The sequence below is a fragment of the Lissotriton vulgaris genome, unplaced genomic scaffold (genome assembly GCF_964263255.1).
Source record: "Lissotriton vulgaris unplaced genomic scaffold, aLisVul1.2 SCAFFOLD_2184, whole genome shotgun sequence".
In the NCBI taxonomy this organism is placed as follows: Eukaryota; Metazoa; Chordata; class Amphibia; order Caudata; family Salamandridae; genus Lissotriton; species Lissotriton vulgaris.
Window position 1 is genome coordinate 353,212 of NW_028252881.1, and position 71,735 is coordinate 424,946.

At 44.8% G+C, this 71,735-nt stretch overlaps 1 protein-coding gene across 1 annotated transcript; it reads right to left on the reverse strand.

Moving 5' to 3' along the window:
• Positions 1 to 40,234: 40,234 nt before the first annotated feature.
• LOC147661231 (hemoglobin larval subunit alpha-like) lies at positions 40,235 to 48,964 on the reverse strand. Its single transcript, XM_086951217.1, has 3 exons — positions 48,836 to 48,964; positions 43,714 to 43,918; positions 40,235 to 40,363 (listed from the first exon to the last, which is right to left on the reverse strand). The coding sequence occupies exons 1-3, from the start codon at positions 48,928 to 48,930 to the stop codon at positions 40,235 to 40,237; spliced, it is 429 nt and encodes a 142-aa protein (XP_086807343.1). The 5' UTR covers positions 48,931 to 48,964.
• Positions 48,965 to 71,735: the final 22,771 nt, after the last annotated feature.

Genomic DNA, 71,735 nt, shown 5'->3' on the forward strand with positions numbered 1-71,735 from the left:
CTACTGACACGTCTCTATCGTAAGCAGACCGAAAAAAACACCCTTTTGGCTTACAACAGTAACCATCCAAGAGCACTACGCGATTCACTCCCGTACTCGCAATTTTTGCGAATCAGACGGAATTGCTCTTGTAAAGATGATTACTTCCGAGAAGCTGCTACCTTAGCATCGAAACTCAGGGAAAGGGGATACCCTAAAAAGTTAATCAAAAACGCTACCAAGCGAGCTTGGTATTGTCCTAGGGAAGCCTTACTCACACCAAAAGAAAAAACTGAATCGAAGCGCATAGCTTGTGTCTCCACTTTCTCACCAATTTCCAACAAACTGAGAAAGACAATTCTGAAGCACTGGCCAATACTCAACACTGGTGTCTTGTCCATTGAAAAACCAGTTTTTGCTTTTAAGAAAAGTAAAAACCTCAGAGACCACCTTGTGAGGGCCACTTTGCCCAATTCTCTACCTTCCGCAACACTTGATAATGTATGGGGTCTGTCCCCCATTGTTGGGCATGCTAAATGTGGTGGATGTAATAATTGTGACAGTACTATGGAAGGAAAAAGCTTTACCTTTAACAATGTTACTGTACAATGTCGTTCCTTTTCCAACTGTAACACCTGCAATGTCATCTATTTAATCCTATGCCCATGCCAAAAAGTGTACATTGGACAAACTAGTCAGAAGGTAAAAATTCGCATTGGGCAACACAAAAGTCGCATTCGGTGCGGGACTCTGAATGCACCTTTGGTGGAACATTTTACGGCCCAGTAACATTCTGATAACGATCTGAAATGGACTGTCCTGAAAGTACTAAGACTTCCACCAAGAGGTGGCAACATGGGACAGTTACTCAACAAAGAAGAGCTGAAGTCCATCATACAGTTCAACTCTATCCAGGATGGCCTCAACAGAACAGAGGATTGGACTAGTCTAATATAATGGTCTTCTGAAATGAGCTGATAATCGTCTATGTCCGAAATTTAATTTTCTCCAACTGCAGTTGTCTTTTATGTAGCTTGAGACCTTGTGAGACAGAGAACCGCACTATAACAAAAGCCAAAATATTTACACGTTCTTCAGTTGGTTCACTCAACCACTCCAAGATGGCACCCATTTTTCGCGTTCACTGACACGCCGGACTAGTCCATTTTCACTTTCCATCACCACTTCACGGACTATATAAAAAACGCCGCTGCATGCAGACACTCAGCACCAGGCCATTGAGCCTCCAGACGGGACCCCATTTCGGCCCCACTACGAGCAGATTACGGTAAGCCTTGACTGGACACAACCCATTGGCCCCCACGTGGCACGGGTCCAGTCCAACATGCCTCATGTAATCCATATTTCTCCCATGCAGGCTCGCATGGAAAAGGCCCACGCCATTGAGCGCCCTGCGGATATAACGAACCGTAACTAACTGTAACTATCTGCGTGCACCCGCCGCCCTCACTTTCACCCTTAAGCACTCCCAGCCCACTTATCGTTCATCATTTTTTTCACAGGTTTCAACTCATCTGAAGTTTCCCGCCAAGTCCATGCAAGACATGCTGGACTATAACGGTAAATTTCCACTCCACTTCACAGCAATTTACCACCTCGGCCACACCCAATATTCTCTGACCTAAATACTTCTTTTTTAGGCCCTTTCTGAACTGATCCAACTGGACAGATACCAATATCCTTTCTGACGCCGCGCACCCAGTGCTAGGCGTTAAACGGTAAATATGGTTACCAGATTTCCATTGACTCCGACCCCTTATCTTCAAACGGTTGATTGAAATTATTTTTCTAGGCATCGGCCGCTTCAGAAACTGAATACCCATTGAAGTGTCCTGACCACGCACAGCCCACTGTGCCTCGTTCGTGGTAACTAGATTCTCCAAATATTGGGTCCTCTCAACACTAATTGTGACCCACTTGTCCAACACTCCCCCACCTTATCCATTTTTTCGTATCAAACACACGGTTATCACGTCTCCGAGCACTATTTTAATGAGCAAACGCGGTATGTCCTACTTGGCCACCAACACTCCAAATATGCGCACATGTCCACCCGTGCCCTTTGGAACATACAACTGCATGTGCACGTGTTGCACCCTGCATGAAAAGAGTGACGACTGACTATTTTTTCAAATGAATTGTTTTCATTTCCCTTTCTTTCCTCCCTGTTTAAACCCTACAGGCTCACTCAAAACAATCAGGCAAAATCTATTTTAGTCCTGAAGATGATCCCACTATTTCTGGAGATAGGGATCGAAACGTTCGTCGACTGTTTTGCAGTACTGCTTGTTTTATGATTTGCAATTTTTACGGCAGATACTGTGGGTTTGTGCTTATTCAAATTTGTATACATTGTATTATAAGCCACCCTGTTCTCCTTGTTTGCCTGTTTATTCTTTCTCCTTTTCCCCTGTATTGTCCTTTCCTGACTAGGTACAGGCTTGTGACCAGTTACTCATGTGCGACCTGGTTTCGCCTATCCTATTTATAATTATAAATTGTTTTCCAAAATAAACGCTTCTAGGTCCGGCTGGACTCGGAAGAAAGGAAAAACACAGCCTTTATCTTGAGCCTGTGTAAATTATTTCTTGAACTATCAACCAAAACCTAGGACCTTTGTATAATAAAAATACTTGACTCCAGTACAGTGTCCTCCTCCGCCTGAGCATTGCAGTGTCCTCTTCTGCATGAGGGGCTGACTCCAGTGCAGTGTCCTCCTCCGCCTGAGCATTGCAGTGTGCTCTTCTCCGTGAGGGGCTGACTCCAGTGCAGGGTGCTACTCTGGCTGAGATGATTCCAGTGCAGTGAGCTCTCCTGGGTGAGGAGCTGGCTCAAGTGAAGAGTGCCTTATCCATGAGGGGCTGACTCCAGCACAGTGTGCTCTTCTGTAGAAGCAGCTAGCTCAAGTGCAGAGTGCTCTTATCCATGAGGGGCTGACTCCAGTGCAGTGTGCTCTTCTCCTTGAGAAGCTGACTCCAGTGCAGTGTGCTACTCTGCCTGAGCTGACTCCAGTGCAATGTGCTCTTCTGAGTGAGGAGCTGGCTCAAGTGCAGAGTGCACTTATCCATGAGATGCTGACTCCAGTGCAGGGTTCTCTTCTGCAGGAGGAGCTGGCTCAAGTGCAGTGTGCTCTTCTCCATGAGGGGCTGACTCCAGTGTAGTGTGCTCTTCTCAGTGAGGGGCTGGCTCCAGTACAGTGTGCTACTCTGCATGAGCTGACTCCAGTACAGTGTGCTCTTCTGGGTGAGGAGCTGGGTGAGGAGCTTGCTCAAGTGCAGAGTGCTGTTATCCAGGAGGGGCTGACTCCAGTGCAGTGTGCTCTTCTCCATGAGGGGCTGACTCCAGTGCAGTGTGCTCTTCTCCGTGAGGGGCTGCCTCCAGTGCAGTGTACTACTCTGCCTGAACTAACTCCAGTGCAGTGTGCTCTTCTGCGTGAGGAGCTGGCACAAGTGCAGAGTGCCCTTATCCATGAGGGCTGACTCAAGTGCAGTGTGCTCTTCTCCGTGAGGTATGAAAGGAAGGCGTCCAAGACCAAAAAAGATAATTCAAACTTAATTACAATTAATATACAATAAACTCAGAAAGCAAAGCTATTGGATGCAAATGAATTTAATTCGGATTTGCATGCACATCGTTTTCAATGGTTGTAACTCATAATACATTTTATTATAAACATCACAGGTTTAAATGTACGTGCCCACATACACAACAGGAGGGGAGAGGGGGGGATTGAGTGAGGGAAGTGTCAAGAAAAGGGTAGGGGTAATCTGTGTCATTCAGTGACAAGTCATCATTCTGAATTTACAAGACTGTGTACAAGTGGTCCTTATTGATAGAAGGCCACATACGAGGCTCAAATGAGTCCTAAAATATTACTCATGAACAAAGGCCTGACTCCGCTAGAGCTGTTAATGTCTTGTTTGGGATCGGAGTAGGTCAAGGATTATGTGGTCTACGTTTCGACCCGGAATAGCCGTAGGATAGTGTTCCTTACAAGTCGGGTCTTCGTCAGGACGGAGAAGGTTGTGGGTGGGCGCCTCCTAGGGAATAGTTAAGGAACCAAATTAGAACATACCCAACCTGTCGATTAATTACAAGGAGGGTGGATAAATGAAGAACATTAAAAACGTGTTGTCAAGTCGTGCCTAAAGCACATACTTATACTTTAAAGATTCCACAGAATCCAACTTAAGCTCACCTATCGCAAGGGGCGAGAGAGGCTGGGTTGGTGGAAATTGATTAGTCGTCAGATCAATGATGAGCCCTGTTCCCTGGAAATTCTCAAACAGTCCAGTAGTCAATTCATAGGAGTGGTGGATAGATCACCTAAATTAATCAGACAGGGTATTACCGTATGATTAAGGTATTGTTTACATGATGATTCTGATTAGCACAATTAGTGTTTATCCGAAACCTCACCACTTGTACTTTATAGAAATCCAGCTGGTTGGACTGGAGGAGTTCAATAGTAGATTCTTAAAAACTGGTTGAATGCTGTCACCTTGAATAGGGAGACAGGATATTATCATTCGTGGATTTAATACATGTTGGTTCTGGGTGTCAAAAACTAGTCTTGGTCAGTGAACTCACCACTAATACTTTTATTTAGTAAACAAGGAAGAGTGGATTCTTCTCATATAGCACATAAATTGCGCTTCGATATTTGTTACCATAAGGTTCTTGATAGGTTCTAGCAAAAATTGCCTGCACATGAAGGACAAAAAACGGAAACAGATTGAAAGAGAATTGGAGAGATTTTTATACATTGTCTAAAATTAGTTAATGTCAAAGACAGCTTACCAGTCAACCTTTTACTTGATTACCTCTCAAAAAAGGAGTAAGCTTTTTGTAGATGAGGTGGTTTGAAAGTTCAGCCTAAAAAATATATATATAAGGGAGGCAATTGTGAGTATCCATGCCGTATTTAATTCAAAAGAGAGGGGGTTATTGTTAGAAACAGCTTACCAGTCAACATTTTACTCGATTGCCTTTTCACAAAAGGAGTTTAATCAGCAGTAAGCATTGTAGATGAAGTCGTACGAAAATTCAGCCTAAAAAATATGTAAGGGAGGCATTTATGAGTATCCGTGCCGTATTTAATTCAAAATAAGGGGGGGAGGGGGGGAAGGATAGGGCCGACTGTGTCGGGTGCTTACCTTCACACGCAGACATTCTTTCAACGTTCCTAAGCGGGTTCGGCTGCCTCCTGTGAAGACAGTAAGGCGACCGAAAGTTAGATTCAGGCGCCACATTCGTGCCGCGCTCTGTGCGGTTTGACAGGGGGTTAAAGGAAATATTGTCTAAGTTCTCCGTGAGGGGCTGACTCCAGTGCAGAGCGCTACTCTGCCTGAGATGATTCCAGTGCAGTGAGCTCTCCAGGGTGAGGAGCTGGCTCAAGTGACGAGTGCCTTACCCATGAGGGGCTGACACCAGTACGGTGTGGTCTTCTATAGGAGCAGCTAGCTCAAGTGCAGAGTTCTCTTATCCATGAGATGCTGACTCCAGTGCAGTGTGCTCTTCTGCAGGAGGAGCTGGCTCAAGTGCAGTGTGCTTTTCTCCATGAGAGGCTGACTCCAGTGTAGTGTGCTCTTCTCAGTGAGGGGCTGACTCGAGTGCGGTGTGCTATTCTTCCTGAGCTGACTTCAGAGCAGTGTGCTCTTCTGGGTGAGGAGCTGGCTCAAGTGCAGAGTGCTGTTATCCAGGAGGGGCTGACTCCAGTGCAGTGTGCTCTTCTCCATGAGGGGGCTGACTCCAGTGCAGTGTGCTCTTCTCCATGAGGGGCTGCCTCCAGTGCAGTGTACTACTCTGCCTGAGCTTACTCCAGTGCAGTGTGCTCTTCTGGGTGAGGAGCTGGCTCAAGGGCAGAGTGCTCTTATATACGAATGGCTGACTCCAGTGCAGTGTGCTCTTCTGCAGGAGGAGCTGGCTCCAGTGCAGTGTGCTCTTCTCCATGAGGGGCTGACTCTAGTGCAGTGTGCTCTTCTTCGTGAGGGGCTGACTCCAGTGCAGTGTGCTACTCTGCCTGAGCTGACTCCAGTGCTGTGTGCTCTTTTGGGTGAGGAGCTGGCTCAACTGCAGAGTGCCATTATCCACGAGGGGCTGACTCCAGTACAGTGTGCTCTTCTGCAGGAGGAGCTCGCTCAAGTGCAGTGTGCTCTTCTCCATGAGGGGCTGACTCCAGTGCAGTGTGCTCTTCTCCATGAGGGGCTGACTCCAGTGCAGTGTGTTACTCTGCCTGAGCTGACTCCAGTACAGTGTGCTCTTTTGGGTGAGGAGTGGGCTCAAGTGCAGAGTGCCCTTATTCAGGAGGGGCTGAGTCCAGTACAGTTTGCTCTTCTGCAGGAGGAGCTGGCTCAAGTGCAGAGTGCTCTTATCCATGCGCGGCTGACTCCATTACAGTGTGCTCTTCTCCGTGAGGGGCTGACTCCAGTGCAGTGTGCTCTTCTCTTTGAGGGGCTGGCTCCAGTGCAGGGTGCTACTCCGCCTGAGATGATTCCAGTGCAGTGAGCTCTCCTGGGTGAGGAGCTGGCTCAAGTGAAGAGTGCCTTATCCATGAGGGGCTGACTCCATTACAGTGTGCTCTTCTGTAGAAGCAGCTTGCTCAAGTTCAGAGTGCTCTTATCCATGAGGGGCTGACTCCAGTGCAGTGTGCTCTTCTGCAGGAGGAGTTGGCTCAAGTGCAGTGTTCTCCTCTCCATGAGGGGCTGACTCCAGTGTAGTGTGCTCTTCTCCGTGAGAGGCTGACTCCAGTGCAGTGTGCTACTCTGCCTGAGCTGACTCCAGTGCAGTGTTCTCTTTTGAATGAGGGGCTGGCTCAAGTGCAGAGTGCCCTTATCCATGAGATGCTGACTCCAGTGCAGTGTGCTCTTCTGCAGGAAGAGCTGGCTCAAGTGTAGTGTGCTCTTCTCCATGAGGGGCTGACTCCAGTGTAGTGTGCTCGTCTCAGTGAGGGGCTGACTCCAGTGCAGTGTGCTACTCTGCCGGAGCTGACTCCAGTGCAGTGTGCTCTTCTGGTTGAGAAGCTGGCTCAAGTGCAGAGTGCCCTTACCCATGAGGGCTGACTCCAGTGCAGTGTGCTCTTCTCAGCGAGGGGCTGACTCCAGTGCAGTGTGCTACTCTGCCTGAGATGATTCCAGTGCAGTGCGCTCTCCTGGGTGAGGAGCTGGCTCAAGTGAAGAGTGCCTTATCCATGAGGGGCTGACTCCAGTACAGTGTGCTCTTCTGTAGAAGCAGCTAACTCAAGTGCAGAGTGCTGTTATCCATGAAATGCTGACTCCAGTGCAGTGTGCTCTTCTGCAGGAGGAGCTGACTCCAGTGCAGTGTGCTCTTCTGGGTGAGGAGCTGGCTCAAGTGCAGAGTGCTGTTATCCAGGAGGGGCTGACTCCAGTGCAGTGTGCTCTTCTCCATGAGGGGCTGACTCCAGTGCAGTGTGCTCTTCTCCTTGAGGGGCTGCCTCCAGTGCAGTCTACTACTCTGCCTGAGCTGACTCCAGTGCGGATTGCTCTTCTTGGTGAGGAGCTGGCTCAAGTGCAGAGTGCCATTATCCACGATGGGCTGACTCCAGTGCAGTGTGCTCTTCTGCTGGAGGAGCTCGCTCAAGTGCAGTGTGCTGTTCTCCATGAGGGGCTGACTCCAGTGCAGTGTGCTGTTCTCCGTGAGGGGCTGACTCCAGTGCAGTGTGTTATTCTGCCTGAGCTGACTCCAGTGCAGTGTGCTCTTTTGGGTGAGGAGCGGGCTCAAGTGCAGAGTGCCCTTATCCAGGAGGGGGTGACTCCAGTACAGTGTGCTCTTCTGCAGGAGGAGCTGGCTTAAGTGCAGAGTGCTCTTATCCATGAGCGGCTGACTCCATTACAGTGTGCTCTTCTCTTTGAGGGGCTGGCTCCAGTGCAGTGTGCTACTCTGCCTGAGCTGACTCCAGTGCAGCGTGCTCTTCTCCATGAGGGGCTGACTACAGTGCAGTGTGCTACTCTGCCTAAGCTGACTCCAGTGCAGTGTGCTCTTCTGGGCGAGGAGCTGGCTCAACTGCAGAGTGCCCTTATCCATGTGGGGCTGACTCCAGTACAGTGTGCTCTTCTGCCGGAGGAGAAGGCCCACATGCAGTGTGCTCTTCTCCTTGAGGGGCTGACTCCAGTGCAGTGTGCTCTTCTTCATGAGGGGCTGACTCCAGTGCAGTGTGCTCTTCTCCATGAGGGGCTAACTCCAGAGCAGCGTGCTCCTCTGCATGAGGGGCGGACTCCAGTGCAGTGTGCTCTTCTCCATGAGGGGCTAACCCCAGAGCAGTGTGCTCTTCTGCATGAGGGGCTGACTCCAGTGCAGTGTGCTCTTCTCTGTGAGGCGCTGACTCCAGTGCAGTGTGCTCTTCTCCGTGAGGAGCTGACTCCAGCGAGTGTGCTCCTTTACCGGAGCTGACTCTAGTGCAGTGTTCTCTTCTGGGTAAGGAGCTGGTTCAAGTGCAGAGTGCTCTTATCCATGAGGGGCTGACTCCAGTACAGTGTGCTCTTCTGCATGACGGCCTGACTCCAGTACAGTGTGCTCTTCTCTGTGAGGGGCTGACTCCAGTGCAGAGTGCTCTTATCCATGAGGGGCTGACTCCAGTGCAGTGTGCTTGTCTTCTTGAGGGGCTCTTCCCTATGAAGGGCTGACTCCAGTGCAGTGTGCTCTTCTCTGTGAGGGGCTGCCTGCAGTGTGCTCTTCGCTGTGAGGTGCTGACTCCAGTGCAGTGTGCTCTTCTCCTTGAGGGTCTGACTCCAGTGCAGTGTGCTCTTCTTCGTGAGGGGCTAACTCCAGTCTAGTGTGCTCCTCTGCATGAGGGGCTGACTCCACTGCAGTGTGCTACTCTGTCTGAGCTGACTCCAGTGCAGTGTGCTCTTCTGGGTGAGGAGCTGTCTCAAGTGCAGAGTGCTCTTATCCATGAGGGGCTGACTACAGTGCCGTGTGCTCTTCTCTGTGAGGGGCTAACTCCAGTGCAGTGTGCTCTTCTGCATGAGGGGCTGACTCCAGCGCAGTGTGCTACTCTGCCTGAGCTGACTCCAGTTCAGTGTGCTCCTCTACCGGAGCTGACTCCAGTGCAGTGTTATCTTCTGGGTGAGCAGCTGGCTCAATTGCAGAGGGCTCTTATCCATTAAGGGCTGACTCCAGTGCAGTGTGCTCTTCTCTGTGAGGGGCTGACTCCAGTACAGTGTGCTCTTCTTCAGGAGGAGCTGGCTCAATTGCAGAGTGCTCTTATCCATGAGGGGCTGACTGCAGGTGCAGTGTGCTACTCCGCCTGAGAAGATTCCAGTGCAGTGAGCTCTCCTGGGTGAGGAGCTGGCTCAAGTGAAGAGTGCCTTATCCATGAGGGGCTGACTCCAGTACAGTGTGCTCATCCATAGAAGCAGCTAGGTCAAGTGCAGAGTGCTCTTATCCATTAGGGGCTGACTCCAGTGCAGTGTGCTCTTCTCCATGAGATGCTGACTCCAGTGCAGTGTGCTCTTCTGAGTTAGGAGCTGGCTCAAGTGCAGAGTGCCCTTATCCATGAGATGCTGACTCCAGTGCAGTGTTCTCTTCTGCAGGAGGAGCTGGCTCAAGTGCAGTGTGCTCTTCTCCATGAGGGGCTGATTCCAGTGTAGTGTGCTCTTCTCCGTGAGGGGCTGCCTCCAGTGCAGTGTGCTCTTCTGGGTGAGGAACTGGCTCAAGTGCAGAGTGCTGTTATCCAGGAGGGGCTGACTCCAGTGCAGTGTGCTCTTCTCCATGAGGGTCTGACTCCAGTGCAGTGTGCTCTTCTCCGTGAGGGGCTGCCTCCAGTGCAGTGTACTACTCTGCCTGAGCTGACTCCAGTGCAGTGTGCTCTTATGCGTGAGGAGCTGGCACAAGTGCAGAGTGCCCTTATCCATGAGGGCTGACTCCAGTGCAGTGTGCTACTCTGCCTGAGATGATTCCAGTGCAGTGAGCTCTCCTGGGTGAGGAGCTGGCTCAAGTGACGAGTGCCTTATCCATGAGGGGCTGACACCAGTACAGTGTGGTCTTCTGTAGAAGCAGCTAGCTCAAGTGCAGAGTGCTCTTATCCATGAGATGCTGACTCCAGTGCAGTGTGCTCTTCTGCAGGAGGAGCTGGCTCAAGTGCACTGTGCTCTTCTCCATGAGGGGCTGACTCCAGTGTAGTGTGCTCTTCTCAGTGAGGGGCTGACTCCAGTGCAGTGTGCTACTCTGCCTGAGCTAACTCCAGTGCAGTGTGCTCCTCTGGGTGAGGAGCTGGCTCAAGTGCAGAGTGCTGTTATCCAAGAGGGACTGACTCCAGTGCCGTGTGCTCTTCTCCATGAGGGGCTGACTCCAGTGCAGTGTGCTCTTCTCCGTAAGGGACTGCCTCCAGTGCAGTGTACTACTCTGCCTGAGCTTACTCCAGTGCAGTGTGCTCTTCTGGGTGAGGAACTGGCTCAAGTGCAGAGTGCTCTTATATACGAACGGCTGACTCCAGTGCAGTGTGCTCTTCTGCAGGAGGAGCTGGCTCAAGTGCAGTGTGCTCTTCTCCATGAGGGGCTGACTCCAGTGTAGTGTGCTTGTCTCAGTGAGGGGCTGACTCCAGTGTAGTGTGCTACTCTGCCTAAGCTGACTCCAGTGCAGTTTGCTCTTCTGCAGGAGGAGCTCGCTCAAGTGCAGTGCGCTCTTCTCCATGAGGGGCTGACTCCAGTGCAGTGTGCTCTTCTCTGTGAGGGGCTGACTCCAGTGCAGTGTGTTGCTCTGCCTGAGCTGACTCCAGTACAGTGTGCTCTTTTCAGCGAGGAGCGGGCTCAAGTGCAGAGTGCTCTTATCCATGAGCGGCTGACTCCATTACAGTGTGCTCTTCTCCGTGAGGGGCTGACTCCAGTGCAGTGCGCTCTTCTCTTTGAGGGGCTGGCTCCAGTGCAGGGTGCTACTCCACCTGAGATGATTCCAGTGCAGTGAGCTCTCCAGGGTGAGGAGCTGGCTCAAGTGAAGAGTGCCTTATCCATGAGGGGCTGACTCCAGTACAGTGTTCTCTTCTGCAGGAGGAGCTGGCTCAAGTGCAGTGTGCTCTTCTCCATGAGGGGCTGATTCCAGTGTAGTGTGCTCTTCTGGGTGAGGAACTGGCTCAAGTGCAGAGTGCTGTTATCCAGGAGGGGCTGACTCCAGTGCAGTGTGCTCTTCTCCATGAGGGTCTGACTCCAGTGCAGTGTGCTCTTCTCCGTGAGGGGCTGCCTCCAGTGCAGTGTACTACTCTGCCTGAGCTGACTCCAGTGCAGTGTGCTCTTATGCGTGAGGAGCTGGCACAAGTGCAGAGTGCCCTTATCCATGAGGGCTGACTCCAGTGCAGTGTGCTACTCTGCCTGAGATGATTCCAGTGCAGTGAGCTCTCCTGGGTGAGGAGCTGGCTCAAGTGACGAGTGCCTTATCCATGAGGGGCTGACACCAATACAGTGTGGTCTTCTGTAGAAGCAGCTAGCTCAAGTGCAGAGTGCTCTTATCCATGAGATGCTGACTCCAGTGCAGTGTGCTCTTCTGCAGGAGGAGCTGGCTCAAGTGCACTGTGCTCTTCTCCATGAGGGGCTGACTCCAGTGTAGTGTGCTCTTCTCAGTGAGGGGCTGACTCCAGTGCAGTGTGCTACTCTGCCTGAGCTAACTCCAGTGCAGTGTGCTCCTCTGGGTGAGGAGTTGGCTCAAGTGCAGAGTGCTGGTATCCAAGAGGGACTGACTCCAGTGCCGTGTGCTCTTCTCCATGAGGGGCTGACTCCAGTGCAGTGTGCTCTTCTCCGTAAGGGCCTGCCTCCAGTGCAGTGTACTACTCTGCCTGAGCTTACTCCAGTGCAGTGTGCTCTTCTTGGTGAGGAACCGGCTCAAGTGCAGAGTGCTCTTATATACGAACGGCTGACTCCAGTGCAGTGTGCTCTTCTGCAGGAGGAGCTGGCTCAAGTGCAGTGTGCTCTTCTCCATGAGGGGCTGACTCCAGTGTAGTGTGCTTGTCTCAGTGAGGGGCTGACTCCAGTGTAGTGTGCTACTCTGCCTAAGCTGACTCCAGTGCAGTTTGCTCTTCTGCAGGAGGAGCTCGCTCAAGTGCAGTGCGCTCTTCTCCATGAGGGGCTGACTCCAGTGCAGTGTGCTCTTCTCTGTGAGGGGCTGACTCCAGTGCAGTGTGTTGCTCTGCCTGAGCTGACTCCAGTACAGTGTGCTCTTTTCAGCGAGGAGCGGGCTCAAGTGCAGAGTGCTCTTATCCATGAGCGGCTGACTCCATTACAGTGTGCTCTTCTCCGTGAGGGGCTGACTCCAGTGCAGTGTGCTCTTCTCTTTGAGGGGCTGGCTCCAGTGCAGGGTGCTACTCCACCTGAGATGATTCCAGTGCAGTGAGCTCTCCAGGGTGAGGAGCTGGCTCAAGTGAAGAGTGCCTTATCCATGAGGGGCTGACTCCAGTACAGTGTTCTCTTCTGCAGGAGGAGCTGGCTCAAGTGCAATGTGCTCTTCTCCGTGAGGGGCTGATTCCAGTGTAGTGTGCTCTTCTCCGTGAGGGGCTGCCTCCAGTGCAGTGTGCTCTTCTGGGTGAGGAACTGGCTCAAGTGCAGAGTGCTGTTATCCAGGAGGGGCTGACTCCAGTGCAGTGTGCTCTTCTCCATGAGGGTCTGACTCCAGTGCAGTGTGCTCTTCTCCGTGAGGGGCTGCCTCCAGTGCAGTGTACTACTCTGCCTGAGCTGACTCCAGTGCAGTGTGCTCTTATGCGTGAGGAGCTGGCACAAGTGCAGAGTGCCCTTATCCATGAGGGCTGACTCCAGTGCAGTGTGCTACTCTGCCTGAGATGATTCCAGTGCAGTGAGCTCTCCTGGGTGAGGAGCTGGCTCAAGTGACGAGTGCCTTATCCATGAGGGGCTGACACCAGTACAGTGTGGTCTTCTGTAGAAGCAGCTAGCTCAAGTGCAGAGTGCTCTTATCCATGAGATGCTGACTCCAGTGCAGTGTGCTCTTCTGCAGGAGGAGCTGGCTCAAGTGCACTGTGCTCTTCTCCATGAGGGGCTGACTCCAGTGTAGTGTGCTCTTCTCAGTGAGGGGCTGACTCCAGTGCAGTGTGCTACTCTGCCTGAGCTAACTCCAGTGCAGTGTGCTCCTCTGGGTGAGGAGCTGGCTCAAGTGCAGAGTGCTGGTATCCAAGAGGGACTGACTCCAGTGCCGTGTGCTCTTCTCCATGAGGGGCTGACTCCAGTGCAGTGTGCTCTTCTCCGTAAGGGACTGCCTCCAGTGCAGTGTACTACTCTGCCTGAGCTTACTCCAGTGCAGTGTGCTCTTCTGGGTGAGGAACCGGCTCAAGTGCAGAGTGCTCTTATATACGAACGGCTGACTCCAGTGCAGTGTGCTCTTCTGCAGGAGGAGCTGGCTCAAGTGCAGTGTGCTCTTCTCCATGAGGGGCTGACTCCAGTGTAGTGTGCTTGTCTCAGTGAGGGGCTGACTCTAGTGTAGTGTGCTACTCTGCCTAAGCTGACTCCAGTGCAGTTTGCTCTTCTGCAGGAGGAGCTCGCTCAAGTGCAGTGCGCTCTTCTCCATGAGGGGCTGACTCCAGTGCAGTGTGCTCTTCTCTGTGAGGGGCTGACTCCAGTGCAGTGTGTTGCTCTGCCTGAGCTGACTCCAGTACAGTGTGCTCTTTTCAGCGAGGAGCGGGCTCAAGTGCAGAGTGCTCTTATCCATGAGCGGCTGACTCCATTACAGTGTGCTCTTCTCCGTGAGGGGCTGACTCCAGTGCAGTGTGCTCTTCTCTTTGAGGGGCTGGCTCCAGTGCAGGGTGCTACTCCACCTGAGATGATTCCAGTGCAGTGAGCTCTCCAGGGTGAGGAGCTGGCTCAAGTGAAGAGTGCCTTATCCATGAGGGGCTGACTCCAGTACAGTGTGCTCTTCTGTAGAAGCAGCTAGCTCAAGTTCAGAGTGCTCTTATCCATGAGGGGCTGACTCCAGTGCAGTGTGCTCTTCTGCTGGAGGAGAAGGCTCAAGTGCAGTGTGCTCTTCTCCATGAGGGGCTGACTCCAGTGTAGTGTGCTCTTCTCCGTGAGAGGCTGACTCCAGTGCAGTGTGCTAATCTGCCTGAGCTGACTCCAGTGCAGTGTGCTCTTCGGGGTGAGGAGCTGGCTCAAGGGCGGAGTGCTCTTATCCATGAGGGGCTGACTGCAGTGCAGTGTGCTCTTCTTTGTGAGGGGCTAACTCCAGTGCAGTGTGCTCTTCTCCGTGAGAGGCTGACTCCAGTGCAGTGTGCTCTTCTCCGTGAGGAGCTGACTCCAGTGCAGTGTGCACTTCTGGGTGAGGAGCTGGCTCAACTGCATAGTGCTCTTATCCACGAGGGGCTGACTCCAGTGCAGTGTGCTCTTCTACAGGAGGAGCTGGCTCAAGTGCAGTGTGCTCTTCTCCGTGAGGGTCTGACTTCAGTGCAGTGTGCTCTTCTTCGTGAGGGGCTAACTCCAGTGTAGTGTGCTACTCTGCCTGATCTGACTCCAGTGCAGTGTGCTCTTCTTCGTGAGGGGCTCACTACAGTGCAGTGTGCTCTTCTGCATGAGGGGCTGATTCCAGTTCAGTGTGCTACTCTGCCTGAGCTGACTCCAGTGCAGTGTGCTCTTCTGGGTGAGGAGCTGTCTCAAGTGCAGAGTGCTCTTATCCATGAGGGGCTGACTACAGTGCAGTGTGCTCTTCTCCGTGAGGGGCTAACTCCAGTGCAGTGTGCTCTTCTGCATGAGGGGCTGACTTCAGTGCAGTGTGCTCGTCTCCGTGAGGTACTGACTCCAGTGCAGTGTGCTTTTCTCCGTGAGGGGCTAACTCCAGTGCAGTGTGCTCTTCTACAAGAGGAGCTGGCTCAAGTGCAGTGTGCTCGTCTCCGTGAGGGTCTGACTTCAGTGCAGTGTGCTCTTCTTCGTGAGGGGCTAACTCCAGTGTAGTGTGCTACTCTGCCTGATCTGACTCCAGTGCAGTGTGCTCTTCTTCGTGAGGGGCTCACTCCAGTGCAGTGTGCTCTTCTGCATGAGGGGCGATTCCAGTTCAGTGTGCTACTCTGCCTGAGCTGACTCCAGTGCAGTGTGCTCTTCTGGGTGAGGAGCTGTCTCAAGTGCAGAGTGCTCTTATCCATGAGGGGCTGACTACAGTGCAGTGTGCTCTTCTCCGTGAGGGGCTAACTCTAGTGCAGTGTGCTCTTCTGCATGAGGGGCTGACTTCAGTGCAGTGTGCTCGTCTCTGTGAGGTGCTGACTCCAGTGCAGTGTGCTTTTCTCCATGAGGGGCTAACTCCAGTACAGTGTGCTCTTTTACATGAGTGGCTGACTCCAGTGCAGTTCTATCTTGCACAAATGGTTCATTAAAGGGTCCAGTCTGGCCCTGTGTGCACCGAACTGTAGATGGGATGGCTCGTCTTGACTACTGCACAGTTCTTGGGGACCAGGACTTATTTTGACGAATAACGAAAAAAACACACAGATCATGAAGACGGATTATAAGAAAGGTGACAAAATCGCCACAAAAGGAGAAAGCAGGGACCTGTCCTGCAAGAGTGAGAAATGGGGGGCAGGGAGTGTCTGACACTTGATTAAAGAAGAATTAAGTGGATTTAAGACTACCAGTTTTTGTGATAGGCGCGCCAACAGTTAATTGCGCTGTCCGGGGCATCCAAACAGAGATTGAGACCTGGCACTCTATCTTTTACAGATTCAGCACTGTCATACATCATGCTCTAGGAGACCATGCGTTTCGGCCTGCATAGAGACTACCTTCAGAGCTCTCCACCTGTTTCACACAAAGAGACAGTTTCGACATGTGCACTGCTCACCAAAGTGTAGTCTCTGCATTCTCCTTAATATCCCAAAAGTTATCCTACCACGTGCTTGGTTTGCAGAGAGACTGGCTCTAGAGTAAGCATGGGCGCAAAATCCGTTCTGCTCGCGGATTTTGCGGATTTTCGGCAAATTCGCAATCCGCGAACTCCTGCGAATTTGCCGAAAATCTGCGAAACCGCAAGCGGAACGGATCCGGGGGGCAAAAGTTCAAGCTTCAAGCCTGTAACTATTTTAGAATGGCGCCGGCAAGCTGCCAGCACCATTCTAAAATAGTTACTAAGTTAGCTTCAACAGGAAGCACTCATAGAAGCAAATGCTCGAGTTTAACTGAATTCGAGCACCTGCTTTATTTTATCTATTAGTACTTCCTGATGAAGCTAACTTAGTAACTATTTTAGAATGGCGCTGGCAGCTTGCCGGCGCCATTCTAAAATAAAACAGGAGAGGGGCAGAGGGCAGAAGGGCACAAAGACGAGTGTGGCAGAGGGCAGAAGGGCACAAAAACGAGTGGGGCAGAGGGCAGAATGGCAAAAAAACGAGTGGGGCAGAGGGCAGAAGGGCACAAAAACATGTGGGGCAGAGGGCAGAATGACACAAAAACGAGTGGGGCAGAGGGCAGAAGGGCATAACGAGCGGTCTCGCAACAAAAAACCCCACGAACACGCAAGTGCCCCGCGAACATGCAAAGCGCCCCGCGAACACGCAAATCGCCCCGCGAACACGCCCAAAAAAAATCTGAAAATTCGCACAAATTCGCAAATTTTGCGGATCGCGAATTCGCAAATCTGCAAATTGTGAATTCGCAAAATTCGCCCATGCTTACTCTAGAGCTCTCCTGTCTCACGCGCCGGGCCACTCTAGACAGGAGCAGTCTGGTCAGAGAGGTCAGCTCCACGGATCTCTCTTTCTTGCACAATTGAGATGAATGAGATTTTAAACTGAGGCACATTAATAGCACAGGAAATGACAGCCATGAAAAGGGTCGCAGTGAGGAAACTTGTAGTTTCCTGCAGCACGGTCAGCGTAATACAGCCTCACACCGCTGCACCAACGCAGGGGGATCAGGGATCCCCGGTGGTTGCGGCGGTCTTATTTGTAATACAGCGGATGGACCGTCAGTCTGGCAGTCCAGGGACCGCCACAAAGTGTTTGGCAGCCCCACAGACTGCCAAACTCATAATTAGACCTTAAATAATTACATACACTCATACACTCATATTTAAAAGATACTTGGTGGGCAGAGGGGGGATTTGCTGAGAGGTGGCAAGATGAGAACGGAATGTGTTGTGAATGTGTTCATTGTATGAGAAATATAATTTAATTTCAGTTTCTGAAGTATTAAACCCTGTTTCAAGCAAAAGAAACAGTCCCTACAACCTTGTTGTGTAGTAAAGGATTTCCATAAATGGAGTGCAGCGGGTACTTCAAACACCTGTGCTCCAGTGCCACTGCACCTGCTGCACAAATCATAGCTACATCCCTTGTTAGTAGGCGTCTTTGTGACTAGGGCTGAGGGCAGGGTCTATCTGCACACACACATGTTTTGCCAAGGAATTAGATCACTAATAGGGCACTCTGAGCTGGAGCCCCGCCCACCCTTGGAAGCAGTTGGCAGTATTTCCTGGATGCAGTCGGCACATTCCATCCTTTCGACTTTCAAAGGTGGGTCAGTGGCTACCATTCAGACCTCTCTCTAAGGAGCCCTTGCCTGGCTCGCCAATGCATGCATCCACATAGTTATCGCTGGTTTCCACTTCAGATACTAGCATTGAGCCAGACTCCTGCAACTTTCTATTGCGGTAGTGCTCAGGGAACAGAAACGTCATCCTCTTTTTTATGCAGTGGTTTTTTCTCACCTGTTGTCATCAAGTTGTAAGCAGTCCATTTCACCCCCACAAAATCAGTGTTGGAATTGGAACTATCCAATGCATTATTTATCACAAACTTTAACCCAAAGGTATTGACAACTGTCCCAAAAAATTGAAGTAAAACTGTTCTGTCTTCATTAATTGGTCACAAATAGACTCGATGGTAATCTAGGTCAGATTGTCAGGACACCTTCTGAAAAGATCTATGCTAAACGGTATAACACTGATAAGACAACTCAGGTGGTTGATGCATTTGCTGGAGAGATATATGTTTACTTCCTTGTATCAGTCATTGCATTTGTTAACCAGTTTATGTGTCTGGTGCAGAGAATTACGTGTAATGTGCGGTCACAAATTTCTAGTGCAGGTAAAACAGCTCTGTTGATTAATGCTCCTGCCGCAGAGATTCCTATTTAACCTACAGGTGAAGAGTTTAAATAAATTTAAAACAACTTCATAAGTTGTCCTTCTCTGAAAACATCTGCATGTCCACCTGCAAGGCATGAAGTTGAATGCTTGTAGGTCTAAAAAAACAATGTTATGTTTAAGGTTGATGAAATGTGATAGGTTGGGTAGTAATAAATAATGATCAACTGTTGAAATCATTGGCTTCGATTATGAGCTATGTACATTTTTATTTGTGTTTTTCTTTTTCTTTTTAACCTACACACATACCTGCAAAGCAACATCTATACCAAGCTGAGCCAAAACATGTTTAACTCTCACTATATTTCTTGGAAAATTGTGAAGTGGCACCAAAGTGTAGCTTAATTTGTTGCTCAAACTACAGGTAAGGCTTCGGATGTACTACTCTGTTTGACCTCCAACACCACCCAGCAGTTCACATAACCCTTTGAAAAAGAATTTAAGTGCCTTATTGTTATGTACTAAACCCATTTCACAATTTAATACGTGGTACCAAATTGTGAAATGGATCTAAAAATGCATAACGAATAGCTATTTGGAAGGACATGTGTAGGGATTTTCTGCCAAACAGTGATTCGAAATGCAATGCGCCAATGTTTGGCAACCATAATCGGGTTACAACACATCAAAAAGCTACCGGCTCCTGAGGTGGGGCGGTAACCTTTATTCTCAAACTAAATAAAAAAAACATTATATATATATATATATATATATATATATATATATATATATATATATATATATATATATATATATATAACCTACTGGCGGTCGCCAGTAGGTATATATAGTTAGGATTTTTTCTCTATGGGACTTTTGAATATTCTATGTCTAATAACCTTGGCGTTTGTGGACGGAATCGGTTGAAATTTTCAGGAAAATTGCACATTTTGTTTCTGAGCAGCCCCTGAAAATTTGGGGGGGTTTCGTCAAGGGGAGGCCGAGAAAAAAGGGGGGTCCCAAAACGCGTTTTTCCCATTCATTTTTCCATAGGGCATTTGGCCTCACTTTTAGCTCGAACGGCTGAATGGATTTGCAGGAAACTTGGCAAAATTGTAGGGACTGTTAGCCCGATGTTCCTTTGCTGGGTCTCAATATATGTGCTCCAGTGGATTTTGAGAAATTAACGTTTTAAAAAACAGATATATCTGTGACAACGTCCCGGGTAGCGCTCCGGTTCGCGTACTTTTCGCGTAACGGAACTTTGCGAAGCGAAGCTGATTGGCTCTCCGGTGTCTGTCAACATTCTAAACAGTCCGGAGCGGCCGCCATCTTGTCTCTCGGTAGGATCGAGAGAAAAGAGGAGGCCAAAACGAAGGGGCAAATGACCATAAGGGGGCATAGCAGATCCTCCCTGACCCCCTAGGTTTGATGTGGAGGCTTTAAAAGGGCCCCGCGGGGCAAAAAAACAAACAAAAAAAAACAAAAAAATCATTTTTTTTGCGTGGGGTGCGCCCGGTACGCACACCGGAAAGTGGTACGGGGAGCGTACTATAAGGCAACAAGAATGATAGACTTTTTAAATATTGTATGTTTATTGATTGTTCGTTTTGTTGTTTTTTTTTTTGTTTTTTTTTATTTACGTAGCAACATGTAGGTACCAATGCAGTCTAAAAATTAATAAACGCCGTCTCCTTTGTAGATATCTTGCAAGTTGTTTCAGAAGTTATTGTGGTATATGGAATTCATACCATAGTCTGTCTGGAAAACCGAAACAATATGGAGGCAGGAGATGATAAAGAGATGTTAAATACACATTGGAGATAATATAGTTGGAGAAAGGAAGTAACTATGAGCAAACTTACTATGTAACACAAAAAAGTTGTACAGTATATTTTAAGTCTCACTTTATATTATATCTATTTTTGGTACTATTTTATAATTTACATATAAAAAAGAATAATGTCTCAAACAATTTTTAATTTTAAAATTTAAATTTATTGTTCAGATTTTTCAAAATCCAAAAGAATTTGTAACATAAATTCATCAGGTATGTCCTCCTTTTCGTACCACGATTCATATTCTTCTACACATTCAATTAATTCTTCGTCTAATGTGTCATCCAAAAAGTCATTTTCATCCTTTTCTTCATTTGGATTGTTTTCAATATTTATTTGAAAGGAAATATTATTTTCTTTCTGTTGTGCTTCCATTTTCTTGCTGTAAATTGCATAAAAAATAAAAATATATCACTAGAGATAGGTTACTGTTGGGTTAAAGTTTAGGCAGGTACTTGTGAGTTTTTAACAGTGAAGTTATCTTTGGGCACTGTATGGATTCAGGCAGGAAGTAAACTATTACAAAGTGCCTGTGATGAAGACTAAGTAAATTCCTAATTATACCATAGAAGCCTAACTCAATCCATAATTATAACAGAGAAGCCTATCTCAATCACTAACTCTTACAGAGGGACAGTATATAAGTATCTGAAAACGTTTTCACAAATTACCATAACATAGTTCTCATTTCAAATTTTTAAAATAACTTCTTACCTTTCAAAAAGAAGTTTAATTTGCCAGTGAAAATGCTCTTGAAATGTACTTCAGGAAGTAGTAGTCAAAATGGCTGTGTTTCTCTCTCTTTCTTTATATATATTCAGGTACATAACCAATCACATGTCATGATATAATAGTAGAAAATGAAAGTAACATTTTAATTGGTTGTCAATTCCAACACTTCATATGTGTTTTGTGAAGTAATTTACCTCAGGGAATTTAGAGAGGTCTACATGCTAAATGGCTAAATGGAATTCCAACCAAATTTGTGAAAATGGTAGGGATTGGTATGTAGTATGAGCTAATGTATAATTGGTGAAAGTGTCTCCAGTGGTTTTTCTGTAAATTACTTTCCCACCTTTTTTGAGCGAGTGCTTGTCAGTGCGTGTCCCGGTACGCGAACCTGCAGCGTTACGGGAGTCCTCCATTTTGTGTTTCGGTAGAATTGAGATACAAGATGGAGGGTAAATAATGTTCAGAATGGGTAGAAGGGGGCACGGTAGACGTATCCTGACCCCCTAGGTTTTCTGAGGGTGGCTGAGGAGGCTCATATATGTCGAAAAAATATTTTGAATTTTTCGCGCTGTTAGCTACCGGTACGCGAACCGGGTAGCGAACCGGGAAGCGAACATAAGTGAAAATTAGTGAAAAAAGGTACATTCGAAATTTCAAAAGAGTAATTAAAGTTAAGGTAGCTCTGAAAAGAGCTTTTGGGTTCTGTGTAAGTTCTAGGTACTTATAAGTAGGTACCAATACACAGTCTTAAATTTTGTATGAAAACTCTGTTCCCCTCATCTGAGAAATGCACACCATCTCCTCTGTAGATATCTTGCATGTAATAACGCAAGTTATTGTTGTAGATGGAGCCCATTCCATGGTCTCTCATGTAAGCTGAAACAGACTTATTTACATGCTTCCTCGATTTCTCAATTTGTGGACAAAATTGATTGGACCACCTCCATTTTTGTCTTTGGCATATATTGGAATATACCAAGGCAGTTTGAGGAAAAAGTGCCATCAATTGCTCAAAGGTGTCTTTTAAGAGCATTTCCAGACCTACCCCAGTCAAAGTGCCCAAATCATTTCCTCCACAGTGCACTATTATGAGGTCAGGGTTTGGCAAATGTAAAAAGGTTTTCACCACTGATATCAATTGGTGACATTTCAATCCTCTTTGGCCAATCCATTTGATTTCCACATTTTGTAAATTGAGGTTGTGTACATTTCTGTTATCAGCATACCTGTGAGCCCAGTGGATGTAGCTATGTCCTAGAATCCAGACAGAAAACATGGCGAGAGGAGGTTCTGCTGCAGTCAGATGAAGAATGGGAATGAAATGGCAGTTGAAACAGTGGAGTTTGTAAAGAAAAAAAACTGTGGAGTTTGAGTGCTAATGATTCATTAGCAGTGATTGGTGGATTTCCATTGCTGAAAACAGAAAGTTAGGGTGCATGGATGTGTTCTTTGAAAGATGTAATTTGAATGGTTAATAAAAAATGATGTTATGAAAGATTGCAGTGGATTAGCAGGTGTACTGAGAGTTCAGAGTTCATTTGAAACATTGTTGTGTGAACTTGTAAACATGAGAGGTCTGGCAGGCGGTAGTTGCTTTTGAGAAAAGGGCAGAAAGGGCAGAGGGGGGAAGGGTGTTGATTTGAAAATAGTGAGGGAAGAGTTTTGATTGGCTGACATGAGAGATATGTGTGATGAATATCAGCATTTCAGTAAGAAACAAGAAAGAGAAGACCAGGTTCAGGGTGGTGTGCTGTCTTGATAGTGAGCGGGAATCGTGCGGGTGCAAGTGTGAAAATGCGTGTTGAGTCATGCTTGGCTAGAAAAAATCCCATCAGACCACCCATGTGGCGGCATATCATCATATGGGGGTTAGAGGTCGCTCCAGGCACCACCTATACCATCAAGTGGTGGTGCAAAAAATATATATAAAAGGCGACCCATTTAGCCACAGTCATGCTCAAAGTATGATGTAGCAAAAAGTGCAGTGCTATAAAGTGAGTGCTTGCTAAAATTAGCTACATAGACTACAAGAATTGCTCGTGGAAATTAGTCTATGTGTCAAGATTAAAAACACGCCTAGTAGTGGGTGAGTAAGACTACATGATGACCCTGCACAGCGCCATCATGTAGTCTTACTCACCCACTACTAGGCGTGTTTTTAATCTTGACACATAGACTAATTTCCACGAGCAATTCTTGTAGTCTATGTAGCTAATTTTAGCAAGCACTCACTTTATAGCACTGCACTTTTTGCTACATCATACTTTGAGCATGACTGTGGCTAAATGGGTCGCCTTTTATATATATTTTTTGCACCACCACTTGATGGTATAGGTGGTGCCTGGAGCGACCTCTAACCCCCATATGATGATATGCCGCCACATGGGTGGTCTGATGGGATTTTTTCTAGCCAAGCATGACTCAACACGCATTTTCACACTTGCACCCGCACGATTCCCGCTCACTATCAAGACAGCACACCACCCTGAACCTGGTCTTCTCTTTCTTGTTTCTTATCTTGTTCTTAGGGGCATGAGTGGACAGGTTGTAAAATATTCCCCTTTTGACCCTCCGCACATTTGTTTCAGTATCAGCATTTCAGTGCCTTTGTTGGTTCCAGCCTCTGGAGTGCATAACTTTTGTTCTGCTAAAGAGAAATTGGTGTGTTTCTGAGACTGTTTTGAAATTCAAAAAGCATTTGTTAAGGTGAGTTATCGTTTCTTTATTTTAGATAGAGACTAGTATGCTTTTTTGAGAAAATAAGAAAGCCAGCTGTGCATTTAAAATGATGTTTTGAGTCAAGTGTTTGCATTATGTTTTCAAAGAAGATTTTGCATTCTTTTACCAATTGTAATTGCAGATAATGTAAAGTATTAGTACTGACAAGGTGTGGTTGTACATAGGAGCTGTGCTGTGTTTTCAAATTATGATCAGAAAATCGTTTTTAAGGAAAAGGAATGCTTTTAAAAATTATGAGAATTTATTTACTTGCGATGTGACTCCTGCAATGCGTCGCTTTTGCGGAACAGATGCATGATGCATCTGTGTTGTTATTGCCCCATGCTGCTCTACAGTGTACATGTTAAAAGTGATGCATAAGTGGTGCAAGGGCCTTGTAAATACACCCCTATGTGTGCTTAGCCATTTCAAGTCACTTCCCCCTGGTTCAAGGGCCTTGTAAATACGTCCCCATGTGTGTTTGGTCATTTGTAGTCGCTTTCCCCGTGGTGCAAGGTCCTTGTAAATACGTCCCCATGTGTGCTTGGTAAATTTTGATTTTGATTGTTTGAGTTACATAGCCATGTTAAAAGTGATTGAAAAAAGGTGCAAGGACCTTAAAAAAACGTTTTCATGTGTATTAGGGCATTTTAAGTCAGTTCCCCATGAATGTAGGTATATCATTGTTTTACATAAAATGTTTAAAAACGTTTTTTGAAATCAATTAGGTTTCTTGATATGTACTGCTAGTGTTTCATAGGTTGTTTGGGGCCTATTTACAAGGCCTTTGAGTCCCTTTGATGTAATTTTTCCAATTTTAATTTAAGACATTTCCCTTGGAGCAAGGTCCTTGTAAATACGCTCCCATGTGTGCTTGGGTAATTTAAGTATTGATAGGGTGTGCTTCTACATAGGACGTAGAGTACATCTGCACAATGAGATAAGTAAGCTGAAGAAATACAGGTGATGTGATTGTTAAATGTGCAAAAATATTTGCACGTTTTTCAATTATATCACTTGTGTTTCCTAACATTACGAATCACATTGTGCAGATGAGGTTTAGGCGTGTTCAGGGAGATAGAGGAGGTCTGGCCTTTGTTCAAGAGTGCAGTGGACATGATTCACTTCATTGGTAGGCCTGTACATGTATTATCACCTCTGTTCTCTTCAACAAGCCTAAATTTCATCTGCAACCCTGAGTAGGCCTCACCTCAAACAAACTTCTTGATAGTCCACACCTTATCGTCATCCTGAATCAATCATTTAAAGTGTTAGGGGCAGATTTATGATGGCTGTGCGCCTATTTTGTGCTGCTGTTGCGTCACTTTTATAATGCAGGAGAGATTTTCAAGATGCACCATGTTGCAAGATAGCAGCCGCGGGTCGTGGAGGGAGTTACGGTGGGGCAGGGAGGTGGGGAGGGGGAGGGGCAGGGTGGAGGGACCTAAACACTGGCATATGGATTATTGCAGGTTAGTACACAATTTAATGTGCGTCAAGTTTCATGTGGGCTTTTTGTTGCAGGGTGGGCAGTCATTTGCATGAAAGCCCTGTAATACTATCACAGTAAAATTAAGAAGATTTCACTGAATCAAGCAAGAGGTGCTCCTTATATACATATGCTGCTATGGATCAAAGATGCACCCAAATTTGGAACAGATCCGGATGACTTAGTGATGAGTTTCATAGAACAGTATTCTACATGTGCTGTTCCAAAGACAAAGGAAGATAAAAGTCTAAGAGAACAAGTTTTACGGTTTCAAAGTCATCGTTGTGGAAAGTACTGTCGTCGTAAATTCAGAAACAAGGACAAGTACTAAACCAAATGTCGCTTTGCATTTCCACGGTCGGTGATATCTAAAGGAAGAGTGAACAATTTGATGTCTTCGCTGCGACATAATGTGACGAGGAAATCACCCAAAAACACATACAATTTGAAAAGAAACGAAGAGTCCAAGTACATTAACGACTACAACCGAGTGATTTTGTCCATGTGGAATGCTAACATGGATATACAGTTTGTGGCTGACAACTGTATGGCTGTGGCTCGGTATGTGACGTCTTACATCACCAAAAAAGAAAAGACAGAACTGAAGGATATGTGGGAGGATATTTCCCATGAAAAGAGCCTCAGTAAGAAGTTGTACAGTTTCAGTCTGAAGATGTTGTCGCATCGAGAAATCGGAGCTTACGAATGTTCTGAACGGTTATCTTCAGCAAGTCTCTATGCCAAATCTAGGAGTATCATTTGGGCGAGTCTTGGTCTTGCTGCAACGCGTAATCGAGTTCTGAAACCTGTACGGGAAATTGAGTATTTGGCGGAGAAGGAGCCAGGCAGTACAGATATTTTGAAGACCAACATGTTGGATACATATTATCCAAATAGAAGCAGTCACCTGGAGAATGTTTGTCTGTATCATGTTCTACAAAATTACATTTTCAAGAGGAACATCAAAGAAGATATTGATAAAGGAGTGTATGCTGTAATTGGAAGTGAGGGATGTCTGGTCAAGCAAAGAAAATGTCATTTGGTAAATCATCGAAAATTGAATTGCGAATCTCCAGAAAGAAAAGAGTTTTTCTATTTAGCTCTTTTGCAACTTTTCAAGCCTTGGCGTGCAGAAGAGGAACTGCTTGGAGATTTCCTCTGTTACGAAGACTCTTTTAATGCAGCCAAGGAGTCCATAGAATGTCCTGTTTTTCCAAAATATCTAGAAATGTTGAATGCAGAAATCGAGCAGGAAGCAACAATTGCAGCTGAGATTGCTAGAGACAGTTCTCAGGACAGTCAGAGTTCTGTTTCATTGAGTCAGGATCCACTAGGAGAACCAGTTATCGAAAATGAAGCTGCCACTGCTATGATTGAAGTGGAAAGAGCCATGGCACATGCTCAGAAGGATGCGGTTAACTTAGAAGATTTGAAAAGACAACTCAACGTTGAGCAGAGGAAAATATATGACGAAGTTACCAAACAAATTGATCATGGATTAAGTCATGAGAAGAAAGAGTGCTCATGTACGTCGTTGAAGCCTGTCCGACTGTACGTGAGTGGAGAAGCAGGAACTGGAAAAAGTTTTCTCATGAAAGCAATTTCATGTTATCTGCAGAAAAGGACTGAGTCATCGCTATCTTGTGTTGTCACCGCTCCAACTGGACTGGCAGCACATAACATTAAAGGGATTACTTTGCATCGGCTACTGATGCTGCCAGTGGAGCATGATAACAAATTACAATACCACAAGTTATCTGGGGATGCTTGTTGTGAAGTATCTAGAGTTCTGAAGAAGATGAAACTTCTTATCATTGACGAAGTAAGCATGGTTTCCAATGTCATGCTTGCCTTTGTGCATTTGAGAATGCAGGAAGTTCTTAAAACAGAGTATGATGTGTTATTCGGTGGCAAACACATCATTGTTTTCGGTGATCTTCTGCAGCTGACACCAGTGAAAGGACAACCAGTGTTTAAACTGCTTACGCATGAAGATACCTGGAAGTGCCTATGGTGCATTGGCAATGTTAACATATGGTTAAACTTCAATTATGCTGAGCTGCGTGAAAATATGCGTCAGGCGAAGGATGAAGATTACAAGAATATTCTACAAGATGTTAGAATCGGGAAAGTGACTGAGCATGGGAAAGAAGCTTTACATGCACGATTACTGTCAAATTTGTATCCAGAAGAAGACGTTCTGCCAGAGGATATTTTTCAGAAAATTACTGAGAAAAAATCTGGAATATGTTTGATGCCAACTCTTGCAGAATGTTCCATCTTCAACAACAAAATGTTGAATTTAGAGAACCAAGAGATTGTGAAACTGGAAGCTATTGACAGAATAGACCATATTTGTGCAACAATTGTTTTGTCTGAGAATTTGAAATCTAAATTGGATTCATTAGAGAAGACTATATCTAAAACTGCGGGTTTTGAAAAGGCTCTGAATGTGTGCTTAAATTGCCGTATCATTTTGAGAAGAAATTTACATGTTGAAAGAGGTCTGGTAAATGGATCAATGGGTAATGTTGTTGATTTTGAGAAATACAGAAGTAGAGACGGAATTGAATTTTTAAAAACTAAATTTGATGGCATTGAGGAAGTACAGCTAATTGGTCGTTGCACAGCTAGGTTTTTGCTTGTAAAAGACTTATATGTTCGCCATAAGCAGTTTCCTGTTTGCTTGGCATATGCGGTGACAATTCATAAATCGCAAGGTTTAAGTGTAGACAGTGCTTTGGTGAATATTGGCAGTTCTGTGTTCAAAGAGGGTATGGCTTATGTAGCATTGTCACGAGTCAGAACTTTATCGGGATTGTACTTGATTGACTGTGATGTCACAAACATTTGTGCGGATCTAGATTGTGTTAAGGAATACAATAGGTTAAGAAGAGAGTATGCGCCACATTTGCCTCAATATCCTTTGTTTGAGATACGTGTGGTAGGCCGGAAACGAAGAGATATCAGTAATAGTAGGGAGGTTGTAGCAAAAAGACCAAAAGTCGATGAACCGAAAATTGTAAGCAGAAATAAAATGAATTCTGTTGAAGATGTTGTTGGTTTTCAATTTGAAAATAGTTCTGGTGTCAACTGCTATGCTAATGTAGTGGTTAATGTTCTCTTTTCACTGGAGACTTTAAAAGAACAGATTGTGATCAATTCGGAACAAAGTTTATGCTGTTTGTTGAATTCTGTGTTTGAGAAATGTAGTGCTGATAGAACAAGAGTAGAAAGTGTGTCTGAAATTCGTTATCTGTTAGATGAATGTTCAGGTCAAACACAATTCTCTCAAAATATTCAGCAGGATTGTCAGGAGTTTTTAAAGTATATGCTTGATGTATTGCAAGATGAAGGTGTAGATGTAGATTATCTGTTTGGCCTTTCTTTTCAATGGCAGCATGATTGCGAGAACTGTAGGCTATCAAGTACTACTAGTGTAGACTCAGAAAGATTTATATATTTAACTTTGCTTGACAGTAAATCAGTATCCTTCAATAAGCTAGTAAAGGCAGCCGACCAAAACATGGAGTGTAGCCAATGTAAGTCTGCAATGCTGTCCACGTTAATTTTACGAAGTTATGGCCAGTATGTCATTTTAATGTTCCAACGATGTAGGCCTGATGGAACTAAATTGACAACTTTAATTAATAATTTTGTGGCTTCGCAGTTGTCAATATCAGGAAGGACTTTTGTAACTACAGCAAATATATATCATGACCGTCCTTCAACTACTTCAGGACATTACACAGCTTATTTAAAATCTGGAAACGGCTGGTCATTCTGCAATGATTCTGTTTTAACTTTCAAAAAAAGATTGCCTTTCCACCTTCAAAATTCTTACCTGGTGTTCTTACAACCAAAATTTTAGGAAAGGAATCTTGGGATTTGTTCTGAGGAATTTCAAGAGGTTCTAATGGCTCCTACTCTATATGGCCTTGTGGATAAGTGTAGTACAGAGCGAAAACTGTTTGTGTTTATAAGCTAATTCAAGCAGCAGATCAAAACAAGGAGTAGAGGAAATGTAAGTCTGCAATGCTGTCCATATTATTTATGGAAACTTATGAGTGAAATGTAATTTTACAATTTCAACTACATAAACTGGATGAAAAAAAGTTGTTAAGTCTAATTAAAAATGTTTTGGCTACACAGTCATCGATTTCAGGAAGAACATTTGCAACTGCAGCTATTATATATTAATATGGTCCTTTGACAACATCAGGATATTACACTGCTTATTTGAAATAAAAAAAGGCTAGTCTTTCAGCAAACATTACCAATTGAGTATGAAGCAATGTTGCCTTTTGACTTGTTTTCTGAAGTAAAAATTTAGGGTAGGTAACTGGACTATAATGATTCTAGGTGTTGCTGTAATTTAGTGTGCTGTTTTAAATTGCTTTGTATGTCTCATTTTTCTTAAATCGATGGAGTTTATCTTTCAGAAAGTGGCGGGCAGAAAATAGTAACAGCACAACAGAGTATAAGCTGTTCATAGGACATCCTTTGACGTCATAGAAAGTAAGTTACTTTTGAGGAGTTCTAATTTCTGATTAGTTATATTATTTGGTTTTTTTAAACACAATCATTTTGATTGTGTTTTTTTTCCCCGCTGTTATATGATGAATACCTTCAACGCACTGTTTTCAGTGAAATTTGATATATTCTGAGAACAGCAAAAATAAACCATTAAATATGTATAATTAATTTTGTACTTTGAATTGTGATTTATAATATGTATTCATCTTGTCTCATGCTCACTCTTTTTTTACTACCTTCTATTAATTTAACATTTTTTGTTCTTTCTTACACAGATTAAAAGTATAAAAATTACAATTGACTAAATTAATAATAATTATAAGGTAAGTGTTTAGTACTCTTTACTTTACATCTCTATCAAATTTAACTTTTATTAGTTCCACTGCTTCATTTCTTTAACCTTCAGTTTCCTGCCTTTGCTAATTCCCTCATTTCTTTTTCTATTACTTACTTATACTACTCTTTCCACTCCTTTTCTCAGTCCCTCTTTCAACAGTAACTGTGTGTTACTCCCTCTATTTGTCTTTCTTTTAACATTACTCTCTGTTTACTTACTCTTCTTTTTTTTAAAAAAAGAATTTTTTAGTTCGCTTCCGGTTCGCGTACCGGCGCGCGAACCGGGAAGCGAATCAAAAGAAATAGATGTTGCTAGAGTGCTAAACATTCTAGCAATTTTTCATAAAGGGAAGGTAGTTCTGAAAAGAACTTTTTTTATTATTTTTGTTGTTTTATATTTTTTTTGTATTTTTTTGAGGGGGAACAAAAATGATTCATTAGAAAGGGTTCAACAGGAGCAACAAAAAAAAAAGAAAATGTAGTTTCTGGGACGTTTTGTACATTGATGATGTTCATAAGCCTATTGATTAGAGTTACACTCCTCTCTCCAGAGGAAATTAATTTGCCGAAAGTTAAACATGTTATTTTCATTTGGCCAAAGTTCTTCTGAAGATTTGAGACCGTTTCCCTTGCCTCTGATTCCGTCACTGCCACTTCATTGGTGGATGTACTGGCAGGTCGGGGGTTATCCACCAAATCTCGTATTTGGGCAGCACTGTAATTTATCGGGTGCCAACTCTCCATATGGCGATGCATGGTATAATTACCATAACTATATTTTTTTTCGGTTCCTCTGGACAGTACATCGTGGCAGATGAGGCAGGTAACGTACTAGGCATTTACCTTTTTTTCATGTGGAGGAAATGAAAAAAATTGCCAAATAAAATGTTCTTTTATATGGGACCTCCTTGGCTGTTCTTTTAAAAAAACCCTTGTCCCTTGCTCCTGTTCCTCTTCTTCCTCCTCTTGTTGGAGGATGACCTGAGGAGGTGGTCCTCTCTTCCTTGGAGGTGGTGGTGGTGCTGGGGGTCCACCAGCTGCAGCTACTACAGATGCCATGACTGAACAAGCAGAAACAGGTCTTTCTCTCATAAAAATGAAAGTCAGAGTGAGGAAAAAAGGTGGGACTTTCATCATTTGGGAAAAAAAAATGTTCTAAACCAAAGAAAAGTGTTAATTTTAAGTCATATGATCAAGCCTTCCATCATTAGGAAACTAAAAGTAAAATGAACCAATGAAAAGTTTTATAAACTAGTCACATGACCTGTTATACTTACGTTACGCGCTCCGCACCGCACCTCGGATCGTTTCCGGTGCTCTGCGTTTCGCGCCTTGGTTTGCGTTCCAGAGCGCTTTCGGGTGCGCTAACGCGGCGCGTCATAAGACGCATTACGCTGTAACGCGATACGATGTGATTACGCGACGCGTCACGATGTTGCTTTCTAACGCGGTACTTGCGCTAACAGAACGTTTACCGGTTCGCGGACCGGCAGCGAAACAATATAAAATAATTAAAAAGAAAAAAAAAAGAAAAAATTAAAAAAATATAATACAAAAATATAAAAAATATATTTTTGAATTAGAATAAGAAAACATTTTACAGCTTTTGATATTAGCTTTTAAAAAACCAATGAAATTCACAGAAAAAACCATAGGTTATAGACCATATATAGTTAGGAATTTGCATTTACTAAACCTTGAAATTCACTGAAAAAACCATAGGTCATAGACCATATATAGTTAGGGATTAGCATTTAAAAAACCTTATTTTATTTGCACAAAACCATTGAAATTCCATATATAGTTAGTTGCACTAACTATATATCGCGGACCCGCAATCCACTGCTAATGATGTCACATATTACATCATTCATGACATGGTCAGTGACATCACTGATGACATCACTGATGACATCTCAAATGACATCACTGATGACATCACTGATGACATCTCAAATGACATCACTGATGACATCACTGACATCTCATTTGACATTACTGATTACATCACTGATGATATCATTTATGTGATAATACATCTTCAGACTCTAATATAACCTTAGATACACTCAGTGTAAACAGGCACTCACAGACTCTCACACATCCATGGAGTTACTCACACACCTAGTCAGTCATGCAAAGAATCAATCACATCTCCATTTCCTCAACTATACAGTTATACACACCTTACTTATTCAAACATATACTAACACATATTTACTCTCTTATACAATCCTTGATACAAGTTCACAATGATTCATACAGCCACTCTCACATTCACTGGCTCTTATGTTCAGTTATTTATATATGTCAACTCTCACATGGAGTGTGTTTTACATGTGTACTTACTTTGACATGTAGCACTGAGATATCCATTCACTCACCAATATACTCATGCACACAGTCAACTGTCCATACAGCTGTTTCTACATGCACTTTTGGACCCATACACCTAGGGAATCAACTGCTCACACATCTGTGCATAGAGTTATACACCTCCCAGCCACCCACACACATACTCAGTCTCCCATACAAATACTTGGGCAACCATTCAATAACCCATATAGTTACTGATATAGCTACTGATTTAAACATGCAGCAGTTTACAGAACAACATAAATAATGATTGCCAAATTAAGACACTTTAATCACTAACCCATGCACTCAGTGAGACACATTTAATCATTCTCTCATACAGTCAGTAATGCACCTACTAAATCCTTCATCCAGACACTTATACATCCACTCATTCTTCAATATGTAAGACATATTTTAACTTTACAGAAACATACAGTCACTGGGTGTTGTCATCAGTGATGTCATCAGTGATGTCATCAGTGATGTCATTTGAGATGTCATCAGTGATGTCATCAGTGATGTCACTGACCATGTCATGAATGATGTAATATGTGACATCATTAGCAGTGGATTGCGGGTCCGCGATATATAGTTAGTGCAACTAACTATATATGGAATTTCAATGGTTTTGTGCAAATAAAATAAGGTTTTTTAAATGCTAATCCCTAACTATATATGGTCTATAACCTATGTTTTTTTCAGTGAATATATATATATTTAAAAAGTGATCAAATACATAGTGACCTCTGGGGGCCACCAATCGTGTGACTGTCAGCAACTGGAGGGAGTCGCAATTGGAGACGTATTTCATGAATAAGTAATGAGGTAGATCTGTTTGCGATCCACTCATAGACGGAATGTTGCAATCCAACCTATTAGCTTAAAGTTCGGTTTCCAAAATTCTATTCCATTTGCAAAACGTTGGAGCGCTATTTGCGGCCACTTTTTATGCCAAAGGAATTTTCATCTATCTGGCCCTCAGTGATTTTCCTAGAAGGTAGTCATTCATGCTGGGTTGCTTGAGAAGTAAAATAAGGACACCACGCTATCTTTAGCACCTCATGTAAATCAAAAAGGAATGTGGGTGAGGCCTGAAGCTCTGAATTAAACCCAGGGCCTTATTTATGAAGGCCTTGCGTCAGTTTTGCGCCGCCGGTGCGTCACTTTTTGTGACGCACCAGCGGTGTAAAAAATGCGCCTTGTTGCGCCATATTTAAAAAGTGACGCATCTAGGTAGATGCGTCACTTTTTAAACCCCTGCGCCACATTATACCTGCGTCAGGTATAATGTATGCAGAGGGGGCGTTCCTCCGCAAAAAGCCTCGTAATAGTGACGCAGTGAAATCTATGAGATTTCGCGGTGTCACTTTTAGGATGCTGTTGCGTCAAAATCTTGTGCCTGCCTAAGAGCAGGCGTAAGACTGACGCAAGCCCTTTCACATGGGACTTTCCCCATGTGAAAGGATGCATTGCTGGAGTTGCGTCACTTTTGTGACACACTCCAGCAATGCGTCACTTTTGCGCTTACAGATATGTCAGAAACACTGACGTATCTGTAACTCCTTGCGACATGATGCGTCATACATTAAATATGACGCATCAGGAATGTTGCAAGGAGTGCGCAGTGAAAAGTGACGTATCGCTGTTTTCACGCAGCGATGCGTCACTTTACATAAATGAGGCCCCCAGTACCTGTATACGGGGCATTAGGACCTCGTCCAATCAGAAATGTTAACTGAGGCCAGTCTGGGGACCGACTCTGCCTTCCGGCTCAAGGATAACTGCTGAATCCTATTACTCCATCACTGACCATCAAGATATGTAGGACCCTCCTCGCTGTGATCAGGTGGAAATGGTTCGGTCCTTTGTAGTCTGCGCTGGGAGCCAAGGAACTTTCTGTGCCCTGCTATAAGAGGTGCAGTTTTGTGCTGGACTCAACACAAGAGGGCCTCTGCCTGGAACTCAAGCAGTGTTACTTAAAGTGAAATGTCTTGCTTGCTTCATCAAGTACTAATGTTAACTGTGAATGTAGGTGAAGTACAACACTACTTGAGGGCCACAACCGTGTGTGTGACTGCAAAAGGGCTGATGCTCTTTTAGTTCATTTACAATATCAACACAAAAAGCCTCAAGAGCAGTGCTTAATTTGAGCAGGTGGTTTCTGGTGCTTGGCACTCGTAATTTTCAACACTGGAACTAATGACAGTCCACCACATGAAATTAAATGAATGAAATTAAATTGGGTTTTGTAAAACGCACTTCTACCCTGAGGCCTCGTAGCGCTTAGTGGGACTATCTGTCTAATTTTGAGAGGGGTACGGCAACCATTGTTATTTATTCACTTTGCATTAGAAATGACAACTCAGACTATTCCACGCCATTCTTATAGTTTTGGGTGGCCTGGAATAGTCTGAATTATTACACTTTTAGGAGTGCAATGGTTAGTAGCTGTGTTGGTACTTTAATTGGCCTTGCTGGCCGAGGTAATAGGAGGTACAGCTTCAGTGGCATCCTAAGAAGCGAACTGGCACTTACTTTTTTTTTTTAACAAATTAACACTGCACCCGATTCAACAAATTCTCTTCCCTTAAACAAACCTTTATGATGAGGGAAGAGAGCAGCTACATTGAAAAATATAAATTTGTCAGGATATGTGAAAAACCTTGCACCGTAACTGACAGTGGAGCATCCATTGTCTGCCTTTGACAGCTTCTACAGCTTCAAGGATCCCCACAGATTTATAGGACTCAAGAGACCCATAACTGGTTGCTCACTTTGCCATAATCAAGTTTTAAGACCCTTGATATGGTCTAGATGATACCCTTCCCCTCGGAGGTTCTGGCCTAGGTCCAACTAGCAACTTCTTAAACAGTACTAGTGTGTCCCTTCCAAACCACGTATATGGCAAGCGATATTGTTACTTAATTTATTAGTATTCAATTGACTTTAGAATGATTAACATTGACCTTGGGTTGCATCAAACGCTAGCAGCAAGTGCTTACCTCGCTGAGCTATGTTTATGGATGCTGCCAGCTGCTGGAGGGAGTCACTGGTGGCATAGATATTGCAGAAGCGCCTGATTTCACATACATTTTGTGTTAGCAATAATAACAACTCTGGGGCGGAATAATGGAAACAGAAATAAATATACTCAGGAAACTTACAAAATGGAGATATTGTCAGTTGCAGCAAGGGCATGAAATCACTAAGGCTACCACGAGAGGCAGACTCTTCACTTTGTAGAGCATCTGAACTATTTTTAAAACTCCACCCAAAAATTGACAGAAATGCAAAAGTAAAGCTGTTTTGACTTACTTTATTGGTCCTAAAGAGACTGCTTGCTACAGTAGCTCATATGGTTAAGGCACCTGCTCCAGAGAGCTACATATATCCAGCAAGTCACAGTATATTTATGGATAAAATAACTTAGGAAGTTAATGTACTTGCCTACGGAATGTACATGTAATCAGGTGGTCAGAAGTATGATTTACCATAAAATAGCTCAGAAGGTTAAAGTGCCTGCTGCACAGCACTGCCTGTAGCCTGCAAAACTATTGTCCACATGCTAGTGAGATATCTAGATGGTTTCATGCTTTTATACTGAGATCTCTATGTAACCTTCAGGCCACAATTTCCAGTCCTGCTAAAATAGTTTAGGGGTAATATTCCTTCTGCAGAAGGAGCCATTTTAGTGGCTGGCAGCATTCCCATATAAGCATTCAAGTGTAAACTTAACAGAATTGCTGGATTGCATATTTATTGTTGTCAACAGTGATAAGAACGTCTGAGGTTGTAGTGATAGAAATGCAAAATAATTTACTCACAGAAACCTAAACTTAGATGGAGGAAGAATTCTGAAAAGGGGTGGATTCAAAGGGTTTTTATGATCAAGCCTGGGGTCTGCCAGTAAATTTGAATATCTTTTAAAACCTCTGTCCCAAAATAATTCGTAGCAAGAAACAATGAGAAAATAAAACTGTCGTGGATTACTGATTTGCCAGAAATGGATCACACACTAAGATAGCTGATGAGGAAATACACCTGCCTCACGAATCTATTAATGGTGAGATAGCTCAGGGGGCTAATGCATTCGTTGCAAATATCTTTGTGTATGCTGCAAGTTACAAGCTCCAACTCTAGTAAAAAGGCTCTGTAGATTTTACACCTGCTGCACTTGTTTCCGTATAACATGTAAGGTATACCATTGAATCAATGCGGTTTCCAAGGGAGATAAAATTAGTGTCATAAAGTCGTAATTAACACTATAACTTTTTGCTCTTTAGTTGAAGATATGCTAATGAGGAGAAGATACAATTCTGGCTAACCTAAGAAACAGTCTCTGATCACGAAATACGTATGGAAGGCAAAGTATCATTGCTGCCAAGGAGCACCTCATGTCATGAGGTGTGTTTACACCTTGGACACAGCACCCCTCTGCCTACCTATAGGAAAAAACATTTGAACTGCCCCCTCCAGGTACGCCTATAAAGGACCACCTCCACTTGGAAACCTCCTTTGTTGATGACCAAAACAGCCCAACAGACTCCAGTGGAAGCACGGAGGGCAGGAGGGGAGTAAGAACTGAAAGATGGAGTAGGATCATTCAACTCATATTAATGGCAAGTAATTGATGCATTACCAGTAGCCGCTGGTGTCAGAGGAGATTAGTGGGGCGGGGAGTGGGGAGACAACAACAAAAAAAAGGGGGGAACAACTGATCTGCCGCCCGCTGCATTTCCAGTCTTTTGCTCCTCTCGTGTCTCCACTGCAAGCACAGGCTCCAAGATTCCCCTGAGGCCAATCCTGAAGCTGCTCTTATACACGAGAGGAGCTTCAGGATTGGCTTGAGCGCCGATTGTTTGCGCTTCTAAGGAGACTGGGAGCCTGTGCTCGCTGTCTCCAATCCGGTAATGCAGCATGGGTTGGAGACAGCTTCCAAGTGCATAATGCTTTGGCCGGCCTGAGACGGCCGGCCAAACCATCATGCACACTGATAACAGTGAATACCACTCCTCGTCTGTGCCTTTCATCCCCCTGGCCCACCCCAAGACCCAGGAAAAAATAAAGATAATAAACCCGGGTTTATTATCGTGTTATGTTTCATTTTTTTATGCTGTTTGAAGGTGGTGCGACGCTCTTCCGCCATAGTGGAGGAGCCTCTCCTGCGCATTACCTCTTCATTACTTCCTGGTCCAAGTCCTCGTGTCAAAAGTATATACCAAAGCTGGCAGGATCAATTGCACACCAAGGCAGCCAGCCAGAAGACAATGTGTGACCAGATGGCTCCTTGTCACTGGGACACTACTTTTCCATACCAGGACCTTTTATTACATATTATTGGTCTGAGAAATGTTGTTCTAATCAGCTCAATTAAAATTAACCAAGACTACAATGCCCAGAATGCACTGATATATAAATGCAAAGTCCAGGCATGGAAAAGTGATGTCCAAGTGATATTGAGCCATCTATCTGCTCGTTGAACACTGAGGGAGCTTGTTGTGCTCTTTTTAATGCTCAATAAATCTTTATGCCGATTTGCCTCAGAGATGGAGTATGTAGAGCATAAAAAGTAGCACTCTGGAATCTTCGATCACAATGTCTGAAAAGGCAGTACACCATGTACTGTTGGTGCCTGAGGGAATGCCTCAAATTGCAGTGCGACTTCAAGGAATGACTCATCACTTAAAGCAGAGGTCTTCAATCTGTGGGGCGCGACCCCCAGGGGGGGGCTGGAGTACTGGGAAGGGGGTGGTGCATTTCCATGCCTAACTTCTGCCTTGAATGCAAAACGTGCTCTGCCTTTTGGACATATACAACCGCCCTTGTTAAAGTGCTTCAGCTGACATAAATTGAGTGTCATGTGCTGTAAAACTAAGAGGCCCAACAGACAGGTAAAACAATTCTTAAACTAAGACTTCCGGCCACCATTTCTGCTTGCAAATATGTGTTTTTTTGTGTTGTGGTTAGCAACTGGTCTGTGTAGTATGTGCTTTTAAAGAAAACTGTATTTACACAGCGCTTAGTACCCCTGAATAGGTGCTGAAGGGACAGTTATGCAAAAAAATAAAATGCATTACTTACCGCCTGATATTACACTAATCTACATTTTGGAAGCAAGTATAAAATAATGTTCACAATGCTTTCTGTCACAGGCTGTGACCCCAAAGCATTCAAAATACACAAGTCACTATTTTCCACTGCACCAACCAATTGTAATTCTGTGGCTCTCTGGTTACACACAGACCTATGCAGTGCATTAAATAATAGAGGTTATATAATGTACTGTATAGTGAGTTCATTTACCATTGAGTAACAACTTTTTAAATGTATTTTTCAGTTAAGCTACCCATTATTTTGTATGTAGCTACCTGATGGTGAAAGACCAAAAAATGAAAAAAATATTTTAGGGCTGATTTATGAGAGGCTTGCACCACACAACGCCCATGGATTTTGATGCTACCCCAGATTTACAAAACCATGTAAACCTGGGGCAGTGCCAAACAGTACGCCTCCCTACAGCAGGCGTAACGAGGGGAAATGTTTCATCTACAGCACACATGGAAAGAGGAAAACCCCTCTCAGGATTGTTTTTGTGCAGGAAGGTGCCCCTTCCTGCACAAAAAACATCCGGCCGGTGCCTCCTCACGCCAGTGCCTCATAAATGAGGCCCTTTGTTTTTAGCCACACCTTTGACCACGCCCCAACCACTGACCTTTGGTTTGCTAAACACGGTTTAATTTATTTCCCCAATGTATACATGATTTGCTAGGGAAATTGGAGGCGTTTATGGTTGTCGATAGTTAGCAATAATGAGGAGGCTCAAGTTCTAGAAATTTCCATCAGGAGGGGGTCCTTACGCCTAAAAGTTTTTGACAGGGGGGTTCAGCATCAGAAAGTTTGAAGACCTTTGGCTTAAAGGATCCAGACCAGTGCTTAATTTGAGCTGGCGGTTTCCGGTGCTCAGCACCAGCACTTAATTGTCAACACCAGTGCTTGTGACAGTCTGCCACATGGTGGCGCAGTCTATCTAATTTAGAGATGAGCAGAACAACAGAGTTTATTCATTCAAATTTAGATTGAAAATAGCTATTACCTGCCACCCAAGCCATTCTTATAGTTTAGGGGGCTTGAAATGGTCAGAATTGTCACACTTGCAGGAGTGTGATGGCTAGTTGCTGTGTTGGTACTATCATTGGCAACACTGGAAAGGCAAGGTGTGGTGCAAGCTGAAGTGGCATCTTCAGAAGGGCCCTGGTGCTTATTTTTTTCTCTAAATCAAGCACTGACGTAGCTTCGGAGGGGGAGGTGGGATGGTTGGGTTGTGACTTAAGTCTCTGCCCTGCCATATTTTGGTAGGATCTTGATTTAAATGAATGGCCAGGTAGAGACCCGTTCCAAGGCCTGATTTTTTTCACTTCCGGTGCAGAACACTGCCCGCTTAAAAAAAACATTGACTAGCAAATTAAAAGTGACATACTGCTGATGATGGTAAATAGCGTGTCTATGACTACTACACAGATTATGTTTATGTTCCTTTCAGTTATCTGGGAATGGCACAGCAACAAAAAACATTTCCATGGGATACTAGTACAGAGCCAGCTTTAGCACTGGTGATACCCGGTGCGACAATAATTTTTGGCGGCCCCACACCCCATGACCGCCTCTTAGGATTCTCTCACTACCACCAGGCAAAAGTGCCTCTTATCTCTCCAATCATGCATTGTTACTAAACACAGTGTTCCACTGAGATCAGCGCCTCCCTCCACAGGTCAGCGCCCAATGCGGTTGCACCAGTCACTCTGCCCTAAAGCTCACCCTGCACTAGTACATGGACGTAAGCGGCTAAACGACTGCAAAACCAACATGCAGTTGTAAATCAGATTTAAGAGTGTAAATGGCTTTTTGACCCAGGCCCAGTTTGTAATCTCTCCTGCTCTGGACCAGATTGCAAATTTCCTTCAAAACTCTTCCACGTACTATGGCTTTGAGCAAAAAACACGTGACAATTTTGTTTAAAAAAAAATCGTGCATGAATAGTACAACAACATAAACCATTTTTTAAACGTATATTTTAATAAAGGAGCAGTAACAGTGGAACATTAATGAAAAGACAGAAAATACTGAAAATCAGCTATTATCCAGGTGTCCTAAGAGGTATATCCTCTGTCTCCTCTTCTCTTTACTGTACATATCCCTCCGACATCAGAGGTACATTTCATCTGTATTTGGAGGTCAGGACAGCAGATACTGAGGCCAGGAACTTGTCCCAGGCAGCCTGGCACTGAGGGGTGAAGTCAGCAGGGAAGTGGGCGGCCAGCACAATCTGAATGCAATGAGACAGCAGCTGAAAGAGAAAGAACAAAACGGCTTGAAGAGAATCAACACCGCAGATAGCGCCCAGATTCACCGTGCAGCATTAAAGATCGGTAGTCAGTGTGCGGTGAGCTGCACACTGACATGTAATATAGGAAAAACATACAAGAATGGAACGGGCAGCTATAGTACCGGTCAAGAGCTGCCCTGTAGAAGACAAAACCAGAGAGGAGTCTTGAATGGACCGCAATGCGGGATTTAGCAGCTGTTGTACCCACCAGAGCCACAATCTCAGAGTAGAATTGATGCAAACAATGCCCATGACCCATATTTTTGTTTTATTGGATAGCTTCCATCCGCTGGAGGGGCGGGGTGGGGGGGGAGGGAGGTGCAGCCATTGCCCACTTTCAATCAGTGCTTCAAATGGGCTGGTACTATCCGGTACGGAGTACCTGCACTTCTTTAATTTGAAAGGAAGAGTACCTGCACTTTTCTGCGCTGCTGAATTGTATTTAATGGTAGAGTACTGGCACTTCTCAGGAGCGAACCGCTACTCTAGTGAGTACTAACACTTCTATATTTCCATTTAAAACACTACCGATGATCCACTCGGTGATGGAGGCCCCCTAGCTGCAGGGCGGTGGTTGCCCTGACTCGGATGCAGCCCACCTCCAACAGCTTGGGGTTTTGTGACAGCCCTGCCCAGACTGCAGCCCACCTAAATCCAGAAACAGAGGCCCTTCCCCCACAACAGCCCACACACAAGTTAAGTTCCATCTCAAGGGCTTGCGTCCCTCCTCCATACTCCTTATTTACAAAAAATATAATATAAACACTGAGTAAATCCAGTGGCAACCGCTAAAAATAAAAAGTGGTGGGGTGGGTGGTAGGGATACAGGGGCGTGTGCGGGCGTTAAAATAAATGAATAAAAGACTTACCTGATGCTGCCGGCCACCTCACGCCTCGGTGCTACTCTGCCCTCATGCACCCAGCAGTCCCTGCGACACATCACAGACTCCCCATCCAATCCAGATGCTGCTTTCATGCTATACCTAGCATAAGAGCAGCATGAGGATTGACCTAAGTAGACTGGTTTGACACTCACTCTGGCACAGAGAGTCTGTGTTGTTTCTCCACCCGGCTGTGGAATGCAGCTGGATTGGAGAAACCTAAGACGGCTGGCCAAACAGACATGCACACTTGTAGCAGTGTGTACCACTCGTCCTCCCTTTACCCTCCCAGTGTCAATCATCATGTCCCGGCCCCACCGCGCCCTTGAATTGGCATACCGGGCGTAGCAAGGAAATATAAAAAAATATAATAACTTGTTTTATTATCATTTTATGTTTCCTTTATTCAGTACTCAGAAAGCAATTGGGTGGCGCTCTTCCACCCTCATGGAGTGTAGAATGTGTAAATCTCTTTAGTGGAGAGTGATATGCTGGAATGTTCGAATTCGTGTTTTGAACCCTAAAAACATTCTCTTGAAAACAAATCCACAACAAAAGGACTGGCTAATAGAATAGATGAGTATTAAGGTAAGGATGTAAGGGGTGGAGGATGAGTCTAAGGGGTAAGCAGTTCAAATAAGTGAGAAGAGAGCGAGGTGATTTAGAGGGTTAACGCTCCAGCAGAAACATGTGCACATGTCTAAAAGTTTTTGACAGGGGGATCGTGAAGTTGAACTTCGTGGTAATTTGCTAAAACTTTGAAAAATGCACTTTTGTGCATTTTTCAAAGTTACATGTTGCGCACACACATGCCCTTAGGGCATGTGTGTGTGTAACATTTGAGCACAGGTCCATTTCAGGGGTGCAACAGGGTGTCCTTTGGACACCCTGGCACCCTTGAAATAGCGGAACATTAGCGATTCGGTAATAGCTAATCGCTAATAAGGAATGGCTTTCCCATTCATTCCTATGGGCCTAAATAAGGAATGGCTTTCCCATTCATTCCTATGGGCCTCTAGGCCCATAGGAATGAATGGGAAAGCCATTCCTTATTAGCGATTAGCTATTACCGAATCGCAAATAAGGAATCTGTAGGAATCGATAATAACATTGCGATTCCTACATGCATCCCGTTTTGCGAGTCTTTAATAGCGACTCCTTAAAATTCGCTATTAAGGACTCGCAAAACATAACTTTGATGCATCTGCCAGTATGTGTGTGGCAACTGCTCTTATTAAGTAGGTTGCTTGTCAGAAAACACCATCAGAAAAAAAATCACTAAAATATTGTGTCCCAAACATTGTTTGCAAAAATATAATTCCAATGGGTATAGGTTTTTTACTTTTAACTCCCATTTGGACAATATTTCTGCAAAATAAATTTCGGACGACATGTTTATGTCAAACAATATTCTTACTACGATATTCTGGTACCGTACAATTATGCGGTGCATATGGGCAATGGCCTGCAATAAACATATTTCAGAGTGTTTTGGGCTGACAGGGCAGAATGTTGTCCAAAAAAGAGCTACAGCATGCCATGAGAGAAGGCAGGCAGCCCACCAGAGGAGTGAATGAAAATGAAGGACTGCATTTTTTTTTCAGCAGTGTTTTGGTGCCCTTATAAAAGATCTGCGTTTTTCATTTGTAAGATCATTTCTAAAATATGTGTGCATGTATATTACCCAATATAAATTATCTGAAAGAGGCTTATGCATTCTTTTTTTGTGTATGGCTGTGATCTTATTTAAATTATTACATATCATGCAATTGCTTTCTATTTTATTCTTTGGTGCCTTAGGTCCAGATGTATCACAGAGTTTAACCGATTCTGTGTCTATGGGAAAATACTTTAGTACATATGGCCCTTAGTAAGTAGTTACTTTGTAAAATAGTCAGTGCTGGGGCTCTCGTAAGGAGGCAGCTTCCACCAGCTCCAGAGCTGCCTAAAACAGAACCAACTACGAACTATGAAACCCTACAAGTAGGGAAAGGATGTGGCGAAATGGCCCGAGCTGCCGACTGCATATCTGGGGAACCAGGTTCTAGTCTCTATGTCGGCTCAACATCCTGTGATTCTGGGAGAATCACTTAATCTCCTGGTGCCTACCAAAATGAATGTGTCCTTCACATGTGCTCAAGCCCGGTGTTGATGATTCAGTGCCAGTGCTCAGCACCGGAACCCACCAGATCAAATTAAGCACTGCCCTTAGTGTGTTAGCTTGCTACTACTTACTGATTAGTTTACACACTGGCCTGTATGTGGTTTAAGCTGATTTGGACTGTAACATTGAGTGTGATACATTTTTAAACATTAAATATTAAATAAAACACCATCTTGACCTTTGATCTTTTGCTTAAAAGTGAAAGCACTGCAGAAAGAATTCTAGTTCTATTTCTTTGCTTGCAATAATCTGTGATCTTTTCTCACCTTGAAGTTCCCGGGATCCACTCTAAGGTTGTAGGCGTGCAGGTCGCTCAGTTTGGAAAGCGCCTCGTCGAGGTTGTCCAGGTTTTTAGCCGCTTCTCCAAGGGCGCCCAGCACCTTGGCACCATGGTTGCGCAGATCAGCAGATCCTGAGCTGGTGTCAAAATGGGGGAAATAAGTCTTGCTCTGGGGGAAGCTTCTGAAAAGCCTGTAATGTAAAAACAATATTGCTGTTATCTTTCTTTCCTTCAGAGTACACCTACTCTGTTAGGAAGTAATATGAAAGCTTAGGATTGGCTCCACTTTAATAATCTTTTGCTTCCTAGTTAGATTTTAGTATTGTCACAGTTAGCTATCATATGGCAAGATTATAAATAGAATTCCAAACAATCAATTGGGGAAGTGTAGAGGAGATGATAGAATCACCCTCCTGAACTAGATTTATAAACAATGGGATTCTATCAATGTGAGTGGTGACTAATTTTATATGATTTTGTATATTCTCTAAACTCGTGGATACACTGCAATTTGAAAATCAGGCGTCTCTGCGAGTGGCAGAATGAGGGCACTGTGTGTTTTTAAAATACCCCTCACACACTATGAATCCCATAGTGTCATTCTCCCATCATTGTGGTCTTCCCGTCCCTCTATGGGGCGGGGCGTGCTTCGACCTACGAGTGACGCGGGAGCACTTATATTTTTGACAATTGGCTATGTGATGTGATGAGGATAGTGATATGTGTTGAGGAGTGTAGGGACCTATTTACGTGAATGGTATGTAAAAAAAGGGTAAAAATTCCCTGGCTAGTCGAAAAAATTAACTTTAATGGCTTCGCAAGCTGGGAGCATTAAAAAGGGGGTTAGTAAGTAGAATTACAAGTGTGGTCTACTTTGTCGACATGACATGTTTCATAGGCAGACCCCTCCTGCCTACTCATCAGGACCTCTGTTGATCCCTACAAAAAACATAGGCTCCACACGTTAAAGTCAACATTCATAAGGTGAGGTCGCTCAGATATTTATTTTATGATGAACTTCACTCCATGTTGTGGATATCTATACAATCCATGTTTCTCACCCCTAACCCCGCCTCGTACTATTCTGTTACTTTCAGAGACTCTTTCTACCCAAGTATACAGGTAATTTTTACCTTCTATTCAGTATTCGTATATACACCCCATTGTTTATAATAAAAGACTATATTTACACGCTGTGGATATTTAAACAATCCATGTTCCTCACCCCTAACTCCGCCTCTCACTACTCTGTTATTTTCAGAGACCCTTTCTACCCAAGTACACAGGTAATTTCTACCTTCAATTCGGTATTCATAAATACACCCCATTGTTTATAATAAAAGACTATATTCACACGCAGTTTCCTCCATTTATAGATCTTCTCGATCTTCATCTAGAAATGTAACTGGTATACCTCTTCATTGAGTTTGTGGTAAGAAACATCAACAACTTGATTACCTATCCTTATTGATAATAGTGCATCATCAGTAATACGATTCCTTTACTTTTCTTTTCTCTTCTCTTTTACTTTCACAGACCCCTGACGAAGGGGCTCGCGCCCCGAAATGCATTGGGTGGAATTAAATGTACTGTCACTGTGATACATTAATGCATAGTAAATGATAGTTATGTATATGTTGACCTATCTATATGCACTTCAAACAAACGTAACATGGATATAAATGTTATGCTGATTTAAGTTAATTCATTGATAAAATTTGAAATAAATGCATTAACGATCAAATTGCAAATTTAGTAGTGCGTGCTGGTGTCCTGGTTCTCAACCAGGCCAAACATACTTCATACATTATAGTTTGCAGGCTACATACCAACACAGCACACATACCGAACTAACGCTTTGAAACCGAGTTTACAGAGTGCAGTTGCCCTACGAAATTCACTTTGTCGACATGACATGTTTCATAGGCAGACCCCTCCTGCCTACTCATCGGGACCTCTGTTGATCCCTACAAAAAACTCAATTCTAAACTAAATGTTAAATGCCTATGGTCCTAAAACTTAACAGCAAAAATCGGCTGCTAGGTTTAGCCTCGAGTCTTGAGTTGCCCTTAGTGAGGCATTTTCAAGAAATGACCTATTCCATACCCTTCAGCAGCTCCACTGAGCTGCTGAAGGGTATGGAATAAAGCCAGATTAGGCATGCGGTCACTAACCAGTCAACTAATCACCCTAAGACGCAGGCTCATGAGGCCCTATCACCACGCTTCAAATAGACCATATTAGGTCATTTTTCATAAAAATGCCTCACTAAGGGCCAACTGAAGCCCCGAGGCTCAACCTAGCAGCCGATTTTTGCTGTTAAGTTTTAGGACCATAGGCATTTAACATTTAGTTTAGAATTGAGTTTTTTGTAGGGATCAACAGAGGTCCTGATGAGTAGGCAGGAGGGGTCTGCCTATGAAACATGTCATGTCGACAAAGTAGACCACACTTGTAATTCTAATTACTAACCCCCTTTTTAATGTTCCCAGCTTGCGAAGCCATTAAAGTTAATTTTTTCGACTAGCCAGGGAACTTTTACCCTTTTTTTACACTACCATTCACGTAAATAGGTCCCTACACTCCCCAACACATATCACTATCCTCATCACATCACATAGCCAATTGTCAAAAATATAAGTGCTCCCGCGTCACTCGTAGGTCGAAGCACGCCCCGCCCTGTAGAGGGACGGGAAGACCCCAATGATGGGAGAATGACACTATGGGATTCATAGTGTGTGAGGGGTATTTTAAAAACACAGTGCCTTCATTCTGCCACTCGCAGAGAGGCCTGATTTTCAATTTGCAGATTATAAATAGGCCAGTAAAGGCAGCTGAAATAGCAACAGCCCTATTTGTATTGCATTCTACATTTGAAAGGTGTAATGTTTATTTATAGTTATTACTATTTGACCTTCCTCAAAATGTTCAGAGTTGTTTGTAAAGGGTATTGTACATTGTTACTACTCTGCATCCAGTGCTTAATTTGTAAATAAATGAGTGGTGGTGCCCAAAGCTTTTCTCAGAAGCACCTGGAAGGCATATTTAATTTCAGCAAGTGAATACCAAGCCTACGTAGTTTTAAATTGACCTCATGCCTCTTAAATCCACTACCAGACAACCAATTCCACTTTATCCCACTCTCGCAGGTTCCTGCTTTCTCCCTTAGTGACATTCTTTCCATCTTTCTCTTTCTCCGCCTTTCCAATTTGTGTGTTTGTTTTTTCCCTTTCTTGCTATGCGTTAATATCTGATGGGAATAATATGCGCCATTATTAAAAAATGAGTGCCAGTGGCCTCCACCAGCAACCACTGGCTCCAATTAAGCACTGTCTGCATAATTACAAGCTGTTTTGGTGACTGCAAAAAAAATTAACAAACTTACTGTAGTTAAAACAAAATCAGACTAGTGAGTAAAGATGTAGGCACAATGCTGTGAAAACGCAGAATCCTGTGAAAATGTAAAATGCTGTGAAAATGCAGAATCCTGTGAAAACGAAGAATGCTGTGAAAACGCGAATGCCGCCATGCAGCAGGCTGAAGTGGGCTAACCCACTGCCTGATACTATAGGGGCAGAAGCAGAAAAAAAATGTGATTTACACTGCTGACCAGTGGATGAAGAAGGCTAGTTGAAGCCCCCCACAAGTATATTATATATGGGATAAAGTACCCCAGCTGTACATTAAAAAGTGAGTTCCATACCAGTAGAGGAATGAGGTTGAAGGCTGAGTTCCTTTATAAGTCCAGGGAACTTCAAGCTGACTTGCAATATCCTTTTGATGTACGGCATAGAGAATTTTATTCCTTATGTAACATGGTTTTACCATCACCTTTACCACAAACTTCACAAATGATTGGTCTCTTTCTATTTCATTTTCAGTTCAGACAGGAAGAATAAAAGCAGAACCTGCACTGCAAAATTGAACACACTAAAAGCAGTTAGTAGTTTTTCTCAAAGGATATTAAGGTCAGTTTCATATAAATCAATTTTTTTAAATGTGTCGAACCATAGAGCAATTCAAATTTTCTTGTAATAACCTATAGGTAGAAAAAATATATTGCCATAAATATCTCCTTTCTGCTAAACGCTTTTAATGTTAGGAAAACTTATCAGAAGTAAGGCCAGTTCATGTTTTCCTTATTTAAATGTATGCTTCATGATATCTGGAGTCCATACTGTACTGTTCCTTGCCACACGTGCATATTACATCAGCCAGTGACCAAACACATTTTCTAGCGGCTAAAACACACTTTGAAATAGAACCAGGGCTTTAAGTGAGATGAAAAAACTGGGGGGGGGGGGGGTCTCTCAGAGGGGCGTGGCCATTGTAATTAAAGCTGTGGCTTAAAAGCCGATAAGCTAAAAATCTGTGCTTAGCATAGTGAGCCGCCCTCCTTGTATTTTGCTGTTTCTGTCATTGCACCCAGAAATATGATACAATAAATAACATCATACCTACAACAAGCCAGGACTATTGGCCTTGTTAATGGTTGTTAGTTGCAAAAGATAAATAAGCAGCAGCTATGACTTGTATATAATATTGAAAAAGCTTCCACTTAAAGCCCTGGTAACACCACGACAATGCTGCTGCTCCGGAGTTTCAAAAAGAGAGTGGAAATCCAGAGAGAAAATGACCCTCCTTAAAGGATTTCCCTTCCCCATCTATGCTCACCGGATATGATGACATGCCATAACTTCTCCACTAGTGAGAAGTGAACAGTGTGAGCAGCGCACATAGATGTACCTGCTGTCACTGCAGTCTGGGGAAAAACGGACCGCATGTGCCAGGGCACAAAACAGAGCCCGATAGAGACCCGTTTCGAGGCCCCCTTTAAAAAAAAACCTACCACTTAAGCCCTGAATAGAACCGTAAATTGCACGCGCTTCATTTCACTAAACTTCAAACTCTCCTTTCCGGTATGAATGCCACCTAGGAAGGCAATTATTTAACAATGACATTAACAGTTTGATTTGCATAACATTTGAACATTAGGAGAAAGTTATACAACAAATCTATAATACAACTGGCCACATAGTAGCTACTTCATCTTTCATTCTCCTAGTTTTGAAGCCAGAACGCTCGTGCGTCACGCGCTCAGGCGTTACCTGTCCAGCGCTTCCGCTCCCAGGACCTCGAGGTCGCCAGAGGCCTTTCCCCACAGCGAGAGCACCGCGGCCTTCTCTGCGTCACTCAGGGTCATCTTGGTGGCTTCGGTGGAGGTGGCGCTCGGTCTGCACGAGGTGGTCGGTGGAGAGGAGTCGATGCTGCACCCTAAACTGGGTCCACTTATAAAGAGTAGGTGGGCTGGGAGACGTGACCGACCCCCACGGCCGTTGGTCATTCCTGGCCCCCACCCAACCTGCTCATCTTATCTCCATGGGGCGAGGGCCCTCACTGCATGACCAAACGAGCAACATTATTTTCACCTTCTTAATTATCACTGAAGTTACAGTAATATTGTTCAGGAACAGTTTTATGGACACTGTCGTGAGTTGAATTTTATATGAATATTTACACAATATATTTTTCTTTGTGAAGGCAATTACATTCTTGCATTTATGTTCTGGGACTTATTGCGCACTGGCCGCATCAGTCAGTGGGAAAAAAGTTTCGCATTTTGAGGTCTTTCATAGTTAGAAAACCGAGCTATGATTATTTATAGAAACCACATGGGGCAGACAGAGTTGCATTTAAGTGGTACTCGAATTTCTTGGTACTCTGAAGGAAAACTCAAATGTAGAGGGAAGTCATCTGTCTGACTCCCACACTCTACTTTGAAGGACCATTGTATGTACTGTCTACAATACGTGTAATTTCACTATCATTATTGAAATTGTCTTACAGTTTTAGCACTTGAAATCAACAGGCTCAGGGGCAGTGGCATTTGCACAGCTGACAATTGTGAATCACCTAGAACAAACACTTGTTGGACAGTATTTTACATTAATTTCAGAACCTTTTTTTCTATGCTTCAATTTCTAGAGCATTGCATAAGGCCGAGAGTGTACCTGCTTGAGCTAAACACGCGTCAGTGCATACCTTCACTGGACCGTGAGTGAGCAGGTTTCGAATGGGAATGCCCTTTTTCAGATAAATACATTTTTTTCTTTGACTATTGGTCATTCTGTCGTGACAGTTTCGTCTTTCAAAACCACTCTGCATTGTAAATGCGGAAGTGCATTTCTGACAGACTGAAACACATGTCATCTGGTTCAACATGATTTTTCTTGTAGTTGGGATAAAGAAAATAAGTATTTGGCACTGTCAAACGTCTTGAAACGTGTTGTTTAATTAACACACTGGAGTGTGCTCCATGTTCTTACATTTCCTGCATCTTTTTTTTTTATTTCACAAAATTTTTTATTGAGAGAGTTTGGTATTGATATGAACAGAACAAATAATAGCAGATAAAGTCCATGGTACAAGTACATAATAAATCGAGAAGCGGTGAAGTAACATAATATGGAGTAAACATAACATGCGGGGGGGAAAAAAGTACCAGGTAAATAAAGAAAATGACAATCAAGCATCAAGTCCGTACAACACGAAGGCATATGTCAGCAGGCAGATCGGTCATATAGCACAGCAGGGTGAATCACAACCATCAAATGACATATTGAGAAATTGCTTGCCACAACAATGTATTAGGTGTCTCACGGAGGTTTGAAGAGATCAAAGTGAGCGTCAAGTGAGACCCATATTTTCCTGTGTTGTGGGCGCCAGGGGTGAGAGGCAAGTGCAATGGTATCGGCACCCCTGAGGTTAGAAACCCAGTTGAGCCAATGGGGGAAGGAGGCTTTGGCTGTATTTTTCCAGTTGGACGTTATGACTTTAACCGCCGCCGTCAGTAAAAGATCAAGTAGGGCTTTGTCATTTTCATTTAAAGTGACAGCTTTGGAAGAACCCATAACTAGAGTAGCAAATATTCTCGGGAGAGAAACGTGCAGGGCTTTGTTAACAAAGTCAAATATCCTGTCCCAGTATGTGGCAACCCGGGGGCATTTAAATATTAGATGTTCAAGGTCTCCTCCCGCTTCCAAACAGTTCCAGCAGGAGTCATTGTCTTTGATGTTGTGCAGAAAAAGTCTCCTGGGGGTCCAAAAGGCTTTGTGTAGGAGCCAGAATTTAGTTTGGGATAGAGTTGGGCTAATTTTGTGTCTTGTGGTCGATTCCCAAATTCTGGCCCACTCGTTATCAGATGTGGGAGTGGAGGAATATGATTCCCAATAGGATTGTAATGCAGAGACCAGGTTAGATGTCTGTGGTTTGATCATTTTGTACATTCTGGATACCTGGTGGCCAAGTCTATTAAGGGTGGATAAAAGGCCAGGGAGTGAGGGGGATGTGTTGCCCAAGTTTGCTTTGGTTAGGGCCACCTTAACTTGTAGAAAATAGTAGAAGTCAATGTTCTCGAGTTGAAATCTATCCTGTAGTTCCTTGAATGTGAGTGGTGTTTGGCCCTCGTAGAGGTGGTGAGGGAAGTGTATTCCCTTCCTGATCCAAGAAGGATTATACAGCGGTTTACCTTTGTATGTTATAGTGTTATTCCGCCATAGAGATTCCCACTTTGAATTGCGAAATTGATGGGGTAGAGATTTACTTATATGGAGGAGGGAGTTCTTAGTGTTTTTAAATATGATATTAGAGTCGATATCGGGACGCACTTTGATGGTAAGGAGGGAGGAGGGGTCAAGGCCTTCCTCTAGGGATTTTTCGATGTGTAACCACACAGGTGTGTAATCAGGCTGTGGTGTGAGCCAGATCGCACCTTGCCTGGCCAGGAAGGCGGTCTGGTAGAGTCTAAAGTCGGCCAGATTGACGCCACCCAAGGATTTATCTAGTCGTAGCTTTTTCATGCTGATCCTGGCTTTTTTCCCCTGCCAGAGGAAGGAGGTAATTACCTTATCCAGTTTTGAGTGGAAATCGTTAGAGAGCGTTAGGGGAAGCATCGAGCTCAGGTAATTGACCAATGGGGAGATCATCATTTTTATCGTCTCTATCCGACCCCACCATGTAATGAATCGCGGCGACCAACCATCCAAGATTCTTTTAATTTTTGCTAGTGTGGTCGATTCATTGTGCTTGAGTGTACTTAGTATGTTGTCGGTGAATTCTATTCCTAGGTACTTAATGACATCCGGTTGCCAGGCTAGACCTGAATTTCCAAGGACCTCTTTGGTAGTATGTACATTAAGGGGTTTAACTTCGGATTTGTCCTTGTTTAACTTATAGCCGGACAATGCCGAGTACTTACTGATGGAGGACATAAGCCCCTTAATTGATAGGGTTGGGTGTTCTGTGGCTATTAAGATGTCGTCGGCATATGCCGCTAGCTTTATCTGAGTGTTTCCGAATGTGACACCTGCGATGTCCTCATTTTTCTTGATGTCGGTGAGTAGTGGCTCAAGAGCCAGCAGAAATAGAGCCGGTGAAAGTGGGCAACCCTGTCTAGTTCCTTGGAATAGGCGGAACGGGTCAGAGAGTGTTCTATTAATAGATATACGGGCAGAGGGGGCGGAGTATAAGGCCATCACCATTTTAATGAAAGAGTTACCCAGATTGAATGCGCCCATACAATGCTGAAGAAATGGCCATGAGACTTTGTCGAATGCTTTCTCAGCATCTAGGGTTATTGCAACCATCGGCATTTTGCAGTTTTTCGCTTTTTCAAGTATGTGGCATAGGAGTCTGGTGTTGTCATTCGACATCCTGTGTTTCAAAAATCCTACTTGTGACGGACTTATCAATTTGGGCAGCACGGCGTTTAGTCTAGTTGCTAAGATCTTGGCATAGATCTTGCAGTCAATATTTATGAGTGAAATGGGGCGGTAATTTTTTGTCTGGAGGGGATCTTTCCCTTCCTTGGGTATAACAATTATTGTGGCTTCACTCATCGAGGGAGAGATACTCCCACTGGTGGCGGTGGAGTTGAACACGGTTTGGAGTGTCGGGGACAGTTGGCTGTCAAAGGCTTTGTAGAAAGAGGCAGAGAAGCCATCAGGGCCCGGGCTTTGTTGCTTTTGAGTGTTTTTATGGCCGTCGAGATTTCTGTGATGCTGATGGGGGACCCTAGATTTAATTCGTCTATCTCTGAGAGTCTGGGGAGGTCTAGGGCCTTTAGGTAATCTATACATGACTGTGGGTCCAGGGGCTTATCATTCCTGTATAATTCTTCGTAAAATTGCTTAAAGGTATCAAGAATCTTGGACTGGTTGGTGTGCGTATTATTAGCGGGATCTTTTATAGAGGATATGGTTGTTAGTTTCTGCTTGTGTTTAAGGTAGGAGGCCAACAGCTTCCCGGCTCTGTTTCCCTCACACAGCTTCAAGGCTTTGAAGCGGTTGATCCACACGCCTGCTCTCTTGCTCACAATGGAATTATACTCGTATTTCTTTTTTATGAGTTGGTCAAGGGGTTTGGAGTCTTGAGGATTGGTTTTGTGTAAGGATTCTAGTGATCTGATCTCCTGCTCCAATTGCTCCAGTTCTTTGTTTATCGCTTTGTTGGCTCTGGTTCTTATATTAATAATAACTCCACGGATCGTGGCTTTGAGCGCGTCCCAGAGGATGTTTGGATCTGTGTCAGGGACATTATTTAAGAGTAAGTACTCTTCAATGGCTTTAGTAATCTGTAGTTTGTCGTCAGGGTTGGTTAGCGTTTCATCGTTGAAACGCCATCTTCTGGGCGGTCTGATTGAGCGGGAGCCTGCAAGTTTGGTGTGGATACATGCATGATCGGAGATCAGTTTAGGGGCGATGTCGGTTTCCTCGATTAGGTGTGCAAATGTAGAAGATATTAGGATAAAGTCAATACGCGAGTAGGAGTTGTGGGGAGTGGAGTAAAAGGTGAAGTCTCTCCCATCAGGGTTTTGGAGACGCCATGAGTCTTTAAGGCAGTACCTTTCGCATAGCCGCAGGAGTGCCTCATGTGAGCGTGATGGGTGAAAAGCGCATTTGGACTGCCTGTCTAGTAAGGGGTCTAGAGGAAGATTAAAATCGCCTCCCACAATGAGAAGGTCGTCCTGAGGGATATGCTCCATCGAGCGGGAAACGGAGTCCCAAAACCCGGGGTCGTCTGAGTTAGGGCCGTAAATGTTCACTACGTGTATTGGGTCATCTTCCCTGCGTAGATGGGCCACCAGAACCCTTCCCTCCGTATCATGAGTGTGTGAAACTAGTGTTATGTTTGACTTCTTTGATATCAGGGTAATTAGACCTCCTTTCTTGTGCGGTGCAGGGGATGACAGTATATGGGAAGACCAATGGACGTTTAAGAAACGTGTGTCCTCTTCCGATAGTTTAGTTTCCTGTAGGAGGATAATATCCCCCTTAGTTTTGGCGATGTAGTCGAACACTTTCCTCCTTTTTACAGGGTGGTTAAGACCCTTAACATTTAACGAAACTATGTTGAGGTAATCCGCTATTGACTTAGTGTTAGACATTAGTGGGCAAGGTTATCGCTAAGTGGTGATCTGGTGGGGGGCAGAACAATGAGACAAACATCCCCGTGGGAGCCTGTGTGCTAATACAATAACAAGTGGACAGAGCTAGCGAAATGGCTAGGGGTATAACTAGTGTCCTTGTGTTGTAGCTGAATGAAACAGACAGAAAAAGGGACAAAAAATAACACAAAAAGATATACAATGCTATAAAGTACCAACAATTATTATCTGCTGAAAACTCTCTCTTTTTCCCAATCCCCATGCAAGCCCTCCCAATCCCCCCTCCCCCCCTCCCCCCCAATACGTACGTAGGGAGTACGACGACAGTACCTAGCTAGGCAAAACAGGAGTTATTAAACATTAGCAATCGATATTCATTAGTTCCAATGTTAAAACGTAAGAGGATTTAGATGTCCAGACTGTGTGGCAGCGGGTAATATTTACTGCAGCAATAATACGTGCGTAATGATAGTGTTTGTGCGCAATAATATGCTGTATTAAACCAGGAGTGACTGTCTGCAACGTGCAGACGAAAGCAGTAAGAAGGTTAGAACCAGCTAAACGTTGCGTCAAGAAAACTTGAATCGTTAAATTGGATTGAACTCCCTGTAGTAAGGGCAATATATGTGCACAGAAACATATAATAGCAATAATGACAAACTAGTAGCGACTATTTGCGTCGTGCAATAGAGTCTAAGTGTGAGAGTAGAACCTGCTCGACATTATGCAAGCAATCACCAACCCTGTTGCAAACCAAAGGAGATCATAAAACATCACTTATCGAGTGGGCGGACTAGCAAACAACTAGAGAAGGCAACTATTACAAAACTATTACAAAACTACAAGTACACAATAGTGCGACCTGGAAAGGATAGAGATCCGATAGACCTGTTCTTTGTCATGACAGTCACGTGGTCTTCCTTTTGTTGGAAGGGCCATTCGATTGGTCCATTTCCTGAGGTGGGCCATTTTGCAGGTAGTTTTCCAGATCTTTCGGGTCCGTGAAGAATTTTGTGCGGCCGTTTATTGTGATTTTGAACTTGGCTGGCCCTGCAAAGGAGTAGGGTATGTTCTTGGATCTAAGCTTGGCGCGGATTTCCAGAAACCCCTTGCGAACCTCCACTGTGTCCTTGGAGTAGTCCTGTGTAAAGATGATCCTCTGACCTTCCCAAACGATGGAGTGCTGCTTCCTTGCGTATTGTAGGATCAGATCGACATGCTGATATCTGAGTGGTTTGCATATCATTGGTCTGGGGCCCTTCTCGCGGTTAGTAGTGAATGTGGGGATTCTATGCGCACGGTCTAGCTCCAGACCATGCGGGAAAGCAATGCCGGTGATCATGGGGATCCATGCTTCCAGGAAAGTCACGCAAGAGTCTGCATCTTTTTCTGCGTTTTCGGGTATGCCAAAAATTCTAATGTTCCCTCGCCTGTTGCGGTCTTCCAACTCAGCATGTTGGCGTCTGAGGGTGTTAGTGGTGTCTTCAAGGCGCTGTATTCTAGCAGCTGATTGACGTGCGAGGTCCTCCACGTCGCTGATGCGCTGTTCCGCTGTGTTCAGCCCGGATTTTAGGTCATTCATATCAGCTCTGATGGCCGTTAGCTCAAGCTGCATAGCATCAGTATTCGCCTTAGTGGATTTGGAGATAACAGTGAGGTCTCCTAATTTTTTCAAAATCATTTCCATCGTGGCCGCCATGTCTGGTTTGCTCTTAATAGGGGAGTCAGAAATATGCGGCTCAGGTTTCACCTTCTTAGAATTTGTCTTTTCTTCTCTGCCCGCCATTTTGGACGTGAGGTTTAAGAAGAGATGTGATTACCAGTTAGCTTGTCAGGAACACCTGTCTGGGGTCAACGTTGGTGGGATCAGACAGGGAGTTGACAAACAGGCTAGGGCTGTTAAGACGCTCAAGGCTGGCTCCACGCGGTGATTCTCTCAGCGCCAGGCGAGCCTAGTGCTGGCTAGCTGATTGACGCTGTTAGTGTGGGTGTGCTATTTCCTGTGCTGACTCTTGAACCAAGGCTACCCTGTGTAGCTGATAGGAGAAGCAAAGTTAGGTGCTGGTAGTGAGGTGCTGGGTAGGGGCACGATGCCAAGGTAACTTAGAAATGTGACCCCCAAAGGATCGAGGAAAGCCTCACAGAAAGTAGACAGGTGGGCTTCTGCATGAGGGCAGAGGAGAACCGCTTCTCTTTACAGGCGCTTTCATGCTGAATTGCAGTTATTTGGAGCAAGTAGGAATCGGAGCGTTTTTCTGATGGCAGCCGCCATCTTGAGGTCAGGCGAGAAGGGCAGAGAGTGGCAGCACAGCGCTGTGAAAGCGTGTTAGCTCTCGCTTCTTACCGGCATGAGGGGAAAGCTGGGGAGCAGCTGACATCCCCGGCTGCGGTAAACTCGTCCAGGTGTTGCTGGGTTCAAGAGACCGGAGAGGTCGTCAGGCATCTCCGACGTGACGGCGCGGCGCCATTTTGTGCAGAATCGGCGCTGGCGCGCGATCGCCCCAAAGAATGCAAAACTCCTCGTCAGAAGCCTCGAGAGGAGAGATCAAGGCACCGGAGGGCTCAGCAAGGCGTGAGGCATCAGGATCACCGCTTTTGCTGCTGGATAGGACAGCGGGTCAGCAGGAAACTGATGGAGTCGTTCTCCTGAGTTGCGGAGCTCGAGGTTAGGCGGCCATTCGCACTGCCGTCCAAGCCACGCCCCCACATTTCCTGCATCTTATTCTATTGAGTTTACCTTTGAGCACAGGGCATAAGGCATATGAAGAGAATCCCCTTTCATCTTTGATGGGACCTCTTCCAAGACTTGTCTATGTAGTGACAACTCTAGCCATGAAGCCCACAAGCGCTACACATATTCGCCTCAAGGTCCCCCTATTCTTTTCTTAGCTTTTAAATGCCAAAGGGCTCAGCAGTGTTCTTCCGATGTTACAAATGACAGAACGCTTACAGAACATTATAACTTTTTGAAAGTACAAATATGATATGTATTTTGTACCAAGTTAATAATACAAAACGTTTCTAACTATATGAATCAAATAGGCGCTAATGAGTCGCCAATGGATACACTCCCAGGAAGCGAACTTATTCAACAGAGACATGCAAAAAATCGTAGATTCAAAAGCATATCAAAAAAGTATTCATAATCTAGTCATACATTTTTATACATAAATAATCAAAAAGTTCAATAAATAACATCCCAACATCCCATTCATTCACTCACTCATACCAACAGACTCATAAACACTCATTCTCATTCGTCCTGAAACTCAGGGGTACATTCATACTAGCAGCGAAAAGGCAGAGGACCATACTTGTCATGAATAGTTGTTATATACATTATACTGTTTTTATGAATGAAGATCTTTGTTTCCTAATACAAGGTCATCAACAATCAATAAACCTTGTCCTTTGGGCGTATATAATGTCAGTGTATCTTGTAACAGACCAGTCACATATTCATAATATCTGTTACACTCCCCTATCCACTATATTTTGTCTTCGGGGGTATTTACTGTACTACGTCCACAAATTTTTGGAAGTTAAAAAGAAAGCATATTGGCCAACAACTCTTGACAGTCGCCTAGAACAATAACGTAGGATGTCTGAGACTTTAATCCATACAGATCATCCACCACATAAGGTTGAAAGCAGACAGATTTCTGCCCAAAAAATGCGTGAAGAACAGAATGACACCTCACGGGAACACCACCATCCGGGCAACTGGCAAATGCTCGCCAGACTGGGCCCCTTTCTCATCACTGGTCGTCATTCAGTTCAAAAGAAGATGAAAGTGTGTCCAAACCAAAACCAAGAAGTGAAAAAGGAAGTAGTAGCAAAACAAAAAATCTGCTTGTGACAGATAGATGTGGTTAAAATCAACAGGCACACCTCTTCGCAATTTTATTACGTGATATTAGGTGTGAACTGTTGAATTAAAAAGGCTGGTAGCTACCATAGCATACCATTACCTGTCGCCAACATGTTTCTCTGCCTCAAAGTTTTGGCAGATTCGTCAGGGCTACACACCTTGTTGCTACACCAATGTTGGACACTCTGTTCTATGTCGACCTCAGGCAACCCGCTTCATTTATACCAGCTGCCGAGGAACCAGAGCATGGAATAGTACTCCGGGAGTGAGTATCTCTTGTTATAGTCACAGACAAATCAAATTAAAGGGGCCCAGTCTGGCGAGCATTTGCCAGTTGCCCCGAGGGTGGTGTTCCCGTGAGGTGTCATTCTGTTCTTTACACATTTTTTTGGCAGAAATCTGTCTGCTTTCAACCTTATGTGGTGGATGCTCTGTATGGATTAAAGTCTCAGACATCCTTTGTTATTGTTCTAGGCGACTGTCAAGAGTTGTTGGCTAATATGCTTTCTTTTTAACTTCCAAAAATGTGTGGACGTAGTGCAGTAAATACCCCCGAAGAACAAATAGTGGATAGTTGAGTGTAACAAATATCATGAATATGTGACTGGTCTGTTACAAGATACACTGATATTATTTACGCCCAAAGGACAGGGTTTATTGATGGTTTTTGAGGGGAGGGCAACCCTGTTCCTTCCTGTCCCTATGAGATCCTATTCGTGATAGTCCTAATACAAGGTGTCATTCAATATATGTAAAAATACCTTAAATATAAATTGCAATAGACTAATGATGGAATGCTTTGAATAATATTGGAAGAGACTGATGTAATGCTTAATAATGGATTGTTTTGGATACAGAGTGCAGTAGGCTAATGTATTGCTTAGTCATGGATCATATTGGATATAGTTTGCAGTAGCCTAATGCAGTGTTTATTGATGGATCATAGTGGATAGAGATTGGTAGATCATATTGAACAGAGACTGGAGTCGACTAACGCACTATTTAGTGATGAATCATATTGGGTGAAATTTGTCGAGGATAACTGTAGGAAAATAGGATCTGCTTCTTATGGCTACCCCCAATGTTTGCTAAATGTGAAACTGTTTTTGACTAGTCTGACTGGGATCCTGCTAATCAGGACCCCCAGTCTATCTGCTTTCTCCCTAAACTGTTATGATATGTACTTAAGTACACTCCAGATTGGATACTGGGGTATCCTTGTCAGTCCCTAGTATATAGTACCCATGTACCCAGGGCATTGGTACTCCAGAGGCCTCCCATGAGCTGAAGCATATATTATGCCACCCATGAGAGGCCATGCAAAATGGAACTACAGGCCTGCCATTGTAGCCTGTATAGGTTGGTGCATGCACCACTTTCTTAAGATATAGGTTTACTATATCTAAGGGTCACTGCACTTAAAACCTACGTCACCCCTCTAGCAGGTCTTTACAATCCTGAAGGCAGGGTGCTTGGTTCTAAGTGAGAGGGTGCCACTGCATGAGCAGAACATCCCTGCAGCCTACGGAGTCCATTTGCCCAGGTTGTCAGTGAGGCAGCCATTTACAACATATAGCGAGCCATTATACGACCACCTGATGACCAACTCTTAAACGGCTGAAACTAACCCTATCGTGTTTGGTGTCAAGCATGTTGGAATCATACCCCTACACCAGTAACCGGCATGGAAGGTATGATTCCACACCTCAGAAGCGAACTTCGTGGGGTCCCTGGTGTTCCCAGTACCTGCCTACTAGTCCCGGACAGCACAAAATGTTTGCTGCCGAACAGAGACACATTTCTGCCCTGCTGCTGCTGAGCCAAGCTTGTGCATGGGGAGGCAGAACAATAGGCATCCTGTCACAGGGAGGTGTGACCACCTCCCAGACAGGAATTAGTGTATTAGGGTGGTGTGGGTGCGCTGGCAAGTGACTGAAAGTCTGCATGAGAGGCACATTTGGTGTCCCTGTACATAGTCAAGTTCAAACCAATCCTGGGAGCCATTGGCTCCCGCTCTTGCGCAAAACTGGACAAAGGACATGGGGTAATCTCCCCAGGTCCAGACCCTCCCCTGGTAGGGCCCTCTGATTCTGTCCAAACCTCTCCTGTGGGTAGAAAAGGGCTTAACTGGTTGTGGGACCTTAGATTTGATGTGGACAAGATTCTGAACTATAAACCACTGAACTTCGACCGGCTGAACACTCTGGATTTCACTGGACTTCGTTTGGGCCCGACTTCGTCTTACTCTCAGTCTGAAGCATTATTTGCACCGTGCACCACACACTATCCGAGCAGGACCTATGGAGCATCAAGGACAACCAAAGATATCTCCCTTGGTCTGAAGGAGTTACTCCCCTGCATTCGCAGGCACCGCAACACTGCTGTCTGGTCTGCTGACCCTAGACACCTACGGACTACGAAGGCTTCAGCAACACAGGAGGTGAGTTCTATGTCCCTTGCGGTCTGAGATGCCCTCTCATCAAGTTTGAGGTCAGAATCCCTCTTGGGGATTGCAATACCCAAACCCCAGTGCAGTGCGTACATTTGCAAGTGCATATGCTTGTTGGTGTTTCCTGAACAAGTGTGTTAGGCTCAGAGTAGCCCTAACCTATGGCACCATTTTCCACCAAGAGCTCTGGGCTCCTCACACCAAGAGCTCTGTGGGCTGCTGTTTGGTGAAATTGCTCGAGGTTCTCTTGTGACTCCTGTGCCTCTGGCAGTTGGCTCCACTTGAGGGTCATCTTTGCTTTTCCTGGGATCCCCTGGTTGCTCCAGGCCTGCCCTGACTCCTCTTGCTGTGGTGAGTCTCCTGGACTTTGCTGGTCAAAACCACACAAATCTCTAATCTTCTGCGTTGGTTGCCTTTGCAAAGGCTTTTTGGTGCTCCAGCTGGACACCGACCCCTCAGTACTCAACAGCTTCGTGGGACAGCTCGTATCAGGCTCCTGGTTGTCCTCGACATCTCCTGGTCCCCGTAGCTGCAGAGTCAAGAACTCCATCAACGCATCTGAAGCACCCAACATTGGTGGGCATTCGTCTACAGAGCTCCTTGTCCCTCCTGAGTGACCCAGACTCTGTCCCCTCTGCTTTTAGGTACTCTTCGACAAGAATCCACCTTTGGATTCCAACTGACACTTTTCTTCCTGCCAGCAGCGGCTCTTCATCGAAGTCCTCCATTGGGTTTCAAGGTGGTTTCCAATGCCACTTCTGACCAATGCACCTGGCTTTCCTGGGATAGGTAACTTGTGTACCTCAGTATCCCCAGGTGGGCTGGCTCTCCAACCCCCTAACTTCCACTAGGTTTCTCCGAAGTCCATTAGGAAGGGTTCTTAAATTCTAAAACTTCAACCGCGACTTTCCCATACAATTGTATGGAGCATGTGGTCGTTTTCCCACACCGCACTCGTCCTCAGTGGGGTTCCTACTTACTCACCTTGGGTAGTTCCTTGGGGTCCCAGCAATTCTACATCCTCTCAACACTGTCTTGACTCGAGTTGTGGTTCATATACTACTATTTTAGCTTATGGTTTGGTCCAGCCCTGGGGACTACTGTGTATTACTGCTATTTACTATCATTTCTTCGCTTAAGTATTGTGTGCTTTGTGATTATCTCCATGTAGGAAATACTGTGTCGTACTAGATAGTGTTATATTAATAAATACATATTTTTAAAACTCCTGTGCGGTTCTCCTTTCATGTAACCAATACTATAAGATTGCATTCTGGTAAAACAAACATCTTCACATTCCTTCAGGACTAAGCCTGACCTCTGCTCTCCACAGCTACCACTTGGATAGCTTTCTAAGGTTATCTTTGACCCCTTCAATTACCATTAGAGTTGTTTGGACTGGTGCAAGGTGCCCACTTAATTAGTGGACAGCATTTACCAGGCCAACTTCTCACATTGGTGTGCAGCGGTTGGGATTCAAGCCTGCATTGTTTTACCAGATAAATATTTGTATTGATTAACTGAAAAAAACACTAGTACTAGGCACATATAATACTAGCTTAGAATAAGTAAGTTCAGGTGAACTTAGGGTTGGGTAAGCCAAGGGTCTAGCACACCCCTTCTCTAACCTCAGAGAGTTTAGTTCCCACTAGGTTAAATGGGTGCAACACCTCACCACACTTAGTATGTCTGCTAAAGGAGATGCCAGTGGCTCTCTGCCTTCTAGATACAGTGAGTTTAATTCCAGGAATTGAAAGCCCTGTGTGCCTCTAAAAAGTTGAAGACAGGGAGATGTGCCAACACTCAACGCCTGGTAGAGGTTTTACTTTATGATGGCTTAAGGAAAGCCCCTTGGTCAGATGAACAGGAGTGAGTGGCAGGGCCAGGGAATGAAGACAGGTCAAGAAGTGACACCTTTTATGACCTAGGCTCTAACCCTGACCAGGGAGAACCTGATGGTTCTCACCTGGATAACTCAGATCTTCAAGAGAGTGGAGTAGGCCATGAGGGCCCTCTCTTCACTCTTCCTGGAAGAGTGCAGAATTTACCACGGAGATCTAGATCTCCCTCTGCAGAGTCCTATCACTCAGGACAGTCTCTAGGGACCTCTGTATCTAGCAAGAGGGACCACTCTTTTGAAAGGGAGTATCAACTTCTTGAGCTTGAGAAAGCTAGGCTTAGGCTCAGGCAAGAGCAGTTGGCCCTTGATAAAGAGTCCCTAAAAGTTCAGAGAGCTAGAAGAAAAGTTGGGGCTAGAGTCCCATGGTGGCAGCAACAGTGTCCCTAGAGTTAAGGAACATTCCTTTCATAATACAAACCTGAGCAAAATTGTCCCTCCCTACCATGTTGGGGATGACACCCATAAATGGATAACTGCTTTAGAGAGGGGCTGTAAAGTACAGAGGGTCCCTCAAAAGCAACAGGCAGCTATCTTGTGGCTCTCCTTTGCTGACAAAGGTAGATATGAGCTCCTCACTTTTAGAGAAGAGGATGCTGACAGTTACTCAGTTATGAATAGTGCTCTCATTGATGGGTTTGGCGTAACCACTGAACAGTACAGGATTAAGCTCAGAGACACCAAGAAGACACAGAATCAGGACTGGGTAGACTTTGTGGATAGTGTTATTAAGGCTGTGGAAGGCTGGTTTCTTGGCAGCAAAGTAAATGATTTTAATGGATTATATAATTTGATTATGAGGGAGCAGATCCTTAATAATTGCCACAATCAGTTATTGCATCAGTACCTGGTGGACTCTGATCTGACTTCTCCCCAAGAATTGAGAAAGAAGACAGATGAGAGGGTCAGAGCCAGGGTGAAGCATAAAACCCAGAACTCTGGGGGTGACCCAAAGAATCAAGATGCTAAAGCTCCAGATAAGGGTAGAGACAAGGGTAAAGATCAAAAACAGTCTTCATCAGGGCCCTGAAAATCTGCATCTTGGGGGGAGTCACAATCCAACACAGGTAAAGGCAAAAAGAAACCTTGGTGTTTTGTAAGGTAAATACCCATTGGACAAAAGATGCTGATTGTACAAGAGCCAATTACAATCCTCCTACCAGCACTGCCCTAAGGCAACTGCGCCCCCTAGCACAAGTACAAGGGGTGATATAGGGAACAAGGGATTAGTAGGGTTAACCTTGGGCTCTGAGATGGGTTCTGGTCTAGTCAGAACTCCAGTTCAGGCTGTGCTGGTCTATGATGGTGGCATGGATATTGCCACTCTATTCGTCAGTCCCATTTAACTGGGCAAATACAGACAGCAGCTTTTGATAAATGGCAAGGAGGCCATGGCAAACAGGGACACAGGCGCAAGTGTCACTATGGTGACAGAGGATCTTGTCGCCACTGACCAAATCATTCTCGGAGAAATGTACCAGGTGACCAATGCGAACAATGTCAGGACTGCCAATTCCTTGGCAGTTATTAATTTCAGCAGTGGCTGGCCCTAAGAAAGTTGTGGTTAGCTCAGACCTACCAGTAGAGAATGTGTGTTGGGCAATGATTTGGAGACTTCACCCTGGGCTGAGGTGGAACTTAGGACTCAAGGAGCAATGCTGGGCATCTCTGTAGATGTGTCTGCTGTGACCAGGATACAGGCCAAACTGACAAACACTGAACAGGATGTGATTCCTGGAACAATGGATCAAGGGCCTTCCAAGAGAAGGAGCAGGAGGGGTAAGGCTGGGTCTTCCCCCCAGTCTCAGAGTGAGGATCAGTCTCCTGAGGGAGATGATCTCAGTCCTTGTGAAGGAACTGTCTGAGATGAACTTGAGCCTGATCAGGTTGAACACATGGGGACAGGTTGCCTTTCAGGGCAGAGCTGAATTTGTAGCATCAAACCTTCCCCTCTCTTGAACCCCTGAGACAGCAAGCTGCTGCTGAGGCTGCTGGGAGTGTCAATGGATCCCACAGGATCTATTGGGATGAGAGACTCCTTTACTCAGAGGGTAGGGATCCCAAGCCTGGTGCCACCACAAGGTTGCTCATAACCCTGAAGTTTAGGGGCTTGCTACTAAGGGTGGGCATAAAATCCGTTTCATGGGCGAATTTGCGGATTTTCCGCGATTTCGCGATCCGCGAATCTCGCGAAATCGCTGTAAAATCCGCAAATCAGCGGAGACGAATTTTCAGCCAAGCAAGGGTTACAGCAGCAGGTGCAAAAGTTGAACTTAATTTCTTTGTAACATTTTACAAAAGGGTAACAAACAAATTAACTTCAACTTGGACACCTGCTGCTAATTGCTTCCTGGCGCCTCATTGCCTACTTGCAACTATTCTCTGACCCTGCTCTGACCCTTGAAGCAGGGTCAGAGAATAGTTACAAGTAGGCAACGAGGCACCTGTCCAAGGAATTAAACCTCATCAGGAAGCACTTACAGATATAAAAAACAGGAAGAAGGGAGAGGATGGCAAATACACCCATTTTGAGTTGTCAGGAGGCGTTAAACTAAAAGAGACCTTTACAGCACAATTTTCATATGCATTTTGCTAAAAATAAAAAGCTGTATGTTCTGTAGGAGCAAATCAGGAATCTGGCCCTTCAGAGATCCGGCCTCTCTTTCTTTCTCTTGTTCTCTCTCTCCCTCTCTCTTTCCCTCTCTTTCTCTCTATCTATCTATCTATCTATCTATCTATCTATCTATCTATCTATCTATCTCTCTCTCCCTCTCCCATAAACGACTGCATGGGTAACTTCGCTATGCAAGCGGCTCGCGAAGACGCAAAAAGCCCCGCGAACACGCAAAAAACCCAGCGAACACGCAAAAAACCCCGCGAACACGCAAAATAACTAAAATCCGCAAATTCGCACAAATTCGCAAATTTTGCGGATCGCGAATTCGCAAATCCGCAAATTCGTGGATCGCGAATTCACAAAATTCGCCCATCCTTACTTGCTACTCACCTTGGCACATGATATTCCCTTAGCAGGACACCTAGGCCGAAGTAAGACTCGGGACAGGCTTGTCCCTCACTTTCACTGGCCTCACATGTCTGAGGACACAAAGGAGTTTTGTTGCTCCGGTGCCACCTGTCAAGCCAGTGGTAAGTCAGGTGGTACCACAAAGGACCCCTCATACCACTACCTGTAGAGGGGGTTCCCTTTGAGATGGTTGGGATTTATATAATTGGTACCACGAACCCTCCAACAGCCTCTGGACACAGTTACATACTAGTGGAGTGGACCAAGCCACTAGGTATTCAGAAGTGATACCCATTAGAACCACCGCAGTCCCTTTGGTGGCCACGACCCTCCCGAGAATCTTTTCCAGATTGGGTTTCCCTAAGGAGGTCTTAACTGACAGAGGTACTAACTTCATGTCAAGTTAAATCATTGCAATTTGCAAAGAGTGTGGAGTTAACTACAAGTTCACCACACACTATCACCCACAATGCAACAGGTTAGTTGAAAGGTTCGGCAAAACCCTCAAGGGCATGATCATGGGCCTCCTAGAAAAGCTTAGGCAAAAATGGGATGTTCTATTGCCCTGCCTTCTCTTTGCCTACAGAGAGGTCCCACAGAAGGGGGTTGGTTGCAGCCCTTTTGAACTTCCGTTTGGGCATCCAGTTAGGGGTCCCCTATGTTTGGTGAAGGAGGGATGGAAGTTACCTCTCAAACCTCCTAAACAAGACATTGTGGATTATTTACTTGTTCTCTGCTCCTGGATGGTTGAGTGCATGAAGAGGGGCAGCAAAAACCTTGAGGCAAGTCAAGAATTACAGCAAGCTGAGCATGACCTAAAGGCTAATCTGAATGTTTATCAACCAGGGCCAAAGGTATGGGTGTTAGAGCCTGTGGCCCCAACAGTTCTCCAAGACAAGTGGAGTGTCACAGAAACTATCACTGAGCATAAAGGTGAGGTAACCTACTTGGTGGACCTTGACACTCCTAGGAGCCCTCACAGGGTGCTCCATTAGAACAGGCTCAAACCTTTTGTGAACAGGGTTGACCTGGTATTTCTCATAGCAACTGAAGAGTGACAGGAAGAAGAGAGTGACCCTCTCCCTGATCTCCTCTCTTAGAACCCTGATGATGGGTCAGTTGATGGTGGACCCTTCGCTGGCAGCCTCACTGACCAACAGCAAATTGGTTGCAGGAAAGTCCTCAGTCAATATAGTCGCATGTTCTCTCTGACTCCTAGTGAGACCACCTGGTGTACCAATGAAGTGGACACAGGTGAGAGTCTTCCTGTTAAAAATAAGATTTACAGGCAATCCGACCATGTCAGAGTTTGCAACAAGACCGAGGCCCAGAAGATTCTAGAGTTGGGAGTTATTGAGCCCTCAGATAGCCCTTGGGCTTGCCCAATGGTCCTGGTACCAAAACCTCACACCAAGGGTGGTAAGAGAGAGATGAGGTTTTGTGTTGACTACATGGGACTCTATGCAGTCACTAGGACTGTTGCTCATTCAATTCCTAGTTATACAAAAAAGGTTTCTTGTGGCACAAGTTAAATACACAATTAAACATATAACAAACTGGTGTTTTTAATCCACAAGCTTGTGTGATTTATTTCACAATTATTTCATATTTTATGAAACCAATATATACATTAACACCATGCCATGTTAAAGAACACAATTTCAACGGTTTGACATTACATACACAAACAATATCAAATTGTGTGACACTACATGAAATTGAAAAAACAAATGAACAAATAGACAAAACATGGATCACCAGTCCTGTATTGATAAATAATCACACGGGCGGAGGTCGTCTGAGATTTACAGACATCAAATATCACCAGTCTCCAGCCATATGTGCAGCCCTGGGACTTGAAATAATAAGTATTCACGCTAGGAGAGACATTTTTATAAAGTTTTCTCCTCTGGCACAGTAGGAATATCTTGTCCCTGATGCCGGGGTCAACGCGTTTCCAACCCCACATTCATTTCGGGGTTTTCATCAGGACCTGGACTTGGTGGTATCTATTTACAAGGAAAACAGAAATGGAGAAATAGTGGGGGAGGTGCCTGAGGAGAAAAGTTTATAAATAATTTTCCTCCTAGGTGAACACTTACAATTTCATGTCCCAGGGATGCACACATAGGCAGGAGGCCATTGATATTTGATGTCTGTCTAAGAACAAAGGTACGCTTTATTGTTTAATTTGGAGGTCTTGGAGAAAAGAGAAAACAGAACCACGAATATATATGCCCGAAAGCACCTCCTACTCGGCCAACTCTGAGTCAAATATTGCTAAATACGGCTCTGTTGGGCAATCCCTAAGCTTTTGAACATCACAGCCAATATACAAAAAACATCACTTCATATTGGTTTATTTTTGTTTTATTTAAATAGAAAAATATTTTTGGGGATAATTTGTCTATCTTTTTTTAAAAATGAATACAACTTCTTTTATATATGTAGGAGTAAGGGGTAATGTGTATTACTTTAGAAAGAAGGTTATTCAAACACCACAAACTCCTTTTTAGGTCTCGGCCTAGAGACGCGCTGAAAGCGCGTTCTCGGCAGAGAATTATTGCAATCGTTTCAGTCTCCAAAGCCGACAAAAGGAGACAAGAGCTGGGCACGCTCCCAGCATTCTCAATGGGAGAGGTGTGACAAGTGCTGGCCACGCGCGGATTCAGTCGCGCGCACGCTCACGGCGCCAGCGTGCCCGCCGCGCGCCGATCACTGCTCTCTTCCTGGCCGGCATCGCGAAGTTTGGCAAGGCAGTGAGGGGACCGAGAGGTAGGTGCATGTTCAGAATATTATGTCCTCTAATTGCATGGACTTGCGGGAGTGTTTACAGTGTAAAGTACCGGAATGGCGGGAGCAAAGAATGATGTCATTTGTGCTTTGAAGGATGCTGCTAATGTACACAGAATATTCAGTACAGTCTGCTCTCGGAGCGTGCACGTTACTGATCACCTATTCTTTATTGGACACCATGTGTTTTTTTAAATTCAACCCACCAAGATAAACGTGTCTATTCTCTTCTAGAAAAGAGTGTTAACCGTGACAAGTGTAAAATTAATCAGTAGCCTTGCCTGCTTTCAGAGTAGTGAGTGGTGAGTGCAGAGTGGTGAGTAGTGAGTGGTGAGTGCAGAGTGGTGAGTGCAGAGTGGTGAGTGCAGAGTGGTGAGTGCAGAGTAGTGCGTGCAGAGTAGTGAGTAGTGCGTGCAGAGTAGTGAGTAGTGAGTGAGTGCAGAGTAGTGAGTAGTGAGTGAGTGCAGAGTAGTGAGTGCAGAGTAGTGAGTAGTGAGTGAGTGCAGAGTAGTGAGTGCAGAGTAGTGAGTAGTGAGTGAGTGCAGAGTAGTGAGTGAGTGCAGAGTAGTGAGTGAGTGCAGAGTAGTGAGTGCAGAGTAGTGAGTGCAGAGTAGTGAGTGCAGAGTAGTGAGTGGTGAGTGCAGAGTGGTGAGTGCAGAGTGGTGAGTGGTGAGTGGTGAGTAGTGAGTGCAGAGTAGTGAGTGCAGAGTAGTGAGTGCAGAGTAGTGAGCAGTGAGTGCAGAGTAGTGAGTAGTGAGTGCAGCGTAGTGAGTAGTGAGTGCAGCGTAGTGAGTGCATAGTAGTGAGTGCAGAGTGGTGAGTGCAGAGTGGTGAGTGCAGAGTGGTGAGTGCAGAGTGGTGAGTGCAGAGTAGTGAGTAGTGAGTGCAGAGTAGTGAGTGCAAAGTAGTGAGTAGTGAGTGCAGAGTAGTGAGTGCAGAGTAGTGAGTGCAGAGTGGTGAGTGCAGAGTAGTGAGTGCAGAGTAGTGAGTAGTGAGTGAAGAGTAGTGAGTGCAGAGTAGTGAGTGCAGAGTAGTAAGTGCAGAGTAGTGAGTAGTGAGTGCAGAGTAGTGAGTAGTGAGTGCAGAGTAGTGAGTGCAGAGTAGTGAGTGCAGAGTAGTGAGTAGTGAGTAGTGAGTGCAGAGTAGTGAGTGCAGAGTAGTGAGTAGTGAGTGCAGAGTAGTGAGTGCAGAGTAGTGAGTAGTGAGTGCAGAGTAGTGAGTGCAGAGTAGTGAGTAGTGAGTAGTGAGTGCAGAGTAGTGAGTAGTGAGTAGTGAGTGCAGAGTAGTGAGTGCAGAATAGTGAGTAGTGAGTGCAGAGTAGTGAGTAGTGAGTGCAGAGTAGTGAGTGCAGAGTAGTGAGTGCAGAGTAGTGAGTGCAGAGTAGTGAGTGAGTGCAGAGTAGTGAGTAGTGAGTGAGTGCGAGTAGTGAGTAGTGAGTGAGTGCAGAGTAGTGAGTAGTAAGTAGTGAGTGCAGAGTAGTGAGTAGTGAGTGCAGAGTAGTGAGTAGTGAGTGCAGAGTAGTTAGTGCAGAGTAGTGAGTGCAGAGTAGTGAGGGCAGAGTAGTGAGTAGTGAGTACAGAGTAGTGAGTAGTGAGTGCAGAGTAGTGAGTAGTGAGTGCAGAGTAGTGAGTAGTGCGTGAGTGCAGAGTAGTGAGTAGTGAGTGAGTGCAGAGTAGTGAGTAGTGAGTGCAGAGTAGTGAGTGCAGAGTAGTGAGTGCAGAGTAGTGAGTGCAGAGTAGTGAGTGCAGAGTAGTGAGTGCAGAGTAGTGAGTGCAGAGTAGTGAGTAGTGAGTGCAGAGTAGTGAGTGCAGAGTAGTGAGTGCAGAGTAGTGGGTGTAGAGTAGTGAGTAGTGAGTGCAGAGTAGTGAGTGCAGAGTAGTGAGTAGTGAGTGCAGAGTAGTGAGTAGTGAGAGCAGAGTAGTGAGTAGTGAGTGCAGAGTAGTGAGTGCAGAGTAGTGAGTGCAGAGTAGTGAGTGCAGAGTAGTGAGTGCAGAGTAGTGAATAGTGAGTGCAGAGTAGTGAGTAGTGAGTGCAGAGTAGTGAGTAGTGAGTGCAGAGTAGTGAGTGCAGAATAGTGAGTGCAGAGTAGTGAGTAGTGAGTGCAGAGTAGTGAGTAGTGAGTGCAGAGTAGTGAGTGCAGAGTAGTGAGTGCAGAGTAGTGAGTAGTGAGTGCAGAGTAGTGAGTAGTGAGTGCAGAGTAGTGAGTAGTGAGTGCAGAGTAGTGAGTAGTGAGTGCAGAGTAGTGAGTAGTGAGTGCAGAGTAGTGAGTGCAGAGTAATGAGTAGTGAGTAATGAGTGGTGAGTGCAGAGTAGTGAGTGCAGAGTAGTAAGTGCAGAGTAGTGAGTAGTGAGTGCAGAGTAGTGAGTAGTGAGTGCAGAGTAGTGAGTGCAGAGTAGTGAGTGCAGAGTAGTGAGTAGTGAGTAGTGAGTGCAGAGTAGTGAGTGCAGAGTAGTGAGTAGTGAGTGCAGAGTAGTGAGTGCAGAGTAGTGAGTAGTGAGTGCAGAGTAGTGAGTGCAGAGTAGTGAGTAGTGAGTAGTGAGTGCAGAGTAGTGAGTAGTGAGTAGTGAGTGCAGAGTAGTGAGTGCAGAATAGTGAGTAGTGAGTGCAGAGTAGTGAGTAGTGAGTGCAGAGTAGTGAGTGCAGAGTAGTGAGTGCAGAGTAGTGAGTGCAGAGTAGTGAGTGAGTGCAGAGTAGTGAGTGCAGAGTAGTGAGTAGTGAGTGAGTGCGAGTAGTGAGTAGTGAGTGAGTGCAGAGTAGTGAGTAGTAAGTAGTGAGTGCAGAGTAGTGAGTAGTGAGTGCAGAGTAGTGAGTAGTGAGTGCAGAGTAGTGAGTGCAGAGTAGTGAGTGCAGAGTAGTGAGGGCAGAGTAGTGAGTAGTGAGTACAGAGTAGTGAGTAGTGAGTGCAGAGTAGTGAGTAGTGAGTGCAGAGTAGTGAGTAGTGAGTGAGTGCAGAGTAGTGAGTAGTGAGTGAGTGCAGAGTAGTGAGTAGTGAGTGCAGAGTAGTGAGTGCAGAGTAGTGAGTGCAGAGTAGTGAGTGCAGAGTAGTGAGTGCAGAGTAGTGAGTAGTGAGTGCAGAGTAGTGAGTGCAGAGTAGTGAGTGCAGAGTAGTGGGTGTAGAGTAGTGAGTAGTGAGTGCAGAGTAGTGAGTGCAGAGTAGTGAGTAGTGAGTGCAGAGTAGTGAGTAGTGAGAGCAGAGTAGTGAGTAGTGAGTGCAGAGTAGTGAGTGCAGAGTAGTGAGTGCAGAGTAGTGAGTGCAGAGTAGTGAGTGCAGAGTAGTGAATAGTGAGTGCAGAGTAGTGAGTAGTGAGTGCAGAGTAGTGAGTAGTGAGTGCAGAGTAGTGAGTGCAGAATAGTGATTGCAGAGTAGTGAGTAGTGAGTGCAGAGTAGTGAGTAGTGAGTGCAGAGTAGTGAGTGCAGAGTAGTGAGTGCAGAGTAGTGAGTAGTGAGTGCAGAGTAGTGAGTAGTGAGTGCAGAGTAGTGAGTAGTGAGTGCAGAGTAGTGAGTAGTGAGTGCAGAGTAGTGAGTAG

What these genes read in the sequence shown, in the direction of transcription:
- LOC147661231 (XM_086951217.1), bottom strand. Translation starts at nt 48,930, where the DNA reads ATGACCCTGAGTGACGCAGAGAAGGCCGCGGTGCTCTCGCTGTGGGGA. An exon ending in GGAGCGGAAGCGCTGGACAG is followed by an intron (nt 43,919 to 48,835) that starts GTAACGCCTGAG and finishes TTTACATTACAG; the next exon opens with GCTTTTCAGAAGCTTCCCCC. An exon ending in TGGATCCCGGGAACTTCAAG is followed by an intron (nt 40,364 to 43,713) that starts GTGAGAAAAGAT and finishes TTTCTCTTTCAG; the next exon opens with CTGCTGTCTCATTGCATTCA.